The sequence below is a fragment of the Apostichopus japonicus genome, chromosome 8 (genome assembly GCF_037975245.1).
Source record: "Apostichopus japonicus isolate 1M-3 chromosome 8, ASM3797524v1, whole genome shotgun sequence".
In the NCBI taxonomy this organism is placed as follows: Eukaryota; Metazoa; Echinodermata; class Holothuroidea; order Aspidochirotida; family Stichopodidae; genus Apostichopus; species Apostichopus japonicus.
The window spans coordinates 14,585,205-14,651,955 of record NC_092568.1 but is presented as its reverse complement, the minus strand read 5'-3'; the positions used below and the strand labels follow the sequence as shown (position 1 = coordinate 14,651,955).

At 39.2% G+C, this 66,751-nt stretch overlaps 1 protein-coding gene across 1 annotated transcript; it reads left to right on the top strand.

The window, feature by feature from the left end:
- Positions 1-8,644: 8,644 nt before the first annotated feature.
- On the top strand, positions 8,645-41,125 carry LOC139970468 (cytochrome c oxidase assembly factor 6 homolog). The gene is made up of 3 exons (XM_071976210.1): positions 8,645-8,796; positions 31,609-31,819; positions 39,325-41,125. Exons 1-3 carry the CDS (start codon positions 8,711-8,713, stop codon positions 39,415-39,417), a joined length of 390 nt encoding a protein of 129 aa, XP_071832311.1. The 5' UTR covers positions 8,645-8,710; the 3' UTR covers positions 39,418-41,125.
- Positions 41,126-66,751: the final 25,626 nt, after the last annotated feature.

Genomic DNA, 66,751 nt, shown 5'->3' with positions numbered 1-66,751 from the left:
TTGGATTTACAGGATCCTGATAAAAGAACATAGACACAAAAACTGGTAAAATTTCAAGATCTTGTACAAATATAGAATGACAACAACATGTGATCACCTGGGCTTACGAGAAGGTGGCATCCGAGAAGATAAGTAGGTAGCTGAAATAACTTTTAAGATTCTCCAATCGACGCAGCAAAGAGTTTTCCATTTGGTGTGGCTGTACATGGATGTATTGATGGCTTCTCCCGCAGTATTATTTGGCTGAACGCCTATGAATGATACAAATAATAACCCAAGAATCATTGCAGGGTATTACATCGAAGAAGTGGCCAAAAGAAACGGATGTCCAAGAATGATACGAGCTGACAGCTTAAGCTTATCCCATCCATCAATATGCCAAACAAAATTGGGTCCTCGGGTAACATACAGACGCCTCACAAGCCTCCTCCTTCTTCTCTGATCTACTCCGTCGGGATCTAGTATAGAGAGAAGTATCCTTATAGTTTCTCTGTTTACATTTAAACCAAGCTGTTGGCATATGTGGTGCATCCAACGATACCCTTGCAACTGCCCCGATCCTGCTACTACCAACAACGGAGTCATGTTCTTTCGGCGAAAAAGGTTCATCCGACTAAAAAGTCTCTTGAGGTGACGTTCGCTGATCATTATTACATGGTTTTTGTCCAAAATTATTCGTATTTCTAAGTTTGATAGCCCAAGCTGGAAATAAGCCTTTATCAAATCTTCACGCTCCGCCATCTTAACATGGATGCAAGATGAATGATGAAACATTGACTTTCAACAAACTCTACAATGAACAATAATTAATGTAACAAAAGCTAAAGATAAAATAGATTTCAAAAAGATAGATTTCGGATCTTAAGATAGGATTTCGGATTTTAAGAAATAGATTTCGGATTTTCAAATAAGGATTTCGGATTTCAAGAGAGAAAAAAAAACATTGGCACTCATGGGTTTCCGTACCAAGTGCCTAACCTTTGTTCACAGAAAGTGTTGATGTTGTAGATCTGAGACTTGAACATCAATCATAGTGCCGAGTGAATTTTGCGTTTTTGCGAGTATATTTGTATAGTCACGGTGCCCAATAGCGAGTACTTTACAAAACAATTGTCTTTAGGCTTGAGAAGAAACCTGTTGTATTTGGTAGAAATTGTATGCTGAATACGAGGAAAGTGTCCATCTCAGTTATCAGCTGCCAATGTGAATATTATTTGTCATATCTCAATGCTTTTTACTGGACTACTTTGAAGTAGGTTGTTCATCCTGGCTATACGCTACAGCTTAGTGTGTAACATTGATGTAAAATTATGATCATTGAAACCACACTGCAGTCTTGCTGTCTGGTTTGAGATAGTGTACATACAAATTCACATAATACTACTAAACTCTACTTCATTCACAACTTTTCCCAATATATCAGCCACTTCAGACTTTGTGACTAGAAGTTGTTGCAAACCGTAGCATAATTTGGCAGCTAGTTTATTGCACATAACCAACCTTGAATGACTTTGGATGACCTAATGGTTTTGTATCAAGAATGTTCCCCTTGATGATGTGCGCTCTGTCCTAAAATCCCAACCTTGATGGACATTTGGGTCTAAGGTTATTGCAAAAATACTAGTTCTTGACCCCTTGTTGACCTTTGTTGACCTTGGATCACATGACCGTTATGTTTGGTAACAATCCCTTATCCCATTCACAACTACTCCCAAAATATCAACCATGTCTTACCCTGTCAATAGGAGTTATTGCTTGTTTTAATATTTTGGTTTTTGGCCTCTAACTGACCTTTGGTGACCTTCACAGGCACCAAAAACAATAGGGCACATCTTCTCAAAATGGTACTCATATACATCAATTATTAGATTGGTCCAAGCTTCCCTACGTGAGATATCGTGTTTACAAGTGAGGCGTCACACACACAAACACATACATCAAAATGTCCTGCCCTTTAAGGTGTGTTTCCCAGCACCGGTCCTGACATTCTGGGTGAGGTGCATTCACCCAAACACGCACACTCACACACACACACACTCTACGCCTGCATGAATGCATAGGTTACGATTATCATCGAAACCAAAAACGGAATTTAAAATATTTGAATTAAATTACAAACCAATATTTTGTTTCTCCCTATCCATAACAACATCGACTCTCATTGACATTGATCCACTCCTCCCAGCTTTCGTCAAAACTTGTAACTGGAATTTTTGCAGTTCAAATTCTTAGAGGGTCTAGAAAGGTCTTAAACACTTTGAAAGTGGTTAAGTATTTTGTTTTTAATTATTTTGAAGATCTTATCCCAAATATAGTAGGCTCTACTGTACCAACAACAGTAAGAAAGTGTGATAACAAGTCTGCCATAAGATGGTATCTAACTTCCAGCCAATATAAATTAGTCTGCACTGTTTTTTAGTTGGTTGAGCATATCTTTGTGTAAACAGTACTAAACACATTGGCACTAAGTAGGTGTATATAGATGAACACATAAAGTGTTGTTCATTGGTTGGTATGGGACAAGTTAGATCAGTGACTCAACTGAGATAAACTTTATAATGTTAGTGCCGATACTAAATTTGGTCTAATAAAGCAGATATATATGATTAACCCTTGCAGTTCAAACTGCATAGTCATCCAAGAACAACATCACTAACACTTTGTATGTAGTGACATGCAGATACGTGTACCTCTCTTGTAATTTATCCACACCTCTGGTTTCTTGATATTCTCTCCAGTGGTCGAAATCTTTTGTCGAGCAATTGCAATAGTATATTAAAGACTTAAAGTGTTATTAATTCACCATGGTGACCAATTTTCAACATGGCAGCCAGCTTGAAGCAAAAGAAAAATAGCACAAAAAGGAAATTAGCTAAGGTTAACTTAGTGTTACTGTTAGCTTCTGTAAATAGTATCCAAAAGCCTCTTCCTATTCCTAAAATTCAAGATAAGAAAACCTTATCTAACTTTCATTTTTTTTTCTTGGCCTCCCAGGCATAATTTACATTTTTAGGCCTTAATTAGGCTAACTTAATTAGGCTTCGACCTGATAATTCCTAATAGCGATTTTGTCACCAATGTAACTTAAAAAAAGTTACAGCTGCCGCCCTAACGTCTTTTTAACGTTAGGCCTGCAGTAAGGCACTTATGCCTATATATGGATGTCAATATACACCTAACGTAGGCTACCAAATACCATACATGTCGGACCTCCTATAGGTCTAGTCTTTGCCTAGCTTGATAAGTCATAAGAATAGTGATAGTGAGCCTCGTCTAAAGAACTGTCAAAACTCATATTCAGTCTAGCCAGGTCTTACTTCCAATTGCAATAAAGACGTATGTTAACCTTTTTGCTATAGGCCTAAGAATATGACCGTTATAAACAATTAGGTCCAATTTGAACTTTATAGACAACCATTTTTATTTCTATGGACTGAACATGATAAAGCTGACGTAGGGCCTAGACCAGGGGTGGGCAACCTTTTTGAATGAATGGGCCAGATATGAGGAGTGAACAATTGGCTGGGCCGCACCTAACCAACGAACTGCTGTAGATTTCAAACCTTTGATTCCGAGGTCTTTCAAGAAATAGGTGTGTGTACTTAATCTGTATTCACAAAAACATAATGTCAATACAGTACAGTTGATAATTAATGGGGATAATAGGCCTACCTGACAGCCTCATTAGTGCCGATAAATTCTAAGCATGCTAGCTCGTTTTTTGTGATGATGTAAAATAGATTGATTTTTTCTCTTTTTCTTGAGACATGTGGCCCGCAGGCAGTAGGTTGCCCACCCCAGTCCTAGACTAATTTAAGCCAAACAAGTTCTTCGAGTTGCAACTTACAATTTTCGCTATCTCGTAAACAGATGCCCTTTCCCCACTCGTGACCGACGCAACACGTTTGTGGTCCCCCATACAAAACAACACCTCCATTCGTGCATCATTCGGCTCATCGCCCTCCGACGAACTGGAACACATGATTGTACGATTTTAGTACTATTGGCCTTGCATGTAATGTATGGACGGTTGCTATGACGTTCTATTTTGCGTTGACCAATTATAATATACTATCTCATCAAAACAACAATGTGCAATATCTTGTTGCATTGCATACCCTTAGAGAAAGTTGTCAATCAAACATTCGCAACAAATTGTTGCGTTCATCAGATGTAATATATCATGAAAATAACAATTTGCAATATTTTGTTGCACTGCAGACTTATAAAAAGTCAGCATTCGAACAATTTGCAAGAAATTGTTGCGTTCACTAGATATATTATCTCATCAAAATAACGATTGGCAATATTTTGTTGCATTGCAGACTTAGAAAACGTCAGCATTCGAACATTTTGCAAATAAATTTTCGCGTTCACAAGATATATTATCCCATCAATATAACATTTTGCTGTGTTTTGACGAGAAGTTTTCAGAGTAACGATTTTCTGCATTTTTTTTAATTATTTCTTTGTGAGGTGATGTCACTTTTAAGCTTCCGTAGCTGTGTCTTGACGAGAGCTAAGTTGAACGATGTTCTGCATCTTTGTGATGTGTTGGCACTTATACGCTTTCGTACTTGAAGACATGCAACATGATGAGAGGAGAACACCAAACTAAAATTTTTGTTATACAGGATCCTTGAGCCTTGTATTGATCGGACTACATACCGGTGTGAAGTAAGATACTTATTCCTCGTTCCTCGTTCGACATTCGCGAATGAGTAACTGCTACCTATTCAGTTACTTATTCGACAATGGTATCGACGTAACACCTATGGCAAGACGAAAGCTTTCTTATAAGATGTTCAACATTTGGTCGTGGTAAGAGGTTTATCTATGGGTCATATGAACTCTAATGACAATGTAGAAGGGTACCATAATGCATCTTGTCCGGTCCAATGAGTTCTTGACCAAGTAAAATGACCACTACTTGATCAGTTCTTAAATTAATGAAACGGGACCTGAAAAAATAACTTTAGGCCCTAATCAAGACTACCGATGGCAACTAATCAAGATTAATCAAGACTACCGATGGCAATACTACCGATGGGTAACATGAACTCTAAGGACATTGTAAAAGAGTACCATGATGCGTCTTGCCCGGTCCAAAGAGTGCTTGACCAATTTAAATGACCACTAAATAATTACTTCTTTAATGAGTGTAACGGGACCACGAAAATCGTTGGGCCTTAATCCATGCAGCACGCCTTGGATCACCAAACCAATGGGTAACATGAACTCTAAGGACATTGTAGAAGAGTACCATAATGTGTCTTGCCCGGTCCAAAGAGTGCTTGACCAATTTAAATGACCACTAAATCATTACTTCTTTAATGAGTGTAACGGGACCACGAAAAAACTTTGGGCCCTAATCCATGCAGCACGCCTTGGATAACCAAACCAATGGGTAACATGAACTCTAAGGACATTGTAGAAGAGTACCATGATGCGTCTTGCCCGGTCCAAAGAGTGCTTGATCAATTTAAATGACCACTAAATCATTACTTCTTTAATGAGTGTAACGGGATCACGAAAAAGCTTTGGGCCCTAATCCACGCAGCACGCCTTGGATCACCAAACCGATGGGTAACATGAACTCCAAGGACATTGTAGAAGAGAACCATAATGTGTCTTGCCCGGTCCAAAGAGTGCTTGACCAATTTAAATGACCACTAAATCATTACTTCTTTAATGAGTGTAACGGGACCACGAAAAAGCTTTGGCCCTAATCCATGCAGCACGCCTTGGATCACCAAACCGATGGTTAACATGAACTCTTAGGACATTGTAGAAGAGTACCATTCGTCTTGTCCGGTCCAAAGAATGCTTGACCAATTTAAATGACCACTAAATCATTACTTCTTTATTGAGTGTAACGGGACTACGAAAAAGCTTTGGGCCCTAATCCATGCAGCACGCTTTGGGCCACATAACCAATGGGTCATTTGAACTCTAATGACAATGTAGAAGAGTACCATGATGCGTCTTGCCCGGTCCAAAGAGTGATTGACCAATTAAAATGACAACTAAATCATCACTTCATAAATGATTGTAACGGGACCTAAAAAAACAAAAACAAAAACAGTAAGGCCATAATCAAATCCAGCACATCTCGGACCACCCAACCAATGGGTCATATGAACTCTAAAGACATTGTAGAAGGGTACCATAATGCGTCTTGCCTGGTCCAAAGAGTGATTGACCAATTAAAATGACCACTAAATCATCACTTCAATGGGTCATATGAATTCTAAGGACATTGTTGAATAGTACCATAATGCGTTTTACCCGGTCCAAAGAGTGCTTGACCAATACAAAGGACTAATGCACAATCATTATCCAGTAGATTCATCAATATATTCTTTTTTGAAGTTTTACTCTACGTGTGCCCCAGTGTGGTGATACAAAACAAAAGCAACACCTTTGGCAAGCAAGTTCATTCCCGATAAACACACGCGCACTCTTTTTTTTTTTTGGGGGGGGGGGGCGGGTGGCGCACCTCAGCATAACTCCTTTCCTCGGAATGAAGGTATTTCTGTAGACTGGCAACGCAATGAAACCCGTTTTTTCCCATAATTATTCGTTCATAGAACTTAATTTCATTTCTTTTATTCGTTTCACACGGCACAAATTCACAGATTTAAAGAACAGAGAAGTTTTCTTGCCTCTCTCCATGTTTGTGAACGCTGTTACCCCCTTCGTAGATTCTGAAAGATTCCACTGCTACATTCTAGAGCTGACAAAGACAATCAGTCATCTCGGGTTGGATTTCATATGACCTATTTGTAAAGTCAGTGGCGGAGCTAGGAGTATTGGTCAGGGGGGGGGGGGGGGGGCGAGAATGGCATGTAGGGGCGCTTTCGACACTATCTAAACGGAGCGCCACCACAGGTATAGGCGCGGAGCATACAGAAAATTTTTGAGTAAAGATACTCCCTAAATCGCCGGAAATTACCCTTTCCGGGTCTGCTAATTTTCAGATAAACGAAGAATAAATAGGTGTTATCGCCATTTGTGACAAGTCGGAAGTTTATATTGGTGTTGAAAGTACATGCGCTTCATCACAATCCCTGTGGTATCTTTGTGAGTGCTCAATGTTTTCGAAAAAATATATCGAAAACCCCGTACAGCTCTTGGAAATAGTTTCGTACAACGGAATTAAGTGCCGATAAATTAAAGACCGCCGTACGTTAGAGCATTATGTCAGAAAATTACACCAACAAAATTTGACAAATATCAATAGGTAGATGAGAGCGCAATAAAAAAGTCAATAATCGCGAATAAGTAAAAAGTGGTAAAAAGCTGAAAAGGGCACCAGCAGTCCATCTGAGTCCGTCGGGGGGGGGGGGGGGTGGCATCCGCCCTGACTATATAGACGCTCCGCCACTGGGTAAAGTGGTCCAAGGCGTGCTGGTCTTGATTGGGGCCTAAATGTTTTACTTCAGGTCCCGTACATTCATTTAAAATATGATAATTGAGTGGTCAGTTTAATTGGTCAAGCACTCTTTGGACCGGGCAATACGCATTATGGTACTCTTCTACAATATCTTTAGAGTTGATATGACCCATTGGTTGGGGTCCAAGGCGTTCTGGTTTTGATTAGGGCCTTATGGGATTTTTGCAGGTCCCGTTACATTAAGTTATGAAATGATGAAGTAGTAGTCATTTTAATTGGTCAAGAACTCTTTGGACCGGGTACGACACATTATGGTACTCTTTTAGCTTGTCATTAGAGTTCATATGACCCATTGGTTAGGTGGTCCAAGGCGTGATGGTCTTGACTGGGGCCTAAAAAACAATCAGGAACAGTTACATTCATTTACGAGGTGTTGATTTAGTGGTCATTTTAATTGGTCCAGCACTCTTTGGACCGGGCAAGACGCATCATGGTACTCTTCTACAATATCTTTAGAGTTGATATGACCCATTGGTTGGGGTCCAATGCGTTCTGGTTTTGATTAGGGCCTTATGGGATTTTTGCAGGTCCCGTTACATTAATTTACGAAATGATGAAGTAGTAGTCATTTCAATTGGTCAAGAACTCTTTGGACCGGGCACGACGCATTATGGTACCCTTCTACAATGTCTTAAGAATTCATATGACCCATTGGTTGAGTGGTCCAAGGCGTGCAAGCCTTAGTTAGGGCCTAAAGTGATTTTTTTCGTGGTCCCGTTACACTCATTAAAGAAGTAATGATTTAGTGGTCAGTTAAATTGGTCAAGCATTCTTTGGACCGGGCAAGACGCATTTGTGGTACTCTTCTACAATGTCCTTAGAGTTCATGTTAACCATCGGATTGGTGATCCAATGAGTGCTGCATGGATAAGGGCCCAAAGCTTTTTCGTGGTCCCGTTACACTCATTAAAGAAGTAATGATTTAGTGGTCATTTAAATTGGTCAAGCACTCTATGGACCGGGCAAGACGCATTGTGGTACTCTTCTACATCGTCTTCAGAGTTCAAATGAACCTCATTATCTTTGGAAAAATACACTAAAATGTACCTTTTCGACGAAAAACACCTTGATAATCTCGTTCGGAAGCAAAAGGCTTTCCATAGTTGTATATCGAATCCTTTATCGAATAAGTAACATGTGTACTACCAGGGAGTTTTTCCATAACAACTCTCTAGTACTACTGTACAGTTACTTATTCGCGAATGTCGAACGTGGAACGCGGAATAAGTATCTAACTTCACCCCGGTGGACTACATGAGCAGAACGCTGGAAGGCTGCCCATACCAAAGACCGCTCCTTATTTCTATGGTCCATACTCACCACAATTACAAGTGCAGCAGGTACATTTATTATCCTTATGTTAGTTTTGCACCACTTGAAAATAATGAAAAAGACCAAGTATTAGGAACATGACATAGCCTAAGTTAAGAAATTTTAAGACAGGTCAAACTAATTACAAGTTATATTCATACGTAGCACTAGTATAGTCAGTATTGCGAAGTTCGGAACACTACGAAATTTCACAATGATAACCTACAGCAAGAGCCAATTTCACGAAAAACTACGAAGCTACAGTTGTTTTATCCCCAAAATGACCCGTGTGCAAGCAAGTGCTTACATATTGCCAATAAAAGGAAGTTTTAGTTTTGGGGTGTTTCAAGGCTTAGGTGTTCGAACTTTGAAGTGTCCATACTAGTACTAGTCAGTGTATAAATTTAAGAAATTTGAAGTGGTTGTCCCCAGGACAACCATCTCACCAATTTTTGGTTGCCCTGCTGAAATTTTGGTCGTCCTGTAAAGCTATAGTAATTTATCTTCAGAAAAAAAAAAACTTGTTTGGAACTAAGAAACCATGAATGTTGAGCGATTTCATGTATTCTAGATCAAATTCTGTGTTTCTTTCCGCGGCCTTGCTGGATTTTATTTTCTAATAATGCTGACTGTAGCCAAGATTATATACATTAGTTAGGTAACTTAGGTACATGATGTTTTGCTGCAGGGCGTAACAATACAATAACCACGTGGTAAGCTGTAGGTGCGTCATAGTACTGGTCTAGTGTTTCAGTTTCAGTAATGTTATTCGCGAAAAAAAGTTTGCGTCCCGGGGACGCAGGCCCCCGAAAAAGTTTGCGTCCTGTAAAAAAAAGCTTGCGTCCCGAACTAACACCAATTACGTTTATTGTATGACCTACTGTACTAATACTAGTGTAGTATCACTGCCTATACTTTGTGAATGTTATACACAATATTATAGGGCAGATGGCTCAGTGTCTTAGCTTCGGTGTTTGACAGGGCGGCCCGGCCGATTCCTCCTTTCGCCCACCCTGCCGTTTAAAAAAAATACCCCCATCCCCCTCCTTCATCCGCCCTTGTACTTCCCTACTCGCCAACTCTGTAGTAGCTCCATGCTTTGACCTTGCAGCGCTTCCAACAGCTAAACTCTTTAAAATCACTGTACCTACAGTGTGCATATCTCTCGCTAAATTCCACACTGTACTACTGCTTTCATAGGCCTGTTCGAACGCACATGCGCAAATCTTTAAAATCTGATCCAACATTTATCCTGGGTTCTTTGCAAACAATCATCTGTGCGAAAATTATAGTATGCCTATGTGAATAGATTTGCCTATGTGAATAGACAATGTCGATAAAAAAAAAATCAAACGTCAATGTTCTAAAATACAGAAGTAATTTTACACACGAATGTTGCTCCAAAATAAACTTTTCTGAAGCACGTGGTCAATTGAGCCGCGAAAAAGTTTGCAACAGAAACTACTGGTATGAATGCACATTTCACATTAGCAACTCTTATTGCAGAGAAAAGAAACATACTGTGAGATAAAATATCCTTTCCGGATCAGATATGTAAGCAGCCCACAAAACTTATAACATTTTCTGATCAAAACAATGATTAAACTATTACGTTATAGTCTCAGAAACAATTCAAGTGCATCTTCGTACCAGCAGTGATTGTTGTCAAAATGTACGTTACAAATATGAGACAAGGCCTAACGTTATGATATTTGAGTGCACACATATGATAGCCTTTACCACAAACTTTGTTATCTCTACACAATTGAAAGTAAACGTTGCAAGTAATTGTTGTTAAACAACTTACTTCTTGTTCATTGAGCACTGAAAATGCAAGAATGTTTGCAAACAATCGGTAGGGACTATTAGCCAATCAATCACGGGAATCTTGGTTAAGTATCATTGTCTATTTTTAGCATGAAAATATCTGTAATGAAGTTTTGGTAACCCTGTACCTTGCATTTGATTGTTATGATATATTTATTTTCAAACAAATTTAATGATCTGTAGGAGTAGGAACACTTTTGGTTCTTGTCAGAAGAAGTTGTGGTTTTTTGAAAAGAAATAATGAAAAACGTTCGTTGACCTAGTTGTTAGTGTGTACTTGGTGTTCGTTTCTCAAAAAAAATGTGGTGGATGGGCGGGGTCTTTGCCTGTGGGGGTTAACCTGAACTCTGATTGGCCTTTGTTGCCAAACGGACAGAACAGTAAATACCATGAAGCTTGGTTTGAGTGGTCCATGTCAATGTTAGGGCTTGGCCTTCCTACGTATATTATTTATTAGATGAAGGCGGAGTTTGGAATGAGTTTCTTCTTATTTGAAATGTCATTTTGAGTTTTTGGTTTCACGCTTGTTTCCCTGTCTTTTTCCGTTTGTTTGACGGAAAATTAACCAGCCTTTTTGAAAGTTTTTGGTTGTCCGCCGGGCAACCAGTACTTCACGATTTGACAAGTTTTGGTTGTCCGGCAGGTAATTTGGTCGTCTCGGACGACCGGACGACCGCTAAATTTACACACTGCTAGTATGCCTATGTACTGTATGTATTTTGTATGTATGTATTTTAGATCCGGCCTAACTTTAGAATCCGTACCATATGAATGGGAATAGTTCTTTGGGGAAAGCTTACTTCGAATCGGCAGAATAACAACTGTATAATCCGGCTGAACGTGTGTGTGTGTGTGTGACCTAAGTCAGTTTCTAACATTCATATTTAACGTCCATGATTATGAATTGTTAATTGTCAACAACTCTGTAACTGGAGGACATATATTAATCTGGGAGTGACTCGAACCGGGGACCTAGGTAGGACTAGGATCTCTAGGCATTCTTGGACGCTATGGAAAGGTTCAGCAATAACTTCTACAGTAGTTCTATCTGCATTAGGCTCCTAATTCTCCTATCCTAACTTAAGGTAAAACCTTTTTCTGGTAGAGACAATTCACTTAGCAAAGTGCTTGTATGCATAAAATGTTGCAGAATGCATTCAACCTTATCTGGAGATCTTGGGCAGAGATGAGGCTTCTTGAACTTCACAAAACTTAACATAAACTAGAAATCTTTGAGCAAAGTCTAAATTTAGCTAGTTGTAGCAAGAAATTGGAGGACACTTTTGACGATAAGTTGAAAGGATTTCATATTTTGTCCTCTGACACTGATGTGGAATGTTATCTTTCAACATTTGAGAGACTTTTTTATAAGCAAAGCATTCCAGGAGAACACTGGATGATTGTGTTGGAACCATTCTCGTTCTTGACGGGTAAGGCTCAACAGGCATTTTACGCCTTGACGGAGAGGGAGAAGGCAGACTATCAGCTTGTGAAGCAGTCCATTTTATAATTGACTCCTGATACAGTACTTATCGGCAGAAATCAGAGCTTCCAGTATGGTTTAGTCTGAAACATTTACGCAATTTTCAGCCACCTTTGTTTGTATCTTTTGGAGGGGGCTAAATCCGACAGACAAACTATTGTCCAATAAGGAATTTATGATGATGAACAAATTGATTGGGGATCAACTAATTTCATCACTTAGAGACAATGATTTGAAATTAAAGCTTCTGGAGGAGTGGTGTGATACTTTAGCAGATTTGCTGACAACATTGTGGTGGCTCGAGCACTGTGCAAAACTTAAACTTTAAATTAGACCAATAGTGCCTAGCCCCTTGACTCAATGGGATAGGCCTACTACTTCAAAAGCTCCTCAATTTCCAAGTGGACAAGAATGTGACTTTTAAGGCAAAGAAGATCAGGATCGAGACCAGATCTGACATCTGTGAAGTGCTATTGCTGTAGCCAGGTAGGCCATCTGAGTTATAACTGCCCCAATAAAGTACAGGGACATTTTATTAATTTTGTGAGGATTTCAGATCCTGCTCACCAAGAGGACCTGTGCCCAGTGGAATATATGGATAACTCCAAGGGCAAGTTGTCACCGTGTAACAGAAATTTAAACTGAAGCTGGTGGCTATTTTGAACCTTGAGTGATGGTGAAGCTGCATTAGCGTAAGCTGACAGTGGGGCAGAGGTCTCACTCATTGCAATCTCCCTGACAGATAGTCAATGGGGTGAAGCTGTTGGACCTGTCTATTTGCCTTTCACTTCTAGATGGAACTCCTTTTGTTGTAGTGGGGAAGACAACCGTCCTTTTGAGGTGGCAGGAGCAGGCTGGGATTTTTTATTCCTTGCCAGTAAGCTCAAGGCATCTATACGATGGTGATTGCGTGTGCGTGTATGTGTGCGTTTGTTTTGCTATCTGACCGAGGACTTGAACAAAAGAATTCCAGGTTCTCGGTTGTGATTTCTAAAGAATCACCACGTCCTCGGAAGAATTCTATTGCATGGGGTATTGTTAAGGTTAGGGTACGTGGATTTGAACAATGGAAAATACAATGAGGTCCTCGGTCTGAATGTAATACATGTGTGCGTGTATGTGTGTGTGTGCGTATGTGACACCCTTGGCTCGTAAACACGATAACTCAACAATGGAAGGTTGGATTGAAGTCATACTTGGTACATAGATTCGCCATACTGTGTAGTAGAATCCTATTGATTTTGGTGCTCATCTCATGAATAATAATGAGGTCACAGGGTCAAATGTGAAAATCTTCAAATGCTAATAACTCAGCAACTGTAAATCATAATATATTCATACTTAGTATTAATGTGTTGGTAGATAGTGGGTACATGGTGATTATTTTCAAGGTAATATTATGCATATATATTACGGGCGGGGCTTACTTAGTTGATTTTCACTAAAATAGCTTATAAACACGGTAACTGAACAACGACAAGTTGGATTGAAGTCATACTAGGTACATATATGCGCCATAGTGAGTAGAAGAGCCCTATTGATTTTGGTGCTCATCTCAAGAATATTAATGAGGTCACAGGGTCAAATGTAAACATTTTCAGAATTGAATCATACTTTGTGTGAAGGTGTTGGTAGATAGCGGGTACATGATAATGTATGTGCCATGTGATATTATGCACATTTTATATTAGGGGGCAGTCCTTGAGTTGATTTTTGCTAATAATAGCTTGTAAACATGGTAAGTTAACATATTAAGTAGGTAGGTCCACAGTCAGTGAAAGAACCTTGCTGATCAAATTAATCAACAATGACGAAAGCTTGGGATTATAATCTAAATTGGCAAGGAATCACAATAAGCTCACTGGCTTTCTGGTTTTGGAGGAAATTTACACTGAACTTAAGGTTTGGTGAGCGGCTCATCAGTAGCATACTCTATGTAGTAATACCTACCTAGCATAAGTTACAAAGTTACTGCAGTAGTAACTCAAAACTTGAGCAAGTTCAAATTGTGACTCAGTATTTCAAGGAACAATCTCCATGGGAGTTTTCTCTGAAAGTTCACTAGATACATGTGTGTGTTGAATGTTACTCACAGAGACTTACAAGTTGTACACTACAGAAAGAAAAATGCACCATTATCTTACTGTATCATTTCTGTTACATAATTGTTTGAACTTGATTTTTAAAAACATATATCATTTGGCTGTATCCATCTTTAAAAAAATCATCCCCAGAAGACTGTCATTCCAGGGGCTTTTGGTGTTACTTTTATATGTGAGTAAGGTTAGAATTTCTTCATTTCAATTTGATCAAAGTGGATAATGAATCACAACATCTTTCTTTTAATTTCCGTTCCCTCATCCCCTTCTATGCCCATTGTTCAGTCCATTCCTGCCAGCCATCCCCCGAAATACTGACAGTATTGTGGCACAGAATCAGCTCGTTACCATGACTATTGGTCCTCACACACTTTGCATAGTATGCAAAGTTTTGCAGAAATAAATTATTATAATAATTTTTTTTGCATAAATAAATGTCTGTTATCAGTAGCATCTATCCTGTTCAAGAAATACAGTATAACATACAGTACTGTACTTGTACAAATCTCGCAGTGTTTTCACCGCAGTAGTCACCATTTTTTCAGCCAATCTTACTCATCTTAAGGGTGGTTTTTGGTTCCTGGCTTTAGCAAAAGGAACCTATGCAGTCAGGTTGGCGTGTGAGTGTGTAAGCGTGTGCGTGTGTATGTGTGTGCGTCTGTGACACTTGCTTGGGTACACTGTAACTCAACAAGGGAAAGTTGGACTTTAATAACTCAAACTTGGTATATAGATCTGTCATAGTGAGAATGTGTGCCCTATTGTTTTTGGTGCCTGTGAAGGTCACCAATGGTCAGTTAGAGGCCGAAAACCAAACTATTAAAAACAGCCATAACCACGGTTATTTGAATATTCTTGGCCATAATCCGATCTCAAAGGTACCTTCCAATCAAAATTGTCCATGGTTGACCCCGGTGCCTCCTTCGTGAGCGAAGTTATCAGAGGTCAAGTTTTTTTTTTTGAATAGGTACAGTTAGGATGGTTGTACAGACTTGTCAAGTTGCTTTTTGGAACCAGCGTGTCAAACTACATCTGAGGTCACAAGGTCAAAGGTCAAATCTTGAAATATATGCTCATTTTGGGAGATACAGGGCCAAACTAAAAAAGTTTGTCAGTATTTTGACATATGATAGAGCTCTTTGTGCTATATAGAAGAACCCAACTCCCGCTTCAATCGGACACCCAGTTCTCAAGTTATGAGGGGCCAAAGGTTGGATCTGATACCTTATTAGCAATAACATTGTGTGTGTACATTGGAGCACATAACAAATTTAGGACAGATTTCACATCATCGAGGGGAACATTTTTGATAAAAACCATCAGGTCATCCAAGGTCATTCAAGGTTGCTTAAATGTACAAAAAACTGCAAACTATAAATGCTAATTTTTGCAACAACTTCTAGTCACAAAGTCTGACATGGCTGTTATATTGGGACAAGTTGTAAATGTAATAATAATAATAATAAGACTTATAATGCGCACACACCACTCAAAGAATGTTCATGGCGCAAATGACAATGAGAAATGATACAAATAATACAGAAAAATACAAAACAATGACAGAAGAAAAACTTAATGGTATAAGATAATATAAAAGCTTTTGTCATTAAGTGGGATTTTATGCTCTTCTTAAAGTTAGAGAGAGTAGATGTTTTTCTGATATTTAAGGGAAGTTGGTTCCATAAGCGAGGGGCAGAAACAATAAATGACCTATCCCCCCAAGAATGTTTGGATTTCATTTCAGATAATAAAAATTGAGAGCTGGATCTTAGATTACAAGAGGGGACATAAATATGTAATAAGTCAGAAATATACATTGGACCATGTCCTTTAAGTGATTTATAAACAATAAGGAGAATTTTATACATAATACGATATTTTACAGGTAGCCAGTGCAAGTTTTTTAAGACAGGGTGGATATGACAATGCTTATGAGAATGAGTTACAATACGTGCAGCTGAGTTTTGGATTAATTGGAGTCTATGAATCTGTTCATGTGGAAGACCGAGGAGTAAGGAATTGCCCATATCCAACCTTGAAGTGATAAAAGAATGTACAATTTGTTCAGTTGCCTTATCATTTAAATAGTTTCGTAATTTGTAGATGCCTCTGAGATGAAATGCAGCAGAACTTGTTATTTTGGAAATGTGGCGTTTCATAGACATATTGGAATCGAAAATTACACCAAGATTACGCGCATGAGTGGAAGGGCGAACCTGAACATTACCAATTGATATGAATGGAATATTAATTTTAGCAAGCTGATGACAAGAACCAAAAAGCAAAAACTCAGTTTTTTCTTCATTAAGCTTCAAAAAATTATGTCTCATCCACAAACGGATATCATTGATGCAACTCTCAAAACATCTGATGGCTTTAACACTCTCATCTTGAGAATGAAATCAATGTAAATCTGGGTATCGTCTGCATAAACGTGATATGAAATATTGTGCTTTACCAAAATTCTACGAATTGGAAGTGTATAAATAGGGAACCACTGAGGTCCAAGGACTGAACCCTGTGGAACTGAATAATCCATGTATACAGGATTGGATAATTCATCCTCAATACAAACATATTGAGGTCGTCTGTTTAAGTAAGAGTTGCACCACTCCAGAGCAACAGCATCAATACCCACGAAACTATTCAAACGCGAAAGCAGAATTTCATGGTCCACAGTGTCGAATGCCGCACTCAAGTCTAAAAGGACCATAGCCACTATTCTACCATTATCCATTTCAGAAAGTATATCACTGCTTACTCGAAGTAGAGCAGTCTCAATACCATGGTTAGCCCTGTAAGCAGATTGAAATGGATCATATACATCATTGGTATTCATATGATCAGTAAAGCGACTAGAAATAATGCGTTCAATAGCTTCCCCAAGAATTTTAGGTTTGCCACTGGTCTGTAATTCTTAAAACTTTCTTTATCTAAGCCATCTTTCTTAAGAAGTGGCCGAATATGTGCAACCTTAAGGCTATCAGGAAAAACACCTCGTTGAATGGATTTGTTAATGATAATAGATATATATGGCACAATCACAGTTATACATTTCTTAAGCAAGTATGTAGGTAATGGGTCAAGTACACATGACTTTGAAGGTGAATTCATAATAACATTATTAACTTCTTGAGTATTTGTAAGACGAAATAAAGATAATTTTGAAATGAGTTTTTCTTCCTTCTGAAATTCAGAAGAATCTTCCAGAGAGTCAGTAATAAATGATTTACGTATAGTTTCAATTTTCTGAAGAAAAAAGTCTGAAAAGTTATTTGCAAGAGCATTGTTTGAGACAGATGTTGGAAGAACAGTGTTTCTTGATCTATGTAGAAGACTGTTTACTATTTTAAATAGTTTCTTTTGATCACCTGTGCACATCTACTTGAGCAGAGAAATATTCTATCTTGGCATGTCGGATCAAGTTGTTGACAATATTCCGTTGCTTGCAATACTCTTGGTGGTCAACCTCGAGCCGTGAATTCATCCATTTTCTTTCATGCTGGCGACGAATTTTTCGTGCTGAGCGGATATCATCAGAGAACCAAGGACTGGATGGTCTTACTCGAAGAGATTTTATCTTTACAGGTGCATGTTGATCCAAGGTGTCTCGTAAAATTGATTCATAAAGATTTACACAGGTATCCAAATCTTGATATTCAAAGTGAGAATCAGCGAAAGCGGAGCAAATATCAGCAGAATAATTGACTAGATCTAAAGCCTTCAGATTACGAGTTTTAATCGTAACTGAGGGTAAAGGAGGCTTTTGAAGATTCAGGTTGCATGAAAGAGCATAATGATCTGATAAGCCTGGTAAAACACAAATATCAGAAAGCAAGGTTGTACTATGCTCACGGGTTATAATCAAATCCAATGTATGCCCAAACTTGTGGGTGGGATAAGTAATATGCTGAGTTAATCCAAAGGATAACAGCAGATTCTGAAAGCGATGAGCTTTGGAATCAGAAGTGTCATCCACATGAATATTGAAATCCCCGCAAAACATGACATCTGATTGACTAGGAAGATAATCAACAGTCAGTTCTCCAAAGTCAGATAAAAAAGATCCAAAAAAAGAATCTGGAGGACGGTAAAGGGCAACCAAATTCACAGTCCGAGAATTCACTGTTAATTCAGCATGTATAGCTTCAAATGAATTGTACACCTTTTCATGTGATTTAATTTTCAGTGAAAGACTGGATCGAAATAAAATTCCAACCCCTCCTCCCGATTTTTCCTTTCTGGGAACATGTTGAAATGAATATCCAACTGGGGTGATATCACACACATAGTATGATGTAGTAGGGGCACCTTTTCTTAAATAACTGTTATGTGATCCAAGGTCACAAAAGGTCAATTATGGGTCAATATGTTTTGTTTGTTAGTAATAACTTGTGAAACTCCCACTGACAGGGTCCGACATGGTTGATATTTTGGAAAAAGTTTTGAATGGGGTTAGGGGTCTTTACAAAACATAAGGGTCATGTGATCCAAGGTAAACAAAGGTCAATTAAGGGTCAAAAACTAGTATTTTTGCAATAACTTGAGAACAAAATGTCTGTCAATGTCTGCATTTGGGTGACCTTTGACCTCAGGTTGACTTCCAGTGACCTGTATTAGTTTCTTTCAAGTTGATTAATTGAATTTTTGTGGCCATATTCCGATCTAATTGTCCATAAGTTGACTCCTCTGCAACCTTCGTGTGCGAAGTTATTAGAGATCAAGGTTCGTTTGGTTTTGTTAAAATTCTTAATAAGTACAGTTACGATGGCTATGTGAGTTCTGTCAAAAAAGCCAACTCTTGCTCATATCAGTCAAGGATTTGGGGTTTTAGTAATGTAGGGAACTAGTTAAAACTGCAGTTTCAAAATGCTGTTTTATTTATGAGACCAGTTATACGTGCAGCCTGATTCTTAGTAATTTCTTCGGATTTTTATCTCAATACATTACATGTATTGAGATATTGTAACAGTAAGTGGGACTCTCTCTTCTCTTAAAAATTTTTCAGCGTCTTCATACAAAGTTCTTTTTCTTTGGAATTTCCAGAGCAAGCATATATCATATAGGCCGACAAAAGTTACTATTTTTTATTCGAGAATTTTATCTCATTCTATGATTTTTTCACCGATTTATGTCCAAATCGGGCCAAATCGGCCCCAAAAACAGTTGTTGCGAGCCATTTTTGCACACGCTCCGAAACTTGTGTTATTGCGCAATCGTTAAGCAAAAGCGGTGAAATTGCATTGTAGGAGCTTAGCCCATCACTATATTTTAGTACACTGCGGCTTGGATATCGTCTGAAAATCCGTTTTAATACATATTCATAAAGCAGCAATCGAATTGCTTCAAGCAAAACTTTGAACAAAAGAAGTTGAATATTCATTAAATATCTGTTTGCGACGATGTCGGACTCACAATGTGGATGAAATTCGGAAATTTCTTTGCCTCGGCTTGAAAAATAAAAACGAAACGTAAGTAAAACCCTTTCATCTTTCGAATTGCACATTTCCGTTTTCAAGAAAGTACCACCTCCATCGTCCGGTCGATTGTTTAAAACAAGTTAACAATGATTTGAGGCCAAATTCGGAGTTGTTCCAGCATTCTGGGTTGAATTAAAATGACATTTTTAAGGTTTTACTTGTTAACGGGCATCAACGTATCCTATCGTAGTTAATTGCATATGTACTTGTATATGCACGTTACCATAGTGTGTAGCCTATGGTTGTAGTTTTAAGTATTCTATAGTGCAGTGTATTCATATTACGGGACCGTGTGTTTATGAATTATGATGTTTGCTTTCAAGACATTGTTTACGAATACAATGTCATTGCCTTGAATTTTGGAGGACTTAAGCACTTAGTAGTAGGGTAGTGATAGTACAACTACACAATACTAAGCCTATGCTGGTATTATTAGGTATTATTAATTTATTACCCGAATCCTACGTAGTGTGATTTAAAAAAAAAAAAAAAAAAAGTGGCAAATCGACGGTTAGGCAGATTTCCCATAGACTTAGTGTGGTGTTAGGCTACCATGTGGTCGAAGATAACAGCAATTACTGAAGAAGAACGCAAATTTGAGGTAGTAAGCCTCGGGAAAGAATCACACAACCAGGAAGTGTATGATACGGTCTGTCGGTCTATATTGTCAATACTGGATAAACAGCTCCATCCAGGTACCCAGTAGAAATATACCCTCACAAAGATAGTCTTACACCTTCAAGGACAGTTACCCACTTATTCCTACAAGAAAAATCACTTGATAAACAGTCACTTCTTGGCTAACAATATACTGCACGGAAATCAGACGTCTCGCTTCAGTGATCGGTGAGTGACAAGCGCAAGAACAAAGGGCAATTACCTCACAAGCTCCGCATGTGAGCATCTAGACGTATCACATGGCGTAACTATCAATTTTAACCAGTAACAAGAATATTTACGGGGAAAACATTTAATATAAGGTAGGAAAAAATCATTTAGATATAAATGAAAGTTAAATTCATAGAAATACTAAGATCCTCAACCCATTAAGAGAAAATATACAGGCACTAAATTGTATGATGCCCACTAATATCAGAGTGAACAACTGACAGGGAACAAGTCATGTCTACCCTGGATAACCTTGGTGAGATCTGTTTAAGTTAAAGCGACACGGGGGACCAAAACAAGGACATACTCTAGAAATTCCACTTTACTACAACTTCCCCCCTATTAACGTCATCGCCCGAATAACGTTAATTAAACTATTCAAGTGTATGGTAACACCCCTGGGGAAATGTTACTTTCAGAGGGCCAAACTTACGAAGGAAGAACAGAACGGGGACGATGAGCCACATTCCTATGTTGTCCCTTGTTGATGCGTTGCGATCTTCGAAAAGCCTGTAGAGGAGGTGCATGGTCACCATGGTTGTCTGTTTGGTCAAACAACCATATTGGGGGTAATATTCCATATGGTTCTTCATCCCTGTTATCTTCATCCTCACTGTCATGTTCTCTTCCGCAACTTTCATCTCTGTCATCATCATCATCGTCAGAATTATCTATATTAACATTATCATCGAATACTAGGGGTTCACGAGGGTCTTCAATCAGCAGCTTTCGATTCACAGTCTGCTCTGGACCTCCTAGGACTGGTCTGATCTTGTAAACATCACCCTCTGCACTTACACTGACTACTATGAATGGATCTCTATGAAATAGGTCTTCAAGCTTGTGTCGATCGGTACATGCACACTTCTTCAACAACACCTGTTTCCAACCTCAATCTTATTACTCATAGGAAGGCCGTCATATTTCTTCTTTCCATGTTGTAAGTACTTCTCTATGTGTGCTTTCGCAATCTTGTGTGCCTTTTGGATGGCTTCTGCTTGACAGGATACAAACTCTTCCCCCCATTCCTCCTCTGTATTCGCCAAAAGTTGATCTATAGGAGTGTGTGGCTCTCGCCCAAACATCAATCTGTGAGGTGTCATCCCTGTAACACGGTGCGGGGTGCAATTGTAGAGAAACACCAAGTGTGAGAGTAGTTCAGGCCATTTCCTCCTGCTAGCTGGATCGATAGAGCGGATCATTCCACAAAGTGTCCGATTAAACTGCTCGGTTTGACCATTCCCCTGTGGATGGTAGGGAGTCGTGTGGGATTTCTGTATCCCATACAATTTGCACACTTCTCTGATAAGATGGCTCTCGAAATTCCTTCCCTGGTCCGAGTGGATTCGCAGCGGCACTCCATAGTGTGAAAACCACTGATCTCGCAGAGTCCTAGCAACTGTAGTTGCAGTTTGATTACGGCATGGAAAGGCTTGGGCATACTTAGTGAAAGCATCCGTCATCACTAGAACATCTTCATACCCACCCTTACCTCTGTCAAGTTTAAGGAAATCTATCGCCACCAGTTCCTGAGGTCGAAATGCTATCAGGTGCCTCCTAGGTGTACGAACCTTGGGTGATGATGCCTTTGATGTGACACAGACAAAGCATTTCCTTAAATGTGACTGAATATCTTTATGTAGTCCTGGCCAGAAACATCTCCTCCTTAGTACATTGTAGGTTCTATTCACACCTTGATGACCCCAGTCATCATGTGTCATTTGCAGAAGTTGACGTCGAAGATCCGGCGGTACCAATAGTTGTCTGCAAATTCCATCATCTGATTCTAATCCTTGTCTATACATTACTCCATTGTGTTCAGTGAATTTGGACATTTCCTTCATCCAACCCTTGATTCCTGGTATTGATAGTTTATCGTCATCAATTGGAACTTCTCCTGATTTCCATGCTGCACACACAACGTGAAGAGCGGGATCAGCTTGCTGAAATTGAGAAAGTTGAGCATATGTGAAAGAAGGAAACACACATGGATATACCCTGTCAGCTCTCTTGTTCTCTGTCACCTCCTTGACAATTTCTGCAGGGAACATGCTACAGCTCTCACTTGGCGGTGGAAGATTGGATGGACATCGACTCAGAGCATCTGCACACTTGTTTAGCCTACCTGGTTGACACTTTATCTCAAGGTTGAACGGGGCTAGTTGGGCTGCCCACCTCTGCTCTGTTGCACCTAACCTGGCGGTCTGCAAATGTGCCAAAGGATTATTATCAGTGTATACTGTACACTTAGCACCAGTCAGGTAACCACGGAATTTGTCGACAACAGCCCATTTTAGTGCTAGTAACTCTATCTTAAAACTAGAAAAGTCACTGTAATTCTTTTCTGCACCACGCAACCCCCTACTTGCATAGACCACTGGGTGCAGCTGACCGTCACTATCTGCTTGAAGAAGACAAGCCCTGAGACCTCTCAGTGATGCGTCAACCTCCAGTACAAAAACTCTATCAAAATCTGGGTACGCCAAAACAGGTGCTGTGGACAAAAGAGCTTTAAGTTGCTTAAATGACTCGTCTGCCCTTGGTGTCCATTCAAACTGAGGTTGAGGTTTGACGTGTTTTCCTTTTCTTGCTCCTCGATTGCCAGCTATTGCATGAAGTGGTGAGGCCAATTTCGCAAAATCTGGCACAAATCTGCGATAGTATGAGGCCAAGCCTAGAAACGAGCTGAGCTCACTGATGTTTGTTGGTACAGGCCAATTGACAATGCGATCAACCTTATCCGGATCCACTGATACGCCGTCTGCATTAACTACATGTCCCAGATGCTTGACTTCTCTCTGAAAAAGATCACACTTCTCCCCCTTTAGCTTCAGGCCATACTTTTGAAGTCTTTCAAAAACCTTCTCCAGTCTTTCCAAATGCTCACCAAAAGTACTGGAAAATACTAAGATGTCACCCAGGTACAATATTACCTCGCTAAGGTTCAAGTCGCCAAAGATTAGCTCCATGATTCGCTGGAAGGTACTCGGACTATTGCACAGTCCTTGTGGCATTCGGTTGAACTCATATAATCCCCAAGGGACTCTGAATGCAGTGTGTGGGATGGATTCATGGTGCATTGCGATTTGGAAGTAGCCATGGGAAAGATCAAGTGACGAGAAATACTTCGCACCGCCCAATGCTTCAAGTGTTTCGTCAATCCTCGGGAGAGGAAATGAATCTTTGACCGTTATAGCATTCAGCTGTCTGTAATCAATGCATAACCGCAGGCTTCCCGACTAATTACGAACAAGAACCACAGGGCTAGCATAAGGACTGATGGACTTACGGATAATATTCTGGTCTAGCATGCCCTGTAAAAGTTCCTTTACTTCTGCGATCTGTGTAGGTGGTATCCTTCTATAAGGCAATCTGATAGGTGTGCTGCTGGTCAAGTTTATCTCGTGTGGGATAACATCACAAAACCCAAGATCAAGGGCGTCATTGGAGAAAGCTGTTGTGTGCTTGTTAACTAGCCGAGCTACTGCAATCATCTCACTCTCTTCAAGGTTCTGGAGTTTCAGGCCTTCTGGTAATTCTATGCTTACCCCATCACTCGAAGTAACTCTTTGTCTTTCTGTTGCAGTACTCTCTTTCAGCTCTGGGGCACACTGTTCATCGGTGTTATGAATCTGAAGGTCACTGATCTTCTGAATGTCATCCTCTACCTGGGAGATTAGCACCTCTTGAATGTTTACCTGGATACCATCCTCAGCATGTTGGATGAGCACTTCCTCCTTACCTTCTAATCCAATAGCGGTGGAGAGTACTGTGTCTGGTGGCAGAAATACTTCACAATCTCCGTGATTCAAGACCAAGATAGTTGAAGAGGAACAAGAAATACAACCTTCCATAACTTCAACCTGAGAATGGACCTCCAGCTGTGCCCCCTGAACCAAATAAACCATATTCGCTTCTGGGCGTATTGAATCACTCTTGACAGTGCACGCTACCTTCTGCGCAGTCCTAGGTGGGAGAATTGTTGTCACCTTTCCAGTCGTCACCTGTCCTTTAACAGTTTCCTGTATTCTTTCATTCTGTTCACCCGCCATATTCACACTCTTCATCGCTAGACAAAATTCTCTGCTACATCCGGTGTAGTCGTCTTTCACAAAATGTCGAAGGGCATTGCAACCTAACAGAACTGGGAAATCCTTCTTCCTACCTTCAAGTTGGCCGGTCTTTATGATGAGGAAGCCAACAGTGGTCTCCTGCCTTTCTATCTTTACCGTGGCTTGCACATACCCTTCAACTGGGACCTCCGTACCTGCTATGCCAATAATCTTAATAGCTGTATCCAATTTCCCAAGGGGTCCAATTCTTGGTTTCAGTAGACCGTGGAAGATCTGTGATGGAATAACAGAAGCCTCAGCCCCAGTATCGAGTATACACCCGAGTTGCACCCCAGCCACTTCTGCTACAACTGCTGGACTAGGCGACACCAACTGGTCTAAAACACACCCGAGTTGTACCCCAGCCACTCCTGCTACAACTGCTGGGCTAGGTGACACCAACTCATCTATAACAACTGTTACTGCTGCTGCATCCTGTTTTCCTTGTACCTCTGACACATCCCTAATCTCCACTGGTCTCTCTAAACCATCACTTGCTGCTGTTGCTGTTGAGCTGGTGTCCATGATGAGTTAGGGCATTGGCTCTTAAAGTGGCCCCTCTGTCTACATCTGAAACAGGTAATTTCTGAGAGTGGCTTCCTGGGTTTGGGCCTGCTCCTCTCCGTCAAATCCTGAACGGCGGCTCGTAATTCTGAGACTTCATCAACTACTTTCTTCAGGGTTGCCATCTCTTGTCGCATCTGGGCGACCTCCTCCGTTAATCTTGAAACTGGCGACAGTGGTGACACAGCAGCCTCTTCCACGACGACCTCCCGTATTCTGGTCCTTCTCTCCACTGGGTCACTATCTTAAAAGAGTAACAGCGCCTCCGTCCTCATGTCATCGAACTTCTTATCTTTCGTGGCCAGATTAATGCGTCTCAACTCTCGCCTTACCCAGGCCTCTCTTGCACCCTGGCAGAACTGATCCCTGAGGGCACTGTCCCTCAGTTGAGTTAATGCACTCCCATCTTCTTCAGTGGGTGCCGCTGCTTCCAGTTTCCCATATAACCGCTTGAGGGCCCTGCTGAAGTCGGACAAAGACTTGTCTTCATGTTGCTGTCGTCCATGAAAGGCACTGCTTAACGACTGGACCGTTTCTGCACCTCCGAAACACAGCCTTAACGTTTTCTCAACTTCTGAGAACTTATGCCTCTTGCTTTCCTGCATACACATCACTTCTTCTTTGGCAGGTCCGCTAAGGTGTTCGACGAGAATTCGCACCCTTTCTTTCTCTGGTAAGTTATACGGCGAAACCACTTCGTTAAACTTGTCGAGCCATTCGGAAAGTGACAAGTCCCCACTACCCTTAGGACTACCCCTAAATTTATTAAGCCTACCTGGTGGAATGCCCTGGAAGCTCATAGCGCGCTTAAAAAATTGACTCATCATATCCAGATTCGCTGAAGCCATCCCTGAATCGTGGTCAGTCATATTGTAGCAATACCTGAAATTCTTTTAAAAAAATCTGAACTGACAAGCTTACGTTAATAAAAAGCTTAAGCAAAGATTCTAACCAGACTATCTGGTAATTAACATTCAGATTAAATATGAAATTCCTAAAGATACCGTGAGCTGATAACCACAGTGAGCTGAACACCACCTTGCAATGGGAACTATCCTCTGGACTGGAGCTGTTCTGTCAGTTTATCTCGTCATCCGCTTGGTTGTTGATCTTCGTCGAGCGATATCCCACTTCTGACACCATTGAAGAAGAACGCAAATTTGAGGTAGTAAGCCTCGGGAAAGAATCACACAACCAGGAAGTATACGGTCTGTCGGTCTATATTGTCAATACTGGATAAACAGCTCCATCCAGGTACCCAGTAGAAATATACCCTCACAAAGATAGTTTTACACCTTCAAGGACAGTTACCCACTTATTCCTACAAGAAAAATCACTTGATAAACAGTCACTTCTTGGCTAACAATATACTGCACGGAAATCGGACGTCTCGCTTCAGTGATCGGTGAGTGACAAGCGCAAGAACAAAGGGCAATTACCTCACAAGCTCCGCATGTGAGCATCTAGACGTATCACATGGCGTAACTATCAATTTTAACCAGTAACAAGAATATTTACGGGGAAAACATTTAATATAAGGTAGGAAAAAATCATTTAGATATAAATGAAAGTTAAATTCATAGAAATACTAAGATCCTCAACCCATTAAGAGAAAATATACAGGCACTAAATTGTATGATGCCCACTAATATTAGAGTGAACAACTGACAGGGAACAAGTCATGCCTACCCTGGATAACCTTGGTGAGATCTGTTTAAGTTAAAGCGACACGGGGGACCAAAACAAGGACATACTCTAGAAATTCCACTTTACTACATTACGAAGGTACCCGCCCGACGTGATACTACCCGGTTCTTAAATTATTACCCGAATCCTACGCAAATTGTGATTTTTTTTTTTGGCAAACCGATGGTTAGGCAGACTTCCCATTGACTTAGTGTGGTGTTAGGCTACCATGTGTTGAAGATAACAGCAATAACGAAGTATTCCATCGATATCTTATAACTGCGTCACAATTTCAGCGGTATAGGCTAGATTTCCCCCATTGACTTAGTGTGGTGTTAGGCAACCATGTGGTCGAACGTAACAGCAATTATGAAAATATCCATGGATATCTTATATTACTGCGTCACAATTTCAGCGAATAAACAGATGGTAAGGCCTAGGCTAGCTAGATTTCTCATTGACTTAGTGTGGTGTTAGGCTACCATGAGGAAGAAATTATTATTTATTCATTTGTTTATTTCATGGAAGGAAAGGCTGACAAGGAATTTTACGAGATGTTTACGGATTATAGACGGCATAACTAAAAAATAATAATCGCAAGTGGCTGTTTACTAATCGTTTATGCCAAATGCGATCAAATTTCGCGCAATCTCGCGGCTAATGCGAACCCTGGGCCTGCATAATAGATAGTAGTAGTAACAACTGTTTACAAGCTAAATTGGATATTTATATGGTGTGATCAATAGACGTGGAGAGCAAGCATAAGCAGCGACGGCAGTGTGATGTTAGTAGTAATGTTAATTATATGAAGTTATTAACAAGTTAATGAAAGAAACAATAGCAAATAGACCTTAACTTACACCTATGTTTTTGAACATGAAAACATTGTCAGTAGAGAATTGATTCATTTATAATAGCATCCAATATGTCATTTCTTGAAAATCGTGATATTGGAAGGTAAACAATTTTTTCCGGGTATCCGGATACCCGACGGGTAACAGCTCTTGGGTATCCGGTTCCTGTTTTTTGGACCCGTGTAAACACTACTAGAACTGTCACTGGTGGTTTTCAGCACTGGCAATACCTTCATGCCCAGTATGTAGTATAGTTTTATAGTTTTACCCTTGTGTGATTTTATCCGGTGTACCCAGATACATAGGCCCACCTGCTAATTTTGGATAAAGTCACTATAGGCTACATTTACACGTTGGTCGAGTCAGTGACAAGTTAACATTGGTTCTCTTCTTTGCCCAATGGATAAGTGTGCACTGAATTTTCGTATAGTGTTTGCAACACATTTTGGCAGTATTCTTTTGTTTGTGAATTCATATTGCAGTTAATTTTTTGTTTTTTTTGTTTTTGGTTGTGCATGTGCCTATTTCTCTTTGTTTCGAAGTTCTTCACCCTGTAATGCTGTATGTTTCTGTCATTTTCAGAGAGAAAATGCATTTACAAGTTCCACTACAACGTGTTATGAAATATGGGCTTGTTGCATTTAAAAGCAATGTGAAGTCATTCGTCATGTGACTTTACATATTGTCTCCTATTATCCAACGTTATGTTAACATTTATTTTTGTTTTCTTTCATTTTCAGGACTCTTTCTGCATCTGCAGGTTGGATTCTCCTATGTGGGCACTTGGGATAATAGTAACTTTTGGACTTCTTAATTTAATTCAGTACTTTTCACGCCATTTCATTCATTGCCTTGATTCAATAAACTTTGATTAACCTTGAAAAAACACATTCCTGTTATATTCTTTTGCACTAAATTGTACATTCATATTCACCAGTGTGAAGAAAAATTAACAAAAAAAAAATTCCTACATAAGACGTACATTTCACGTATCCGAAAATACTTTCAATTCATCACGAAGATAAGCTGATTGATGTCTAGGAACCTGATACATCATAAACTATATGACCAAAAAGACCAACAGAGACTGACCCAAGATGAAGGATACCACATAAAAAACAAGTTCTTAAATATTCTATGACATTACTTAACCTTGCAACGCCGTTCTCTCGACAAACAGGCAATGGGCGCTAAAGGCAACAGCTCGCAGGGTGAAGTGTAACCTGCAGAGACTTTTCGTGGCAAAGTAGCTTAAATGCAAGTTCTATATTTGTTGTACCATGATTGATATTGATAATTGTAGAGACAGAGCAAAGATATGAAACTAGGAATTGAAATTAGAACTTCCAGTATTGAGATACTGCGTCATTGATGCTCTTGTTCAGAACTGATAAGGTTTTTCTAGTTCATACGACATGAGTTGCATCGTCACAGAAATGACACCGATTGACAGAGCCACAATAAATTCAGGAAATCTTTATATTGTCGATGAAATCAGTATTTCATCAAGATTTGGCGTTGATGCAACCGATAGCAAAAAGTGCAGCTATGTCCTTCTGCTTGTGTTTTGGAACCTTTTTAGTTATATGCAATTGGAGGCAAGTACCATAACCTTTGCAGTCAAGTTGGTGATGACTAAACAAACTATGTGGAATAAAAAGTTGAGGAAATGCTTTCTCTGTTTATTAAAGTTGAGTGTGCCACAGACTGCCCCTCTCCTGGTCTCCATTCTAATCCCTCTGAAGTTCTAGCTGTGCAGTATAAGCAGTGGCGTAGCTACGGGGGGGCCGAGGCCCCCCCATGAAATCGGCTGGCCCCCCCACTGGCCCCCCCACTGGGAATGGGGTAAAAAAAAAAAACACTCATCAGTGCGATTCGCTAATATTTTTTGTTCAATAATTTGGGAAATAGAGTTACACAATTTTCTCGTCTGCATCTGGCAGAATAAGAATAATACAATATTTGTAGTAATCATGAGAATGGTCACACAGAATGGCATGGCATGGCAATGGTCGATGCGACCATACACCACGAACCTTGTTGTGCTGCGTGATAGCGATATCTGCTGAAAATATGTTCAGTGCTTCCACCTAGCGCAACAATCTATCAAAAGATTGGCTCCGTTTGTACTGAGCCGAGGTATCAGGTATTCATGGGCGGCGATCATGGGGGGGGGGAACGGGGGAGGGGGACATGTCCCCCCAATATTTTAGGTGGGGGGATATAGTATCTTATATCCCCCCCCCCAATATTTGGTGGCATAGTTTTTTTTAAGCATATGTTTTGTATTTTTTTATGATATCGCTAGTAATTTCAAAATAGAAAATGCTTAGATGCAACTTACAAGGCCTGGGAAGTGCCATTTCCAGCGATCTGGGAGACATTTTCGGCCAAAATTTTCTTTTGCGCTTCGCGCCAACTTATGGTGGCGCTACGCTTAGAAAGTCTGGGTACAAGCTTTGCCCCTCCCTTGGCAAATTCCTCGCAAAGCGCCTGTCTAACCGTGTCACAATTTGTTACTATATATGACCGAAAGTAGTTTTTACTTTTTTTTCTCGAAATGAATAGCTAGACGGACCACATCCGTGATGAAATTTCGTTTGCATCTTGTGTATGACCGCAGGTGCGTAGCCAAGGGAGGGGGGGGGTGAAGGGGTGGAGACCACCCTCCCCCTCGAGCATATTTTTTTGGTATTTTCTATGATATCGAAGTTTTATAGTAGCCGTTATAAGAGGTTTTAATATTTGTACACCAATAATTTAACTGTGTCTGAAATTTCGAAAATTCCTTGACCAACATTCTTCATCATAGTATACTTCCCTCTATACTCGTACAATTTTGACCGGTCTGTTAGTGGTTAAGGGGGGTTTTCTATATTGGTTGTCCATAGATGAAATTAAGTGCAACATTATGGGTATGTTTTGAAGTGAATTTATTATTCAAATTCTGAACAAATAATGGGCTTAAAACCTTGAAAAGTGGGGCTGACGGGTATTGTGGGGCATTACGTAGAATTACCTACAAATGCAATGAGGTCGAACATGATGTGTGACTGGTGACAATCTTGACAAAAGGTTATGAATGAAAAAAAAAACTATTAGGAAAAACTTGGTTCTCAGGCAAAAGTGTACATCTGGTTGGTCATTTTCAAGCCCGAGAAGTGCCATTTCCGGTCATCTGGGGGGCTATCAAAACCAGAAATTTTCTTGTACGCTGCGCGCCAACCAATGGTGGCGCTCCGCTTTGACAGTAATTCGCCTGCATCCAAGCAGATGTCCCCCCCCCCAATATTTGAAACAGATCGCCGCCCCCTGCAGGTATTCATATATTGCCTCGAGTCAAATGAATATATGTCATTGAATATTCCACAAAACAACTTTTTTATGGCAACGAAACTGTCGAAACAGGATTTTCCACTACTGGTAGAGATATAAAATATTGGGAATTCTGAAATTCCTGCAAATGATGCCAAATTCCCTCAAGTTAAAAGTCTGGTTGAGTTGGCAAGGCCAGTCAGCATGAAAGAAAAAACTTTTTTTGCATTTCTGTCACCAAAGTTGCACATCTTTTTGGTTGCTATTTTGCCTCACAGGTGCCATCTCCTGCGATCTGGGGGGGGGTGCTGAAATCTCAAATTTTCTCTGTACGCTCCGCGCCAACCATGGTGGCGCTCCGCTTAGATAGTAACCTCCGGCCCCCCCACTAGAAAGAACAGCCCCCCATGGCCCCCCCACTCAAAAAATCCTAGCTACGCCACTGAGTATAAGACCATACATACCAACTTGATCTTGACATTCTTATATGACTCATCAGCTTATAAAGTCTTCAGACCTTAAATGCATTTTAGATATGATTCTCTCAGCAGATTAAGAAGACTGTTCAAACAGACTCAGCATAAGGTCAGAATGTCCAAAAGTGGTGGTGCTCCTTCTGCAGCTGAAAGGAAAGTATGTCATTTATCCAGGGATGCCTTCTTTGCTTGCTTGGAACAACACAATGATAGAAACTCATGTCTTAAAGAAAAGGCAAAGTTTGAAGAGAATTGTCCAAAGAGTTGGGTAAGTATGTCTGTAAGAAAATTATAAGCTCTTCATGTAGAAAGAGCGAGTGTTGATTAAACATTTTTATAAGCCGTTCACTTTGAAAAATTTTGCATTTGCTTAATTACAGGGTGCATATGCAACTGGAAATAGCATCCATGCTTACTAGTCGAATCAAACAATGATATTCCACTTGTACAGTACTGTCTGCGTTTAACTACCATAGTGTAGTTCTACAATGGTATAAAATCATATAAATTTGTGTAAAATTGTTGACATAAACCAATCAACAAGTCATAGAAATCATACACAACATATTCTACAAAATTTCCAATGCTGTCCACAGTATTCTACACAGCTGATTATCTGCTGATAGTGTAGACTGACCACAGTCGTACTGGAGAATAGCATTGACAAGTTTGACAGGGAAAGATCCACTTCAAACAAAGGCTGTTGACTTTTATTGGACTTAGTGAATTGTGCTTTTCCAAAGATGTTACATTGATACCAGTTGCATAAATACAAAAGCTTAATATAACACCATCATTTAAACTTGACACTGAATGTAAAAAACAATCTTGGAATCTTGCCAACAATTTTCAAAGCAGGCTTCTTGTTGATCCTGGTATTTTTTCAATGTTATTTGATACTTAAATCTTCTAGCAAATTGCTTCTATTTCTAAATGAGCATTGGTAAATGTTTGTGAACTTATACATCATTCTTTCAAAGCATATGCAGGAAATTTCCCAACTCTATTTGTTTCTGGTTTATGACCGATGGTATGAACCGCACTACTAGAATGTTCGAACAGAACAGTATGTACGGTTATCACATATCCCTACCATTTGTCATTTGCAAAATGTTGTATTGTAACATGTCAGCAGACCTGTCAACCTGCTTTCACAAAAATATGGAGATTTAGAAGTTTCCTTACTCAAAAAAAACTGGAAGTTAGGGAATATTATGGATCATTGGGCAAATCCAACTAAAACAAGAAAAGCAATATAGAAAGAACCATCCAGTCTGTTTCGACACTGGACGTGAACAAGTATAAAAAAGGAAGACAAGGAAGAAAAGGGAGGATGGAGTTGGAAAAAGTGGGAAGTGCAGTACAGAATTGAACAGTCCAATCTGTCCGTGAAGTGGACGTTTTCTAAACAAAAGCAATGACTGTACTGTATTTCTAATCCAAATATAGTGTTGTCCACTGCATCTAGGGAGAAGACAAAGTAATCAAGATAAATACATTGTTAACAACTCGTCTGTAAACAGAAGATGTAGATGACTTTAGAGTACTTCGTGCCTTGCTTACCTGTCTCCTCACAACTTGAGCACTCATGTTCTACTGTGCCTTGAATGAACTGGTATCCTTTTAACACTGTGTGCCCTCTATGACAAGACCTCTCTGGTCAATGCCCTCCCTTCTCATTGTACCACCCAAAGTGCTTAGAAGTTCGTTTTGAGCTTGGATTTTCTATCGTTTTCAATAGTTCAGAACTGGACTTTTCAGTTTTGGCGTTTTGGAAGTAGGAATCCCTGTACTATCTGAAGTTGTGTATGCAGCTAGATAAGTATCCTTTTCATTTGGTATTGGTAAGGTTTTTGGGACAGCTATTTCCAGTTTTGTTAGTGTATTCAGGGTATGGGTATCAGTTCTGCGAATTGCAGCCGCTACAGTAGTTTTCCCACCCTTCCTCCCATTGTGTACTGGTTAGATTGTTGTTATATTCCACTTGCATTATTGTATTCCCTTCAGTAGTTTTGGGTTCCTTGCTTTAGCAAAAGGAACCTATGTACTGTAGTCAGGTTGGCATGTGTGCGTGTATGGGTGTGTGTGTATGGGTGTGCGTCTGTGACACTTGCTTGGGTACACTGTAACTCAACAAGGAAAGTTGGACTTAACTCAAACTTGGTACCTGTATATAAATCCGCCATAGTGAGAAGGTGTGCCCTATTGTTTTTGGTGCCTGTGAAGGTCACCAAAGGTCAGTTAGAGGCCAAAAACCCAAAATATTGAAACTGCGTTAACTCCCTGTGCCAATGTGCGACAAGGTTGATATTTTGGGACAAGTTGTGAACTGGTTAGGGAATATTTTGAAACTTAACATTCATGTGATCTATGGTCACCAAAGGTCAATTAATGTTAAAAAACAAGTATTTTTGCGATAACTTGAGAACAAATTGTCCGTTAGGGTTGGGTTTTGCTTCAATGTAATCCAATTGTCGACCCGCATCTGGGTGACACTTGACCTCAATTTGACCTCTGGTGACCTATAAGTGTGTTGGGGACTTTTAAAGTTTAGATGCTATTTCCAGATGTCAAAGGTACATTCTGATTATAAATGTCAATAGGTTGACCCTGTGTGACCTTTGTGTGTGAAGGTATAACAGGGTCAAAGTTTTCGGTCGGAGTTAGGATGGCTGTACAGACTTGTCGTGTTCATTTTTGGAATCAGAAGATCAAACTACATCTGAAAACCAAGGTCAAAAGGTCAAAGGTCAAAGGTCGCATTAGAAAAAATGTGCTTATTTTGGGAGACAACGGGCGAAGAAGAAAATGTTTGGTTTGATGCTAGATTTGGATTTCAAAGGTACAGTACCTTCCGATCAAAAATGTCAATGGGTTGACACCCGGGTGAGCTTTGTGTGTGAAGTTACACAAGGTCAAAGTTAATTTTCAGACATTTAATTCAATAACTCCCAGTGCCAAGGTGTGACAAGGTTGATATTTTGGAACAAGTTGTGAATGAGGTGGTGGAACAGTTTGCAAACTTAACGGTCATGTGATCTGAGGTCACCAATGTTATCATATCTGTTGGCCCGCCTTGTAGGTGACGTTATATTTCTTACATTTTCGACGCCATATTCAGATCTCAAAAGTGCCTTCCGATCAAAATCCGATCACAATTTGTGATCACAAATGTGTTGGCTATAGTGTTAGTTACTTTATGGGGTACATGTAGGACCACAATTACTTGGACTACTTGAGTCCAATCTTGCTATAATAATATTATGTGTATTGTCATATACCCCTACTAAAGGAACCACAGTGCCCTTGGGCTCTTGTTTGTAGAGATTGTCTAATTGTTTTACAATGTGTTCTCATTCCTCTCTCCAAACATGTGGCCTCTATTATATATTTGTTAAGGTTTTTGGTCATGTATGAGTACTCTCCTTGTAAGCCACTTAATTGCTTCAAGCTTACTTGAAGCACGTGGAAATGTTGCTACTTTCATAATTAGGCTTTTGATAGTTGGAAGTTGCGACAGCAAGAAGACCTGCTTTGGTGTTCAAGAGATATGTTCTCCCGACATGTGGGTCCAGAGAACATTTTTGGTAAAATGAATTTGTACATTTTATCCTACTTCATGTTGTTGGAAATTTTCATTGAAAAATCGGCATGATATCCAGTTAACATTTGGTGTTTCTTGTGAGCATTTATTATTGGTATTATCTGAAAGTGCATTTCACAATTCTTGTGAATGAAAGCTGATTTGATCATTGAGTCACTTAAATTTAATTTTAATTCAATCCCATTCAACATTCTATTTTACATTTAAGAGGTTCACAAAGTGATTCACTTTCAACTGTATTGCAATCCAAATGAAAATTGGTGGTAAAATTTTCCTTTGGAAGATGCAATTCTTTTGTTTGATTCCATATTGTAATCACATTTAATTTGTAAATTTGATATAAAAAGTTTGTGCTATTGCTACTACAGGAAAACATATTTGTTAAATTAACCTGAAGTACATGTATTGTACCAGTTTACTTCTTATCCAGTTGAAGGAAATAAGATAATGATTTGGTACCCACACCATAATGGGTGAGGGCATTATCCGCATTTCATTGAACATGGACAAAAATTCCGTCCCAACATTCTGTCCCTTGAGCTTCCCTTTTTGGTTTTGATGATAATCGTAACCTTATGGATGTACTAAATCTGGTATTGTACTGTTAAGTCAGCTACTGTAGACTACGAAAGTGGGATTGTCTCAAAACTACCATAGTTAGATCCTATTCAAAATACATTTTGGAAATCTATTGAGTTAGAGGCAATTTGGTGTTTGTGTGAGTATTTAACTTAATTAATGCTATGTGTCATGACATGTGAACAAGTATAATTGGAATCCAGCTCTATAGGTGATTAGCTACTATAGCATGTTCCTCTCCAAGTTACAGTTAATTGTAAATTTATTGAATTTGAATTGGGAAACCCATCATTGGTAACCACAAATAATGTTGGCATACGTGCTGCAGAAACCACCAGCATGCATATTAACAAACTTGACCAGGTTTCTTCAACTTGGATTGCAGTCAAGATAATGGCCTGTGTGTTGTTATGAAAGTTTAGTATCTAATGCCCGAGAAAAACATAACAAAATCAATGCAAGAAGCTGCTCTACCACCCACATGACAAAATTCCAAGAAATGATTGCATACTCATTGTCACATGAAGAAACACTTTATTTGGGCATGCAAGCTGCTTATCCCAAATCCCACCTTTCTGGCAAAAAACAAAGATTTTTTCTGGGTGACATTTTCTTAACTTTTCAATAAGGGAGTGGCAGTGGTACCTGGTAAGGGCCCTAGCAAGATACACCAAAAATCCAAAGTCATTTATGAAGTCCCCTGCCCTTGTCATACTCACTTGGCTCCCTACACACACTTGTGAACATCCCGCTTATGGCGGGCCATCAGTCTCAAATCATGGGAGATCGACTTATACCGATTTAAATCGACATATTTCAGTTTCCTTCGACATATACCAGTTTCCTTCGACTTATACCAGTTTCATTCTACATATCATCGATTTAAATCGACATACCAGTTTCATTCTACATATCATCGATTTAAATCGACATATACCAGTTTCATTCTACATATCATCGATTTATTTTACTTATCATCGATTTAAGTAAAATAAATCGATGATATGTCGAAGTAAACTGGTATATGTCGATTTAAATCGATGATATGTAGAATGAAACTGGTATATGTCAATTTAAATCGACATATCATCGATTTATTCTACATATCATCGATTTATTTTACTTATCATCGATTTAAATCGATGATAAGTAAAATAAATCGATGATATGTCGAAGTAAACTGGTATATGTCGATTTAAATCGATGATATGTAGAATGAAACTGGTATATGTCAATTTAAATTGACATATCATCGATTTATTCTACATATCATCGATTTATTTTACTTATCATCGATTTAAATCGATGATAAGTAAAATAAATCGATGATATGTCGAAGTAAACTGGTATATGTCGATTTAAATCGATGATATGTAGAATGAAACTGGTATATGTCAATTTAAATCGACATATCATCGATTTATTCTACATATCATTGATTTATGTAAAATAAATCGATGATATGTCCATTTAAATCGACATCTACCAGTTTAAATCGATGATATGTCGAATTAAATCGGTAGAAGTCAATTTCTGTGGACTTATACCAGTTTCTAGCGTCTCAAATTGACATATACCTATTTAAATCGACATATCATCGATTTAGCTCATTAACATATTCCAAATCCCGATTTCGGTGATGATTGACATGTGGAGATACATCACGTGTAGTCACCTGACAAGGCGGGCGAATAATTGAAAATAAACACGAGCACAGTGGCATGCATGATTTGAGCTTGAATACTGTAACTGTTAAACCCCATGGGTATATACTTAGCTACATTAAAACGTAACCTTACAGTAGGCCTCACTGCAGAACAATATCATCTTTGTTTATGGTATAACTGGAGTAGGTAATTGCATCTGTGTACGTACTGTGGGCCTATTCAGTTGCATGTGTATTCCTATACTATAGCGCCACGTGTTCGTGTAGACAAGCCCAGTTTGCATTGAGATAATTGCACGTCATTGACATATCAGTTATTTCAGCCTTATTGTTACACCGAAATCTGTTTGCAAGTAATTGTTCATAATTACCATTGACATATAACCATGATGAACACCCTTGCTAGCTTCGTAATTTTGGAACTATTAAATTACTACAGTATTCAAGCTCAAATCATGCATTCCACTGTGCTCGTGTTTATTTTCAATTATTCGCCCGCTTGTCAGGTGACTAAATGTGATGTATACATACATACATACATACATACATACATACATACATACATACATACATACATACATACATACATACATACATACATACATACATACATACATACATACATACATATCATCGATTTAAATCGACATATACCAGTTTACTTCGACTTATCATCGATTTATTTTACTTATCATCGATTTAAATCGACATATACCAGTTTACTTCGACATATCATCGATTTATTTTACTTATCATCGATTTAAATCGATGATAAGTAAAATAAATCGATGATATGTAGAATAAATCGATGATATGTCGATTTAAATTGACATATACCAGTTTCATTCTACATATCATCGATTTAAATCGACATATACCAGTTTACTTCGACATATCATCGATTTATTTTACTTATCATCGATTTAAATCGATGATAAGTAAAATAAATCGATGATATGTAGAATAAATCGATGATATGTCGATTTAAATCGACATATACCAGTTTCATTCTACATATCATCGATTTAAATCGACATATACCAGTTTACTTCGACATATCATCAATTTATTTTACTTATCATCGATTTAAATCGATGATAAGTAAAATAAATCGATGATATGTAGAATAAATCGATGATATGTCGATTTAAATCGACATATACCAGTTTCATTCTACATATCATCGAATTAAATCGACATATACCAGTTTACTTCGACATATCATCGATTTATTTAAGTAAAATAAATCGATAATATGTAGAATGAAACTGGTATATGTCGATTTAAATCGATGATATGTCGAAGTAAACTGGTATATGTCGATTTAAATCGATGATATGTAGAATGAAACTGGTATAAGTCGAAGGAAACTGGTATATGTCGAAGGAAACTGGTATATGTCGATTTAAATCGGTATAAGTCGATCTCCCATGATTTGAGACTGATGGCCCGCCATACCCGCTCAGCCTGGGTAACCTCATATGACCACAATTGTTGATTTTCAATCCCACCATGGTTGGGAGACACATGCACAGTTGAAGTAGATTTGCAAGGAAGCAGAAGTTCAATAGTAGACTCTCGACTAGTAAGGATCATTTCTTGGAAATACCCAAGTCAGGAAATGGTTTGGGTAATTCATTGACTCTTTCATTTGTAATTTTGTTACTAATTATAAATGATACTGTATCAATCTCTACGATGAGCAGAACCTCACATTCACTTGAGGTGTACATCAAGAAAGGAGTTACTGTACGTAAGTGGATAATTGACTTCATTGTTTTGAACTATTTAGGTGACTTGTGATAATTGCAGATTTCACTTATGATCCATGTCCATTGTTCATGTTGTAGCATATATCTGCCATATTTAATATTTAATTTTATACTAGTTAACCTGAAGTTTTTGTTTGTATTCTTTTGAACAGGTAAATTATTTCTGCAGACGGCGGGATTATAAGAAATACTCTGAAAGGTTGGGAGCCGAAGGTTACATTCCCTCAGATAAAGACACATATTAACCTCCATAGTACAAATTGAGGGGGACCATGAAAGAAGAAAATGGGATAAATATACTTGTTGCAAGTATTGGTAGTTTTTCAAATTTAGTCATATGAACATTTTAAGTGACAATTTTTTGTCTCAAAAATCTGTCACATTATATATTTAAGTATATAAATTATGTTTTTTGCATGAAACTTTCAATTTGGATTTCTTTACACATTTTCCATGTGTTTGTATGATGTACAGTTTCCTTCTGCCATAAACAAAGTTCAGTCCATGTATGTATGTTATGTTGGAGTGTATTGAAAGCAGAAATACTCATGTACTAGGCATACTGGGATTATTAATGCATGTACATGTGTTCCCTGGAGTATCAGCATCTACTCCTTTGATTTCAAGACATGCTTGAAAAATTTGATATTTGAATGTAATATGTGGGTCTGAATGACCTATTATGATATAATTATTATTTGTACCCAGAGTTGTATTTGGATAAGAGAATATTTTCCTCTAGTCACATGCCTATATCTCCAGATGTTTAAATCTTGTCTAACAAAATAACAGCCACTTGATGCTCGTGCTGAAAGCAAAAGGAATGTGGCTTGGCTTCTTACTGTAACACCATAACTCAAAGTCTAAATGAAGGTTGAATTTCGTGTTTGGTATGGGAATGCAGGACTCATTGATTCAAGCTTTATTGTATTTTTCAGAGGTCAAAGTATCTTGTAAAGCTTCAATGAACTTCATAGTTCATACTTTGGTTATAGATCCATCAGATGGAGCACAAGCACCAGCTTGTTTTCTGTAAAAGTCAGAGAACTCCACAGGAAACAATAGGGTTCTTCTACTCTATATTAAAGGTGCAGTCACGTACCAAAATTGAAGTTCACCAACCATATAGTTTGTGAGTTATCCTGTTTACAAGCCAAGGCATCACACACATACCATCACTGTTGAAAGATTCCTTTGCCTTCGGCAAGGAATCAAGACCATCTACCATAAAATTGCATCATTTTATCTTGACAATTTGTCTCAAATTTTGAAGTTTCATGACATAATATTTTCAATCTTAAATATTGACACATTAAAATCCAAAATTCAAAGGATTGCAAGGGTAAAAGTAGATGATTTAATTTTTCATGTTGTGTGAGCATTCTTGACAAATTGAGTTTGGAGTACAGAAAATTTGTGACTTTTCTGGCAAAAGTGCCAAAACAACACCCCCCCCCCCCCCTCCCTCCTCATCTAGACTTCAAATTCAGTTTCTCACACTTGATTATTAAGAAGTCAACAAATTGTGTCTTTAACATGACCTAAATTTTACCCTTCCAGAATGTGATTTTGGGATGCTGGTTTTAAATGTGAAAGAGCATACATGTAGGTGTAGCTTATTTGGAATTTCTATGCTTTTGATCTTTTGATTGGCTGTTGCTATATGCTAATTAAAAGTAACACATTTGGAGGTGTGCTGCAATTACACCAATCAACAGTTTGGATATAACATATCCAATCATAGTAGTCTCCCTTAGCTGTTTATGGCAAGTTTTACAAACCACAGTGACGTTGGTCAGACATGGATTTGTAATTGAATTAGAAGGGGCTCATTATGATTTTATTTAGTAATTTAGCCATGTATAATTTAGCAACGTATTCAGCCGTTTAGTTTACACAAGATGATTACTCTACATTTGTTTGAGAGGAGAAAATAAATCAACAGAAAAATCACTTTTTTGGGGGAGTTCCCAATCTGTGTTATTTTGCAGGCTTCTTAGCTCAGCCTTAAATCACCCACCAATGAAATATCCATGATCCCCACCTAACCGTCTACCAGTAATATCACAGAAGTACTGTACTATCTGTAGTCAGATGTACAGGGTAACATTACCACATTATTTTTAATGCCGCAAGACCGAAGCAAAAATCTAAACAATCTCTTTACAGTACTATTGTGTATTTAATAATCACACAATTGCGATGATTATATATATTTTTTCAGAGAATGAAAAATTCAAACAAAAGCTTTTATTTTGTTCGAGATGAAAATTGTCATTAGAGGCATATCTTTATCTCGACCTAAACAATAACATTTTGGGGAACGTACATCATCGTGATTGTGTGATTTTGGTTCCAATACTTTGCATCCATCAGAACCTGTGGGTGTGTCTATGCGATGCCCTAGATTGTAAACACAGAATCTCAAGAAGGAAATATATGTGATAGATGTCATACTTGGGATATACATTGGATAGAGTCAGATTATCCCTATAGTTTTTGGTGGGGCTATCATGCATACCAATGATCATGCATACCAAGGAGCCCTCTTGGCTTACCTAAAAAATTTAAAAAGCTCGGTATCTCTTCTACTGTACCTCTTATTTAGTTTATACTTGGTATGGTGATGTAACTACATAGCAAGGGACGTGGTATTTGCAACAACAATGTTGCAAACATATGATTCATTTATGTGAAATGAGAGCAGGATGATTCTTAAAGTGGCATTGGACCCTTTGGACATTGGGGTATCCAAAAATACCAATTACAACAACTTTATGATGTACCAGGACCCAGACAGCAGCCAACAAGGGCCCGTGGCCCACACATGATTTAATCATGTGAAAAGAGAGCAGGATGATTTCTTTTTATTGGCGCTGGACCCTATGGTTATCGGGTATAAAAAAAAGAAAACCTTTGACTACAAATTTATCCTCTACCATGGCCCAGACAACCTCAAGGGCCCATGCCCCACACGTGATTTAATCATGTGGAAAGACACAAGGATAATTCCCGTAGTTGCATTGGACCCTTTATACATTGGATAAACCAAAAAATACCATCGACGACTTTTATCTGTACCGCCCCAAACAACAGCCATAAAGGGCCCATGGCCCACACATGATTTGATTATGTTAACAAAAAGCAGGATAACATTTTTAGAGGTGTTGGCTCTATTGGACATTGCGGTATACGAAAATACCAACGAATTCATTTTTTAACTGTAACGGGGCCAATGCAGCAACCTCAAAGGCCCAATTGCCCACACAGGAATTAATCATGTGAAAATAGACCAAGGGCCTATAAATTGCACTAAGGCATCAACGTGATCCCTTTGGCTTGAATATTTTATTTCCTTCTCTCAACATGCTGACACAAGTTTGGACATTCTCATATAAATCTCGACATATATATACAGTTTGGGCATTAACGAAACGTTGGCGCGCGCCGATGTTCCAAAATTATAGCACGACGTCAATATTGTATCTAGCAAGCGGTTGACATGACCAATGTAGTACGTGTCATGCTGTTACAAGTTTTCGACATGCTGATGCTGAATTTGACATGTTGATAGACGCAATGACATATTGTATTTTGATTCAACATGTTCATATGGAATTGTAACATGTTGATATCGAATTGGACAGATATATATATATTAGCTTGGACACTTCACTTTCTTTTTCGACATTTATGGAACGTTTGGCTCTCCGTAATTGATCATACGCATTAGGAACCAGAGCCGTATTTACGGCTGTTTGGCCCTAGAACCTAGACACATCCCGGTATGACAGCGCCCTCCGACAAAAACGGTAAAGACCCATGTTTGCAGTGATTAATGCGTTAAAACAATCAACTTCTGCTAATGGGTTTTCACAGCTAGATCAACATATGCATTAATATGCATGTATGACCTCCCTTTTTCTCCCTCTTTTCTACTACCTTGCGGGTTTTTTAACGAAGGTTTGATTTATTTTGCCCTACAAAACCTCTTGAAATAATTTTAACTCTATCACTTAGCTTTCAATTTGATAGGTTACAAATTGCTCCGTTCATGTGCTGTCCACTTGGTGAGTATAAATATAAACTGAACCATCGTCCAATTCAACAGTGTCAACAGGGTTGTGTAATTTTGTTTATAGCTTGACCAAGGATAACTCAATTACAATCTGAAGTAAGTAAATAGCTTGGAAAAAGACCTCACAAGTGTTGAAGACACTGAACTATACAGTACCAAATTAGTGACAAATATCACGTTTTAACAAAATATCACTAGCTATCATTGAATATACCAAGGAAATGGAATGCAGAAAAAATAAATAAACCCTAATATCAGAAATTATCAATTGGGTGGAAAAGCACGGGAGACAAAATTATCAGCGGGTATAGATGGCACATGCAATGTTTCTTCGGAAATGAATGTGATATTATGATTAAATTACCGTACTTGTTGTTATTTATGTTGCCTATGGCATTTTTCGTCTTCCGCTTCGAGGAGTTGGGTGTGGGACCCCCTGTTTAAAGGTTATAGTCAATTTTGATATGTCGAAAACCGTTAAACAAGTGTCCTATTAGGTAAGTTAAAGTGGGCTTAACTAATTATGTCTATGGTGTAGCAACCCAATAGAATAACATAAGACTTTTATGTCATGGTAAAAGTCTACCCTCATAATTAAATTTAAGTTTTCGCCTTAAAATTATCCTGTAATTAGAATCTTTCAGAACCTTCGTACTTGTTAAGGATGTAGAAGAATATGTCAACTATTGAAAGATTTGGACGACTAAAATACTGTCAGCAGCCTAATTTCAAATAAGGAGGTGCAAGAATAGCAAGCACTAACGACTTAAAAGCAATGCGATATTCAACTTTTCAAATTGAAATTTTCGACCTTTTCAACTTTAACAACTAAAAATTGGTTAAACGTCAAAATAAGTTGAGAAATGTTACAGTTACAACAAAAAAAATAGAAAATGAACCCCCCCCCCCTATTTTCACCCATCGTGTTTTTCGGTTAGCTGGGAACCTCAGCTATCACAGTATACTTGTTTGCTATTAAATTAGTGGTGGGTGTGGCCACCAGGGCTGGTGCCATGGCAGCACTATACAAATTGGAAAAAAATCTCCTCTGGGAGTATACAACATAAAAACATCTAAGTGTTTAGTAACATCAATCAATTGTATGATGCCTGGTTGCTTTCAATCAAGATCTGAGTCAATTAAGGTTTTTATTACACCCAATCAGGACCGTTGCGATGACAACGCTTCAAAACAATGGGGGGTGGGGGTAATTTAAAATAATTCATATAATTGTAACTGAACAACATGAAAACACAATCAATTTGTCTTTGACATATATATTACATACTTTCTGATTGATTGAACTCAAGGTCAGGTCCATTTTATGTCACGATCGAGCACAATCAAGACCGTTGCCATGGCAACACTAGGCTGACTGAGTTTGAAATGGCAACAAAATGTCGTATTCATGTAACTAAAGAACATAGAAACAGAATCTAAGTGTCCAGGTATATAGATTTAGGGTTGCCTTGTAGATTAGATCAAGATCATTATCATTGCAGATCAAGCTCATTCCCAATGAAGACCATTGTCATGGCAACACTATGCTGGCAGATTTGTAATTCGAATTGGAGAAGAAAAAGTCATGTCTTTGCTCAAATATACAGTTATTCATTAGTAATTTTACATTTTGTTCTATAATTTGAATTTATCATCATGGTTTTACCATGGCAACAGCCATATTAAGACATGGCAATGACCTTAAATGATCCAGATCTTGTCTGAAATCAACCGGGCAGGGACAAATCAATGTAAAAAGTATTATATGATGTTTTTCTCAAAGTCCAAATTCCATGATGGCTATTGCGATGGCCAACAGCCCTTATTAAGGATGACTTACCTGATTATGGTTGGTTTTACCAGGACAGCTTCAAATATATATACTGAGACACTAACGTTGTGCCTTTAGGTTATTTAATTACAAAGATATGACATATTCTCAAATTCCAAGTTTTCATGAATATGTTGGCAACAGCGCTGGTGGCCACACCAACCATTAATTTAATGGCAAACAAGCAGTTTGTGATAGCTGAGGGTCCTAGCTAACCGAAAAAACATGATGGGAGTGAAATCCCTAAGAAAAACATGGTGGGGATGAAAGGGATTCGCTCTTTTTTTCTTATTCGTTTTTTTTTACTTGGGGAGGGGGGGGGGGGTTCGTTTGCTGCGTTGCCCTATTTCGTGCTTCTGCATCAGTCCTCGCTTTTGCTACCGTTTTTTTTTACTCTCTTGTTCTCACGTGATTTTCTTGATGACAAGATATATTTGCGCCAAACTGTATGAAGTGAGCGTGACATATTTGCGAGTTTTTTTTTGCCATCTTTTAGTCAAACTTTGAATTCAATGTACAATTTTGTTTTTCCATTTTCGTAAATAAACAATAGCTATTTCTTAAATAGCGACCATAATTGTGAAAACTAAAGTGATCGATTAATCAAGTATATTTAGAGTAATACCAATTTTGAAATATATAATAAACATTCCCACGCAGCAGATAATCAAGGTATAACTGAATCAGGACAAATAAATAGTGACTTCGAAAACCTTAACATCAAAAAGAGAAGAACAACTAGAAAATGTTGCGTAAAAGTTATTGTAAGAAATGTGAGAGCGAGTTTCGCACTTATGAAGATATTTCTCCACCTGTAGTAAGAATTTAAACTTATTGAAGAATGCATTTGTATTTTGAATACCACTGTTTATTTTTTCCTGATAAATATAATACTTCATATGAAAGATAAGGAAATTCATAGGGTGTTTTACTGAAGACGATAACCAAAACATATATCTTGCTTAGAGAAAACAAATTGTCTATTTAATATTTTCTGCTCAACATATAAAATAAAGTTGGAGGTAATATTACACTCCCAAAATAAATGAACTAACGTTTCAACTCTTTCACCACAGAACGTACACCGTGGATTATCCTCCTTATTCATTAAAAAAAGTAAATAATTAGTACCTAAAATACGATGTATAAAGCGAAACTGAAAGTATTGAATCTTAGTATCTCTATAAGTGACTGGAAAGGAATGATGAATATCTCTCCACTGAAGCTCACCTATATTAAAGTGCAATTCCATTTAGAGATGACTTCGGTGGTGTAACGAATCTCTGGATAAGCTGATTATATATATAACGTGAAAGGAATGGCATGTTATGAATAGAATCTAGTAAAGACACCCCATTGTTATCACCCTGTGTAAATAACTCTTTCCAAATGACTGGGAATTGCGTGGATAATACTATAATACGTTGTAAGAGGACAATTAAAGTTTTCCTTTTTGTCAACGAAGAGTGTGATAAGAAACAATAGTTGTGATCTAATAAATCTTTTAAATATGTAATCCCCTTGTCCTGCTAGGATTTATAAAAATAAAACTTTATGATCAACTTTAATATAATGATTATTCCAAATGGTTTGATCCTTGAAATTATTGAAGTTGGGTTCTGAAATGCAAAACGGGACCAGCCATGGATAACATCATTTAAAAACTTATTAGTAGTCTTAATGTCTTCATACGAATAATTACAAACAAATAAACGATGTTTGCCAAAATTCCTTAGATAAAGTTGAAGTATAATTTCCATAATGCAACACTTTTGTCATGATATCGCCTCACCCAAGTACATTTTAAACCATCAATGAAGCTGTTAAAAAGAACTGCTTTTAACCCACCACTGGAAATAGGATTTATTAAAGTAGTACGCCTAATTTTATCAGGTTTTCCTGACCAAATAAACTTATAAATAATCGACTCAATCAACTTAATGAAATATTCAGGCGGGTTCGAAAGATTCTGAAAAAGATAGACAAACTGAGAGATTGCAAATGACTTAAAATGGCCATGACACGAAAATTTCAAAGTCCTATATTGTTGGGATCCATCAAAGAATTTTCTCTAGAACATGTATCAACCAATCTGCCAGTTTAAAACTTGATTTATCAAGTCGAAAATTGAGAATGAATTTACCCTCTTCGGCGTTTGAAACTTTGTTTACTCGAAAATTTTCCGATTCGCATGACGTCATGTGACGTCATGTTATGAACACGTTTGTTGTCGCTGTTTACGATCCTCCGAACATACCATTCACTTACTCGTTAGACAAGTACACATACCACTAGTAGTTACTAAACAAAACACCGATCACGAGTGCGATCAAATCAAACTTCCCTGTGAAATGGCGGATCCAGAAGCAATTGCGGCAACCGAAGTTCAAAGTGATAGTGGTTCTTCACCAGGCAGTGAAATTTGGCTATAATTAGAGTGCCCTTTCTCATATTCGAAGCAGAGAGTGAAGACGATGATCATGACAATATTGAACCGAACGTTGTGGGTGGACCTGAGGTGTTAGAACCGTATCAGTTCGAGCCTGTTAAACGAGCCGAAATTGAAGCTCCACAAAATATCGAAGAAGAAACCCGTTGGAAACGATTGCAAGGAACATACAACGTGGTAAGAATTTATTAACGAAGCATTTAAAAACAAAATCCAGTCCATTTTGTGCATGTGTTGTTGGAATTTGCGGAACTCCCTAAACCGTATTGTGCGTTGTGTTACTTCGTCGTCTTCGTCTTCGATACGGTGACACATCCGCAAAAAGGGACAATATCTCACCACACACACGTCAAGAGAGTAATTAGTTAAATCTGACCCGAGTACTGATATAAGTGACAGGATTCACAGAACCACTGGAACTACTAATGAGGTCTGAAGGCAGACTATTCCAATCCCTAATTGTATTTGGAAAAAAACTATACTTATAGCAATTGGTACTGGCATACAGTGGCAGAAATGCATATCATGCATGTTCCGACTCCTACGCAGAGGCTTTCTTAGGCAGTCAATAGGGATCTGAGCCTGACCATAGATGCCCTTAGCAAATAAGATGATTCTACTTTGTCTGCGCCTCTCTGCCAAGGGCACCAGGTTTAGGTCCCGTAACAGAGATGAGATGAGATGAGATGAGAGTTACGGTAACTTACAACTCACATGTACAGTTTGTTGCTATGTATTCATACGTGTACATATACCAGGCGCGTATCCAGGATTTTCTAACCCGGGGGGCGCGAATTACTATCTAAGCGGAGCGCCACCATCGGTTGGCGTGCAGCGTACAAGAAAATTTCTGGTTTTGATACCCCTTCAGATCACCGGAAATGACACTTCTCGGGCTTGAAAATGACCATCCAGATGTACACTTTTGCCTGAGAACCAAGTATTTCCCAATAGTTTTTTCCCATCCATAACCTTTTTGAAGATTTTCACCAGTCACACATCATGTTCGACCTCATCGCGTCTCCTGTGGATCATTGCTTTTTGTAGGTGATTCTACGTCGCGGCCCACAATACCCGACAGCCTCAGGTTATAAGCCCAATTTTTGTTCAGAATTTCAAAATTCACATTTCTCGTGATTAAACTCACATCAAAACATACCCATATTGTTGCAAAAAATTTCATCTATGGACAACCACTGGCGGATCCAAGGGGGGGGCCAAGGGGGCCATGCCCCCCCCCCCCAAAGGTGAGCCAAAAAGTGTTTCCGAACATCTGCTAAATCATATGATTGGAAATTAAAAAATCGAGAGGAATAGCAGTGGTAGACTAGTCTTAACCTTTTCGTTTTCTGGTTTAAAGTTAAATGCACAGCTCCCAACTGACCCGCAATTCGAGGGAATTAGACCCGCATTCTAACACCCAAACCCGCTGACCCGCACAAGCGTCCGAAAAAACCACATTGTAATTGTCAAGTATACATAAAAAATTGGCATCAAATTTTGACTTAGCAACCATCATTTCTTTAGCATTTAGCATAATAGAGTATAAAACCTCCTTAACAGCATCATTTGAACCTCAAATTAGCCTATAATTCTTTTCATTGGGGCGAGCAGCGAATATTTTCATGCCACGGGAAAGAATGAATTATCACCTACTATTCAATTTATTGATGTTACACACATATACCCCTCCCCTAGCAGTGGCGGCGGAACCGGGGGGGCTTGGGGGCGGGGGCTCAGCCCCCCAATGAAAAAGTTAAGGGGCAAATGCATGATAAGCCCCCAAATATTTACCAAGGCTCCGAAACGCGCATCTGCCCATTTTTCAATGCATACTTGTCGATCTGTCCGATGCACACGTATACTATATAGGTGTAATAATTTTAGTAATTGCTGGGGGACCCTCGGCCCGTCCCCTGGCTATAGACCACATTGTCACCCCAACCGCGTCTTCACGCCCCGTGAAAAGTGGAAGCAGTGAGTGTGAGTACCGGTAAGCGTAACACAACTTCGTCTTAGGCCAATGACTTGCCTCATTTCAGCCAGTTCTCCAACATCCCCTTACTTAGCGGCGGAGCGTATATATACACAGTCAGGGGGCGGATGCCCCCCCCCCCCCCTCGGACGGACTCAAATGGACTGCTGGCGCCCTTTTCAGCTTTTCACTACTTTTTACTTATTCGCGATTATTGACTATTTTATTGCGCTCTCATATACCTATTGACATTTGTCATATTCTGTTGGTGTAATTTTCCGACAAAGTGGCGACGACACCTATTTATTCTCCGTTTATCTGCAAATTAGCAAGGCCCGGAAGCGAATTTTTTTTCCTGAACCTTTCGGGCAGTGTACGTGGAGTTTAGCCAATCAGAGCGAGGCTGTGTTGATGACGTACTACTCAGTAAAGATGGTCAGTCGGGTAAATGCGTCGCTTCAATAACATAAGGTGGAAAACGAAAGAGCGCAAGTTCGAGCCCCCGTGTGGAGTTTCCCCCCACTTTTTCTCATGTTCAAGTAGTTATGTCCAAGTATTATATCATGAATTGAAAATCGATATTATAAGTTATGTCATGGTTTTAGTGCATGGTCATCTCCGTAGATAGTGTGGCGAAAATATATATAGTTTCTTTTGTTTATTTTCCTTCTAGATCTTATTAGAGGGAAATCGGTCTCAGCCCCAAAGTGTGGTACATCCGTTTTAGGAAAGTTTATCCTAATTTAAAGGCAGATGACTGGCTAGAATAAAAGACAAGGGAAACAGATATTCATTCTGGATCAATTAAAAAGAGAGGATTTATTGCAAAATAAAACAAGGGCAGTACTTGCACTCTTATTTACATAAATCGCTCATCAGTTTACAACAAATATTTGGCAGTTTCCACAATAAACCGTTAATTACTGGACCTCGTCTCTCACAAGGAGGTGCTATAGGACTATACCACTGTGTACAAATATTGCTGTGTAGATGTGTGTCTGGTGTGTAGACTGGTCAAAATTGCACGAGTAGAGGGAAGTATGATCATAGGCGTACGGGACCGTTTCAGTTTGGGGGGGGGGTCAGAAACTTTCGTGCCCGAAAGTTCCCGTGACACTATCTAAGCGGAGCGCCACCATCGGTTGGCGCGTAGCGTACAAGAATTTTTTTGGCAAAAGATGCCTCTCAGATTGCCGGAAATGGCACTTCTGAGGCCTTGCAAGTTGCATCTAAACATTCTTTATTTTATAATCTCACATCTTAGAAATTGACATTCCCCCAAAAATTTAGTAAATTAGAAGAAGAAAAAATGGTAACATCACTTTGAAGGGGAAAAATAGGACAGTATATTTTTTAGGCTCCTATTTAGTTACCGATATTTATTATTTTAACAAAATTAAGAAAATCGTTAGGCCTATATTAATATTAATGTCACAAAACAAATAACATAAAACGCTCTCCACAGAATTTTCGGGCAAAATTTGAAAAAGATACGGGCAAGCTACTGCATATTTATATATTCATATATATATTTTTTCTCCTTGGTAATTAAAATAAAGTTCTAAGCTTGGCCGACTAATTCGCCATTACTAATGTAAAAGAGTTTTGACATAATTGGACCTCCATGCTTTTTCTCAATCTACATAGGACAAAACGTTGTTTATATGAGCATCCAGCGGTATACTGCGCAACTTTCAGTGACCGTACGGTACATGATGGCATGCGAAGTAATAACCGATGCTTGCTTATATGATATTGACATTAACAATGTTGATTATGTTGAAATGTTGGTTATATTTTTCGGGGAAGTCGTTACAGCTCCCCAAATCAAATTGGGCTCCTTCGCCTTTCACTACACACAAACAGTTTTGAGGCTCTTCATCCTGGAACGCCATTTTCATGCTCACTAATATGATGTGATATCTGCTGTTTGCTTTACAAATTCGAACTGGTGCGTAGCGAATAATTTGCCAAGGGAGGGGCGAAGCCTGTTGGCAAACTATCTAAGCGTAGCGCCACGATGGTTGGCGCGAAGCGTACAAGAAATTTTTGCTCGAAAATGCCTCCGAGATCGCTGGAAATGACACTTCCCATGCCTTGTAAGTTGCATCTAAGCATTTTCTATTTCGAATTGACTAGCGATATCATAATAAAAATATGCTCGAGGGGGGGGGGGGGGGCGGCGGTCGCCCCATTCCCGAAATGCGTCATGTTCCCCGACGCCTCGGTTGAGTTCGAGACCAGCCACAGTTGGTTTCATAGCACAATTGTTTAAGGCGTCCATACACACACGCGCGTTATGGTAGACCATATATAGTATATATATAGATACACTAGTGAGAGAGGAAAGATGGAACGTCAAAAATGGAGTTGTCGGTGTAAGGGGTAGGGTGAGGCGTACGCCCTTCCGAAATCCTCGATCCGTCACTGGCTACCCGACCATGTGTATGTAATACTAGGTTCAGCGCAGCGCTGTCACTGGCGGTGTCTTGGCGTTTATCTTCTGCTTCCTCCTTTTCTCCTTTTTCTCTCCTTCTTCTTTTTCTTTTCCCTTCCTTCCTCTCCTCCTCCTCTTTTTTCCCCTTTTTCTTCCTTTTCCCCCTCTTTTTTCCTTTTTTCCTCTCTTTTTTTTCTCTCCTCTTACCCGGGGGGCGCGCGCCCCCAATGCCCCCCTGGATACGCACCTGTATACTTAATAGTACAGTAGTAGGGTTGGTTGCATACTGAAAGTTTGGCTCGGGGATGTAAGTTGCATTATGCAACCATGCTAGGTAGGCATATGTGTTATTTCATACTCATTATTACTAGGCTAGTACTTTGGCCTGGAGTTTTGCAAATCAATTTTCTGAAACAAAAAAGTTTCCAGCCAATGGTCATTACACTGGATTCAAGTTGCCAGGAGAAAACTCATTGTATAGGAAGCCTTGGTCGAGAAATTCCTCCAGAAACACCTCTTCTATTCTACGATTGTGTTGGATTATCAATCCGCCAGGGTTCCCTCAGTGTTGATATATTGAAGTTCAAGACTTTTTATTCAGGATGAAAAGGTTATTTTCCAGACCCAACATCAACAATGAAAGAAAGGGAATGTTTTGAAGCATTTGGACACAAGTATTGCCGTGACCGTGATGTCATATAATATGTGCATAAGGGAACGGGCATTGACCTTTTAAGGAGCATTTACCTCCCAGACGTTTGCTTCGTACCTTTAATCTGGAAGCCAAAATATCCATATCACCAATGATATTTGACAGAAAAGTAATAATAAAGACCAATGGAGGCAGCAGAACTCTCGAATGTTTAGACTTTGTTTCTTCAGCAGCAGTTGGTTTGTTTTGCAATCTTTCTTCAGAAACTCAGCAGTACACCCTGTTAACGGTCTTCGATTGTTTTATTGCGTGTGATGCTGTGTTTCACGTTGCCCGTCAGTGTTGTACGTGTCGTCGTGCGTGGATAACATTTTTGCATGTGAGTTGAGTCGTGCAGTGTTTTTTGGTTTAAATTACCCTTTATTGTATTTGCTTCTGGATTATTCTAATTAATTTGTCACAACAACGATTGATAGTGATGGACATGCAACTGCTTTGTATAGGCTTAAAGCAAAAAATTTCATGTAAGTTGTTTTTCTTTAAAGTTACCTCCTTTGATGTCACAAATTACATTAGTGTAATTTAAGAATGGTACTGTTTATGGAAAGTACAGTTTTACTTTTATGTCATATAATACAATGATTGTTGTTAATGTTAGTTTAGTCACAGGCTTGTTCAGATTGTCCAGAATGACTGTCTAGAACTGATATTGAATAAACTTTGTTCAATGATTTAAGACTTGAACTACGTTGTGTGAATTTTTGGCTCTGTGACTTTAAATTAAATCGCTTTGAGATTTAAACACCCTTTGGAATAAAATCTTTTTACCTACCTATTTTGACCCAACCCCATTACCCCCTCTCCCTCCCCAACATAAAAATTGTTTTTCCTGGAATAGGAATAAGAAATTATTGCTTTAACTAACTGATCCAGCATATTCCAGAAATAAATTGGGGCACTGAGATTTTGTTCACAAGAAGATGTAACCCATCACTTCTGAAGCTAACCTCATAGCTTATTAAAGTATACAATAGAGCAATGAAGGGGGTGTTAATTTAGATGATACAGTAAAATCTCTTCGTCTATTGCGACTTCAGTGTAGTAACGCTAATACTAGTACTGCTAGTGCTCGGCCGCGCTACCTCCAATGGATCGCCACTTGCCCCCATTGGAGGTTTCCTGTTCCCCGATCTGGTCTTCAGAATAGTTTTTTTTGTGGATTATACTTGACAGAAGAACGACTCTTTTATGTCGAACCGTTAAAGTCCATTTGTTTTATTTCATAAAAAAAGGAGGGATCGTAGTATGCTTCCGTGAAGTGTTCGCTTCATACGGAGCTGTGATTCTGGCTAGGCCCAGTGAAATCGGCGCTGGTGTTGTGCACTAACTTGGTCATAATCGCCGTGTTTTTTCGTCCTTCAGCCATGGATGAAGGCTAATTGCATGGGTTATGATATTTATGCAGCCCCCAACAACACAACGGAGCGGCATTTCTCTCGGATAGTTTACAACAGTTGTAAAACAAACTTGGAATTTCTAACGATATAGCGTAATACAGTGGTTGTTCTCTCAGTGTAAATGTGCGTGTATATGGAACGGTATGATCGTCGCGCATCCGGTTCATGCCTGGGCTTGGCACTTGTGTTCCTAACATGACGTCATCATTGTCTTGTTGTGAAATCGCATTCTCATATATCTATTTTCGGATGCGAATATTAAAACATTAATTAATAATTAGTCCTTCAGGTTTTCAAGGTGATGAGGATAGTTTTGAACATATAGATTTTCTCATAGATTCAGAGGAAGTTACTCTCGATTAGTTGGATTTTTCGTGTCATGGCCTCTTTAACTAGAACAATTTTACCAATAGGGATGAGGTCTCGACTTGACCACATATTAAGAATATTTTTGAGGCGAGAAAGCTTGGGGAGAAATTTCAGCCGAAACAGACTATCTCTGTCATTACTAACCACAAAACCCATTACAATGATTGGGCCATTGGTCCACTTAATATCATAACTATCTATAAAATGAGGTTTCCTAGTAATCAAAGGGCCACATAGATAAATATTAGTCTTATCATAGTTTACTTTAAGGCCAGATGCCAATTTAAAATCACTAAAAATATGAACAATTTAACTCAGAGAAGTGTGGGAACCATCAAGAAAAATTGTAGTATCATCTGCATACTGCATAATTTTAATCTCTTCATTAAGAATTGAAATACCACGGATAAGTGGATTGGAATTAATATTAATAGCTAAAATTTCAGCGCAGATAATAAAGATATAAGGACTTAAAGGGCATCCCTGTCTCACTCCTCTATACATAGAAAATGACTTAGACGAATAACCGTTGTTAGTGACTGATGCCGTAGGGTTGCAATAAATAGTACGGACCCAATGACAAAAATTGTCATATTGAAATATAAAATTCCAATTCAACTTATCAAAGGCTTTCTCAAAATCAACAAACAGTAAAAAAAAACCGGGATAGATTGTTCTCTGCAGAAATCAATAGTATCAAGAATACAGCGAATATTCTCGCCGATAAAGCGACCTTTCATAAAACCAGTTTGATTGGGGCCAATAAATGAAGAAAGATCTCTCTTTACCCTCGCTGCTAATGCGTTTGAACAAATTTCATAATCAGTATTCTCAGATAAAATAAAACCATTATAATCTTTCAAATGACTAATAACCTTTGTTTTCCTATTACTGCTTTCGAGATTCAAAAAATATTTTGTATTCCTTTCTCCTTGTTCCACCCATTCAGCTCTAGAACGAATAATAATGCCCTTTAATCTATAATCAAAAATATGTTCTAAATTATTCCTTGCAATATTCAAATGATTAAGTACCTCCGTAGACTGAGTCATATGAAACTGTTTCTCTAACTCTGCGATGTGTCTAAGGAGATGAAGCTCATGATGCTTTCTTTCTGCTTTATTCTAACTATATAGTTAACAGAAGCAACACAGATTTTATACAGTAATATACTCCCATTTTAGTGCTGGGTTGCTATGGGGGATGGAATTTAGAGCAGAAGCAATAGTGTTCTCGATTAACTGAATGTAGTAATGATCAGCAAGCAATGAACAATTCAATTTCCAGTATCCCGGACCTCTTTAAACATAATTAGTGCTAATTTCTAAATCAATAATGGAGTGATCTGAACGGGGCTAGGGAATACATCGCTTGCTATACTATGAGTTTCTTGTAAAAAATAAACATCTCTATTGAGAGAATGGAGGAACGTGAAAATCTTCGCCGTTTTTTTGCTGCCTAATTCCACGAACATTAAAAGTACTAAAAGTACTATTTGCGAGTTACCCAACGGTAATACCATTTCCTAATAAAGGACGGTACCATGGTTAGGTACGGTTACCCAATTTACCTAGCTACGTTTATTTCTTTCATACTTAAACCTGAACTAATGCTTTATAGAGATTTTAGCTGCTGATAGAGTCGACCATGTCAGAGTCAGTTGACTTGTACTGCACATGCTATAAAAAACATCCAAACCCCGTCATTGTCATCGTCCCTTCCTCATTACCATTAAGTCTTTCAAAATGCAACAATTGTAAACAACGTTGGCTGATAATAGATCAAAATTTAATATTTATAAAGATAATTCTAATATTTTGTTTAAACTAGATACACACTTCGTTTGTGTGTGGAACACAGTAATGGGGGGGGGTGGGGGGGGGGCTATACAAGCAAATACCGCAGTTTCAGAGGATCAATAAACACATCTATTTGCGGTCTTTGCGGACTAAACAAAGTCTTGTAGTTGAAGAATTCCCGATCCCCGTGTTACCCAAAATTACTTGCATAAACTTAAAACCCTATGAATTATGTTTCGGGTTTCGAATTACTGTGCTATTTCCAGCCATTCAGATCCCTATATAAGGTTAGTCACATGTAGTTAACGTGTTTGACTTAATAAGTATTGTCCCTTCCTCATTCAAAAAGGTCTTGAAATGTGAATAGGTATTGTTTGTTAAAATTTCAGGCTTAGGCTAATCCCAGTTCATGATCGTCTGCATAGAATACAGCAAGAACTCTCTTGCGAGCATAATCTTAAGCAAGCTCGGTTTGTGAATAAGAAGATTTCACGGAATCCGTTATTCTTTTACTGCTTGCTTCGAAGTCATCGATAGTATCGGGGCATAAGCCTATTGTATATCTTGGAAGGAAACGAAATTCTTACTGCTTGCTGCAATGTAAACAAAGACAAGCGTGAGCTTCTTGTTCATAAATATATTCAGATCCGTTGTTCTATTGAGAGTAATACAGGATGAATAGAGATTTCGTTGAAGGCAGTGTCGTTCACTGTTACCAATAGATTGTATCCAACCAACAATACCAATTTAAGCTCGTAGAAAGTTAACTCGTCAAATAAATATGTGGCCTGATGAGGCGCCACTCTCCTAAAAAGGAATCTACGTATGCCTATAAAGCCATATAATTATTCTATATTAAAAATCACCCTGTTTCAAACTAGCGCCATCGAATTCCTTAAAAGCCCTTTTTCTTATTACTCTGAAGGTGGAATGAATTTTATTGTAATGGTTTATTTGTGGTAAGCCAAGCAAAACATTAAAGCAGTCATGCGGTTCACAGGGGTTTGCAGGAACTTAATTAAACTCATTGTTTGACATAAATGTGTTCAACCTGGCAAAGATTTACACAGCCTACACCAAAACAAGTATTATATTCGTTGCAATGCCAAAGACACACAAGCCAGCAAGACCATAAGATAACATTTTAATATACATAGAATTCAATCTATATCACTTTTGTAAGAAAACCAAAGTAGACCATTGTCAATATGGTCCCATTATAAGCAACAGTGTTGTAGCAAATTCTCATACCGGATAGTAGGTAGTTTCAGAAACTGAGGGATTCTTAAGTACTTTGTTTGAGATTCACACAAAAAATATACCCCGTATTCTGTTTTGATAACTTCAGGAACAAAATGAACGTTGATATGCCGTGTACCGTTAAAAACCACTGCTCTCGGTTTAGCTAGGGTTGTATAGCACATTACCGAACGTCTGATCCGCTCTCAACCCCAGTCCCCTTGCATCGAGACTGTGACTGTGTGGTCAACGCCAGGTGTTTATAACCATTCCCCTCGAAAGGGAACAGATACTATACACATGATCTTCGGGAATGTCTTCAACTCTCCGGTCTATCTGTTCGTTGTACACGTCTCAGGATAAAACTAGTTTGATCTCGGAAGAATATTATCCGATTCCTTGTTCTTTATTCTATTTGTTTTAAAAGTCAATAGACTACATTCTGATGAACAATGAATATATGAAGAAAACTGCCTTGACTGGAATACCAAGTAGTCCCCGTTATGTTCGACACGTAACACACTAATTGAATTCTAAACACCCCGACAGAAACACATTGAAAGGTTACTGAAAAATAGGGTGGGTATCTGATAACAATTTAATGCGTGACGTCACACAGTGAAACGTCAGGCAGATTGAAACGAGACGGTAGTATTAACAAATATATACCCATTCAAACAGGGAAAAAAAACATTTAATTCGTTATACACAAATTATTTGTGTGCACCGAACGTTCGATTGATCGGTACTTCACATTTGATTGATCGATACCGCACATTCGATTGATCGATATCGCACTTTCTTGTGAAAGGTACCGCACCTTCGATTGACCGGTACCCCACATTCGATTGATCGGTACGGAACATTCGATTGATATATACCGAACATCCGATTGATCGGTATCGAACATTTGTTTGATTGGTATCGCACGTACATTCGATTGATCAATAATTTACATTAGACTGATCGGTACCGAACATGCGATTGATCGGTATCGCACATTGGATTGATCGGTACCCCACATTCTATTAATCGGTACCGCACATTGGATAGATCGGTACCGCTAATTCGATTGATCGGTAATTTACATTAGATTGATCGGTACCGAACATTCGATTGATCGGCACCAAACATTCGATCGATCTGTATGCACACATTCGATTAATCGGTACCGGACATTCGATTGATCAGTACCGCACATTCGATTGATCGGTACCTAACATTCGATTGATCGGTACCGCACATTCATTTGATCGGCATCGCACATTCTATTGATCGGTACCGCACCTTCGATTGATCGGGACTCACATTCGATTGATCGGTACGGAACATTCAATTGATCGGTACCGCACATTCGACTGATCGGTACCGCACATTCGATTGATCGGTAATATACATTCGATAGATCGATACCGAACATTCGATTAATCGGTATCGTACATTTGTTTGATTGGTATCGCACATTCGATTGATCGGTAATTTACATTAGATCGAACGGTACCACATTAGATTGATTGGTACCAAACATGCGATTGATCGGTATCGCACATTCTATTGATCGGTACCTCACGTTCGACTGATCGGTTCCCCGTGGCACATTCGATTGATCGGTACCACACATTCGATTGATCGGTACTGAACATTCTAGTGATGGTCCCGAACTTTTAATTGATTGGTTACGAACATTCGATTGATCAGTACCGCACATTCGATTGATCGACATTGCACGTTCGATTGATCGGTACCGAACGTTCGATTGATCGGTACTACACATTTGATTGATCGGTACCGCACATTCGATTGATCGATATCGCACATTCATGTGAACGGTACCGGACCTTCGATTGACCGGTGCCGAACATTCGATTGATCGGTACCGAACATTCGATTGATATATACCGAACATTCGATTGTTCGGTATAGAACATCTGTGTGATTGGTATCGCACATTCGATTGATCGGTAATTTACATTAGATTGGTCGGTACCGAATATTCAAATTCATAGGTACCGAACATGCGATTGATCGGTATCGCACATTCGATTGATCGGAACCCCATATATGATTGATCGGTACCCCACATTCGACGGATCGGTACCACACATTCGATTGATCGGTACCAAACATTATATTGATTGTCCCGAACTTTTAATTAATTGGTTACGAACATTCGATTGATCAGTACCGCAACTTCGATTGATCGACATTGCACGTTCGATTAATAGGTACAGAACGTTCGATTGATCGGTACTACACATTTGATTGATGAATACCGCACATTCGATTGATCGATATCGCACATTCGTGTGAACGGTACCGCACCTTCGATTGACCGGAGCCGAACATTCGATTGATCGGTACCGACCAATTGATTGATATATACCGAACATTCGATTGATCGGTATCTTTCATTTGTTTGATTGGTATGGCACATTCGATTGATCGGTAATTTACATTCGATTGATTCGTACCGAACATGCGATTGATCGGTATGAACAATCGATTGATCGGTATCGCACCGTCAATCCGATCAATCAAGTGTTCGATACCGATCAATCAATCAATCAATTGAATGGGCGGTACCGATGAATCGAATGTGCGATACCGATCAATCGAACGTCCGGTACCGATCAATCGAATGTTCGGTACTGATGAATCGAAGGTACGATACCGATCAATAGAATGTGCGGTATCGATCAATCGAACGTCCGGTAACGATCAATCGAATGTTCGGTACTGATGAATCGAAGGTACGATACCGATCAATAGAATGTTCGGTATCGAAGAATCGAATGTGCAGTTCCGATGAATAGAATGTGCGATACCGATCAATCGAATGTGCGGTACCAATCATTCGAATGTGCGGTACTGATCATTCGAATGTTCGGTACCGATGAATCGAATGTGCGGTAACGATGAATCGAATGTGCGGTACTGATCATTCGAATGTGCGATACCAATCAATCGAATGTTCGGTACCGACCATCGAATGTGCGATACCGATCAATCGATTGTGCAATATCAATCAATTGAATGTTCGTTACCGACTATGGAATGTACGGTATCGAAGAATCGAATGTGCAGTACCTATCAATCGAATATGTGGAATCGATCAATCGAATGTTCGGTATTGATGTATCAAATTTGCGGTACCGACAAATCGAATGTGCTATACCCATCAATCGAATGATTGGTACTGATCAATCGAATGTGCGATACCGACGAATCGAATGTTCAGTACCGACCATCGAATGTGCGATACCGATCAATCGAATGTACGGTACCGATCAATCGAATGTGCGGTACCGATAAATCGAATGTGTGGTCTCGATGGATATAATATTCGGTACCGATGAATCGAATGTGCGGTATCTATTAATGGAATGTTCGGTACCTATCAATCGAATGTGCAGTACCGATCAATCGAAGGTGCGGTACCGATCCAGCGAATGTACGATACCGATTAATCGAATGTGCGATAACGATCAATCGAAGGTTCCGTATCGATCGATCGAATGTGCGATACCGACCAATCGAATGTGCGGTACCGATCAATCGAATGTGTAATGCCGATCAAAAGAATGTGCGATCGATCAAATGTGCAATACCGATAAAAGGAATGTGCAATACCTTTAAATTGAATTTTCGATACCAATGAATCGAATGTGCGGTACCGATGAATCGAATGTGCAGTACCGATAAATATATAGAATGTGTGGTACCGATCATTCGGATGTGCCGTAACGATGAATCGAATGTGCGGTACCGATCAATCAAATGTGCAGTACAGATCAACCGAAATTTCAGTAGCTATCAATCGAATGTACGATACCGATCAATCGAATGTGTGGTATCGATCAATAGAATGGTCGGTACCGATCACTCGAATGTGCGGAATCGATCAATCGAATGTGTGGCATCGATCAATAGAATGGTCGGTACCGATCAATCGAAGGTGCGATACCAATCAATCGAGTGTGCGGTACCGATAAATAGAATGTGTGTTATATATCAATAGAATATTCGGTACCAATCAATCGAATGTGCGATACCGATAAATCGAATGTGCGATACCGATCAATCGCAATTTCGGTACCGATCGAGCGAATGTGCAATACCGATCAATCGAATGTGTGGTCTCGATGAATATAATATTCGGTACCGATGAATCGAATGTGCGGTATCTATTAATGGAATGTTCGGTACCTATCAATCGAATGTGCAGTACCGATCAATCGAAGGTGCGGTACCGATCCAGCGAATGTACGATACCGATTAATCGAATCTGCGATAACGATCAATCGAAGGTTCCGTATCGATCGATCAAATGTGCGATACCGATCAATCGATTGTGCAATATCAATCAATTGAATGTTCGTTACCGACTATGGAATGTTCGGTATCGAAGAATCGAATGTGCAGTACCTATCAATCGAATATGTGGAATCGATCAATCGAATGTTCGGTATTGATGTATCAAATTTGCGGTACCGACAAATCGAATGTGCTATACCCATCAATCGAATGATTGGTACTGATCAATCGAATGTGCGATACCGACGAATCGAATGTTCAGTACCGACCATCGAATGTGCGATACCGATCAATCGAATGTACGGTACCGATCAATCGAATGTGCGGTACCGATAAATCGAATGTGTGGTCTCGATGGATATAATATTCGGTACCGATGAATCGAATGTGCGGTATCTATTAATGGAATGTTCGGTACCTATCAATCGAATGTGCAGTACCGATCAATCGAAGGTGCGGTACCGATCCAGCGAATGTACGATACCGATTAATCGAATGTGCGATAACGATCAATCGAAGGTTCCGTATCGATCGATCGAATGTGCGATACCGACCAATCGAATGTGCGGTACCGATCAATCGAATGTGTAATGCCGATCAAAAGAATGTGCGATCGATCAAATGTGCAATACCGATAAAAGGAATGTGCAATACCTTTAAATTGAATTTTCGATACCAATGAATCGAATGTGCGGTACCGATGAATCGAATGTGCAGTACCGATAAATATATAGAATGTGTGGTACCGATCATTCGGATGTGCCGTAACGATGAATCGAATGTGCGGTACCGATCAATCAAATGTGCAGTACAGATCAACCGAAATTTCAGTAGCTATCAATCGAATGTACGATACCGATCAATCGAATGTGTGGTATCGATCAATAGAATGGTCGGTACCGATCACTCGAATGTGCGGAATCGATCAATCGAATGTGTGGCATCGATCAATAGAATGGTCGGTACCGATCAATCGAAGGTGCGATACCAATCAATCGAGTGTGCGGTACCGATAAATAGAATGTGTGTTATATATCAATAGAATATTCGGTACCAATCAATCGAATGTGCGATACCGATAAATCGAATGTGCGATACCGATCAATCGCAATTTCGGTACCGATCGAGCGAATGTGCAATACCGATCAATCGAATGTGTGGTCTCGATGAATATAATATTCGGTACCGATGAATCGAATGTGCGGTATCTATTAATGGAATGTTCGGTACCTATCAATCGAATGTGCAGTACCGATCAATCGAAGGTGCGGTACCGATCCAGCGAATGTACGATACCGATTAATCGAATGTGCGATAACGATCAATCGAAGGTTCCGTATCGATCGATCAAATGTGCGATACCGATCAATCGATTGTGCAATATCAATCAATTGAATGTTCGTTACCGACTATGGAATGTTCGGTATCGAAGAATCGAATGTGCAGTACCTATCAATCGAATATGTGGAATCGATCAATCGAATGTTCGGTATTGATGTATCAAATTTGCGGTACCGACAAATCGAATGTGCTATACCCATCAATCGAATGATTGGTACTGATCAATCGAATGTGCGATACCGACGAATCGAATGTTCAGTACCGACCATCGAATGTGCGATACCGATCAATCGAATGTACGGTACCGATGAATCGAATGTGCGGTAACGATGAATCGAATGTGCGGTACTGATCATTCGAATGTGCGATACCAATCAATCGAATGTTCGGTACCGACCATCGAATGTGCGATACCGATCAATCGATTGTGCAATATCAATCAATTGAATGTTCGTTACCGACTATGGAATGTACGGTATCGAAGAATCGAATGTGCAGTACCTATCAATCGAATATGTGGAATCGATCAATCGAATGTTCGGTATTGATGTATCAAATTTGCGGTACCGACAAATCGAATGTGCTATACCCATCAATCGAATGATTGGTACTGATCAATCGAATGTGCGATACCGACGAATCGAATGTTCAGTACCGACCATCGAATGTGCGATACCGATCAATCGAATGTACGGTACCGATCAATCGAATGTGCGGTACCGATAAATCGAATGTGTGGTCTCGATGGATATAATATTCGGTACCGATGAATCGAATGTGCGGTATCTATTAATGGAATGTTCGGTACCTATCAATCGAATGTGCAGTACCGATCAATCGAAGGTGCGGTACCGATCCAGCGAATGTACGATACCGATTAATCGAATGTGCGATAACGATCAATCGAAGGTTCCGTATCGATCGATCGAATGTGCGATACCGACCAATCGAATGTGCGGTACCGATCAATCGAATGTGTAATGCCGATCAAAAGAATGTGCGATCGATCAAATGTGCAATACCGATAAAAGGAATGTGCAATACCTTTAAATTGAATTTTCGATACCAATGAATCGAATGTGCGGTACCGATGAATCGAATGTGCAGTACCGATAAATATATAGAATGTGTGGTACCGATCATTCGGATGTGCCGTAACGATGAATCGAATGTGCGGTACCGATCAATCAAATGTGCAGTACAGATCAACCGAAATTTCAGTAGCTATCAATCGAATGTACGATACCGATCAATCGAATGTGTGGTATCGATCAATAGAATGGTCGGTACCGATCACTCGAATGTGCGGAATCGATCAATCGAATGTGTGGCATCGATCAATAGAATGGTCGGTACCGATCAATCGAAGGTGCGATACCAATCAATCGAGTGTGCGGTACCGATAAATAGAATGTGTGTTATATATCAATAGAATATTCGGTACCAATCAATCGAATATGCGATACCGATAAATCGAATGTGCGATACCGATCAATCGCAATTTCGGTACCGATCGAGCGAATGTGCAATACCGATCAATCAAATGTGCGGTACAGATCGAAAGAATGTTCGGTACCGATCAATCGAATGGTCGGTACCGATCAATCGAATGTGCGGTACCGATAAATCGAATGTGTGGTACATATCAATAGAATGTTCGTTACCGATCAATCGAATGTTCGGTATCGATGAATCGAATGTGCGATACCGATCAATCGAATGTGTGGTACCAATCATTCAAATGTTCGATACCGATCAATCGAATGTTCGGTATCAAAGAATCGAATGAGCGGAACCAATCAATCGAATGTGCGGTTCCGATGAATAGATTGAGCAATACCGATCAATCGAATGTGCGGTACCAATCATTCGAATGAGCGGAACCGATCAATCGAATGTGCGGTTCCGATGAATAGAATGAGCAATACCGATCAATCGAATGTGCGGTACCAATCATTCGAATGTGCGGTACCGATCAATCGAATGCTCGGTACCTTTCAATCGAATGTTCGGTACCGATCGATCGAATGTGCAGTACCGATCAATTGAATGTTCGGTACAGATCGAAAGGATGTTCGGTACCAATCAATCGAATAATCTGTACCGATCAATTGAAAGTGCGTTACCAATCAATCGATTGTGCGGTACCGATCAATCGAATGTACGATACCGATCAATCAAATGTGCGATATCGATCAATCGAATGTTCTCTACCGATGTATTGAATGTGCGGTATCGATTTATCGAATGTGCGGTACCGATCAATCGAATGTGCGGTACCGACCATCGAATGTGCGATACCGATCAATCGAATGTGCGATACCGATCAATCGAATATGCGGTTCCGATTACTTGAATATGCGATACCAATCAAACGAATGTGCCGTAACGATCAATCGAATGTGTGGTATCGATCAATCGAATGGTCGGTAGCGATGAATCCAATGTGCGGTACCAATCGATCGAATGTGCGGTACCCACAAATCGAATGTGCGGTACCGACCAATAGAAGGTTCTGTACCGACCAATCTAATGTGTGGTACCGATCAAACGAATGTGCCCTCGATCAAATGTGCAATACCCATGAATCGAATGTGCAATTTCGATCAATCGAATGTCCGGTATCAATCAATCAAATGTGCGGTACCGATCAATGGAATGTGCGGTATCGATCAATCGAATGTGCGTAACCGACCAATTGAATGTGCGGTACCCACCAATCGAATGTGCGGAATCGATCAATCGAACATTTTATACTGAAAAATTGAATGTGCTGAACCGACTAATCGAATATTCGGTATCGATCAACCGAATATTCGGAACCGATCATTTGATTGTTCTGTACCGATCAATCATATGTGCGGTTCCGATCGATCGAATGTGTGATATTGATCAATCGAAGTTGCAATACCGATCAATCGAATGTGCAATGCCGATCAAAGGAATGTGCGATACAGATCAAATGTGCAATATCGATGAACCGAATGTGCAATACCGATGCAACGAATGTGCGGTACCGATCAATCAAATGTGCGATACCGATTAATCAAATGCGCGGCATCGATCAATCGAATGTTCGGTACCGATCAATTGAATGTGCGTTACCGATCAATCGAATGTGCGGTACCGATCAATCGAATGTACGATACCGATCAATCGAATGTGCGATACCGATCAATCGAATGTTCGGTACCGATGTATTGAGTGTGCGGTACCAATCAATCGAATGTGCGGTACCGATTAATCGAATTTGCGGTACCGATCAATCAAATGTGCGGCACCGATCAATTGAATGTGCGTTACCAATCAATCGAATGTGCAAAACAGATCAAACGAATGTGCGATCGATCAAATGTATATATTTGAAATCAACAATTTAAATTCTTTTAAAGTATTATACTTTTTTGGGTCAACTATGCTCTTTATACTTTTTTGGGGGAATTGCACTCTTTTATGCCAATTAAGATCTCTAGTGATGTCAAGAGTGAAGAATTCCTAAACACTTCCTGATAAATTTGAATTTGTTAGTGATTTTTCAGAATGCTGTTGGGTGTGATCATGTTGAGTGCCAAATCATGCCACAGAAATGACTGTTTCTGCCTTCATGATATTGTGGGGAAATGTCAATGATGTAATGG

Coding starts and splice junctions, on each gene's coding strand:
- LOC139970468 (XM_071976210.1), top strand. CDS start 8,711: ATGAGCAGAACGCTGGAAGGCTGCCCATACCAAAGACCGCTCCTTATT. Junction 8,797..31,608: donor CACAATTACAAGTGCAGCAG/GTACATTTATTA, acceptor AATGCATTTTAG/ATATGATTCTCTCAGCAGAT. Junction 31,820..39,324: donor AGAATTGTCCAAAGAGTTGG/GTAAGTATGTCT, acceptor TCTTTTGAACAG/GTAAATTATTTCTGCAGACG.